The 72,089-nt window shown below is 45.5% G+C and overlaps 1 protein-coding gene across 1 annotated transcript; it reads right to left on the reverse strand.

The window, feature by feature from the left end:
- Positions 1–10,207: 10,207 nt before the first annotated feature.
- Positions 10,208–52,814, reverse strand: MASP1 (mannan binding lectin serine peptidase 1). The gene is made up of 10 exons (XM_039234187.1): positions 52,572–52,814; positions 32,795–32,972; positions 30,618–30,749; positions 28,305–28,501; positions 26,647–26,794; positions 25,165–25,283; positions 24,134–24,212; positions 17,522–17,659; positions 16,643–16,717; positions 10,208–12,707 (listed from the first exon to the last, which is right to left on the reverse strand). Exons 1-10 carry the CDS (start codon positions 52,812–52,814, stop codon positions 11,824–11,826), a joined length of 2,193 nt encoding a protein of 730 aa, XP_039090118.1. The 3' UTR covers positions 10,208–11,823.
- Positions 52,815–72,089: the final 19,275 nt, after the last annotated feature.

Below are 72,089 nucleotides of genomic sequence, written 5' to 3' on the forward strand. Positions count from 1 at the left end.
ACCCGACGGGATTTGTAGGAGAACTTCATCTGCCTGGTAAACACAGTAACTTTTGCTAAATCATGTTTATTGAGCATTTAAGTTATGTCTGCACTGTGCTAAGTGCTATGTATAGATTAATTAATTTGATCTTCATCAGACTCTTATGAGGTAGTTAAGGTATGCCATTTTTATAACATGGACAAAGAAACTGCCATTCAGAGGTAAAGTCACCTGCCCAATGATGCAAATCCAGTATGTGATAGGGCCTGGATTCAGCCTTGTGTTCTGATCACTCAGCTACTCTGCTCCTTTAAAGAGTATGGAGGGGGGCTAAGATGCCCCCTTTATTGGCCAGTAATGGGTGGGCTGAATGAAGTGGGTGAAAGGTGAGGGGCAGGCATCTTGCATCAGATAATTTTCCTGTGCTGCTGACTGACCCGGCACATGTGCTTGGGAGGTGAGGAACGGAATTCAATCCATTATACTGGTGACCCTCTGGATCCATTCTGTGTTGTAGTAGATGTAGGAATACACTCCATAGCGGTCCTTCTTTCCACAGTCATCACCCCAGGACACAGTGCCCACCAGGTACCACTGGCCTGTCTCTTTATCCAGGGTCACCATAGGGCCTCCGGAGTCACCTGCACAAGCGTCCTTTCCCCCTAAATGAAAAAGATGCATGTTAAGGCTTTCCCTTTCCTAGCCTAAATCCAAAGGAGCCTCCTTTTCCCTACATCTGACTTGTAGTTCAGAGAATTGAACACCAGGGGGTGCAACAGACCATGTGACCCAAACCTGGACTCCGCAGTTCTGTCGGGCCTCCTCAGAGCTCAGTGATTTCAGATACTGCAGGCACGTTCAGGACTCCGCTTTCATAGGGGAATACTGCGCTCGGAGATGCGGATGATGGGAATTTCTTAGCACACGTTTCTCAGATGCAGTGTAATTCTCCAGCGGAATCTTTCCTCTCATGACCTTCCCCATTCCTCTCTGAGTCCTTCTCTGTTCAGCCTGGAGGATCTCCAGCCCTCCCATTGCTGGTGGTGCCCTATTGTATGCCATCCTTTTGACTTACCTTCCTTCTCCCCAGCACAGATCATGTCCCTGGTCACTTTCTTCTTCAGAGGGGCATAGGCCTCTTGGCATGTGCGGCGGTCAACAATTGGGATTTCGATCTGCAACATAAGGCCATTTTTGGTCCCTACCCCTGGCTGAGGAGTTCTTGCTCTTCCGATACCCCTAGAGCTGGCTCCTCCCCATCTCCTTCCTGGATGAGCTTCGGTCCAACCTTACACCTGGTCTTAGAGACTATCCTATTGTGCAGGTGAAGGAACACTAAAGAATCAGGAGATCCATGTTCTACTACAATGTTAGTCATGAACTTGCTGTGTGACCTTGAGAAGTCTTTTGCCCTCTCTGGGCCTCATTTTTCTCATGTAAAATGGAGATAATAATACTTGCCTAGCACATTCATTATTTCAAATATGGGAATGTATACAAAACGTATGGTCAGTCTTCTAGCCACCCCCCTCCTACAATTGCTGGCTGTGGCACCTGCAGCATATAATTTAATTACTGCTTTTCAGAACTCTGAGATTGCTTCCTCATTTGAAAACTGGAAGTCACACTGTTTGACACACTAGCCACATGGAATGGTACAAAGAGGAGATGAATTAGCAGATGCTTTGTAAATTACAAACACCGTATAAATGTTAAGTACATAGGGTTACCACTGCTTGCCCTACAGCAGGCGTCACAATAGTATGAACTTCTGGACACTGAGTTTGTATTTTATCCACTTCTGCTTACACAATTTGGAACAAAGTCAAGACTCAGGGAATATCCTTTTTAATTGAAGCAATAAATTGATACATAAAAGTAAGGTATTGTGATTATTATTGCCTGGATTCAGCTAAGGGTAAATGTTGGAGTAGAGGTCTGGAATAAAATGAGGAAATACATGAGTCTCATTCACCCACACCAAGAACCGAATGGGTCCTGAGACCCCAAAGGATAGCTCCTGCTGACCCTTGCCATTTCGGTCCCTCTTGGGCCATGGCCTTCCCAGATCGCAGGGGAGAGAAGGTCAGGGCAGAGTGGTCATGAGCACATATCTTCAGCAGACCATCAAGTGCCTGACTGACCTCCATTCATTTTTCAGCTATTGAAGTGTTACTTCCTCTGGGGGCCCTTCTGGACCCCTAACTTCCTGTTACATTCTGGAGCTTCCTGCACTTCTTCCTCATCACGTTTACCATGTTGGTAACTACTTTCTGTCCCTCTCACTTGACTATAAGCACAAGGATCCCAGGGACTCGATCTGTCCTTTTACCCTCCTGCATACCCAGTAGCTAGTCCAATGTCTGGCACATGGGAGGCACCGAATAAACACCTGGGAGTTAATGAAGGAAAGGATGAATGGCTGTTGCAAAACTGAGATTTTAAAGTATGTTAAAATAACATATGTTGAAGGATTCAAAAATTAGCTGTGGCAGCCACTAACCCCAGTTATATCTGAGCCAGGCAGATCTTGGGGGACATCTGGCATCGCCCCTAACTTTGCAGCTTGAGATACTATACAGTGGACCAGAGAGGCAAATGACTTGTTTAAGATCACCCAGCACGTTATTAGAAGCCAGTACTTGGAGCCATGGCTCCTTACTTCTAGTTCAGTATTCTTTTATGAAATGACATAAATGTGTACTTCTAAATGCAACGGTCAAGTTTAATACTCCGAGGACTGTAGCTCTCAAGAGCCCATTCTTTAGCCCATTCTCCGGTATGTGAGTCTTTATGGTGTACTGATGGATCACCTTTTGGGGTGTCTAAGTCTGCTTTTATCTGGCAGAATTTCCATAAGCTGAGCCTTTCATATGCTACAGAAACACTGAACAATATTTCTGTAGCATATCAGACCAGTGCCCCATGTAGAACAAACAGACCAAATGTGTTGGGATTCAAAGTCCCAGTGAACTTTGAAGTGAGTCTGGGCCCCTGTGTCTCTCTCACTCAAAACTCTAAATCCCTGAGGAACAACATGGAGCAGGAAGGGTCAATGCAGGGCAGAGGCATCTCTATGGGACATAAATTGAACCTCACCTCCATCAGGGTCTCTGGGAACCTTTGCAAGAACTGCTTCCCCCAACCACTTACGATGACCACGGCCTCTGAAGGAAAGAAGACACAGTGAGAGAGGAGAGGCTGCCTATAGGGTTTCCAGAGGGTTGCATCTTGCTGTCCCATCATTCCCTGCCTGGAAAGGAAGGGCTGAATTTGCCCCTTGGAGAATGGCAGCATGGCGGAGAGGAGGACTTCTGGGATGGAGCTTACCTGCAACAGAGGTTGGGACATTTGTTTCTGGGACTCGGTAGCTGGCTAATTTGTTGTCCAATCTTTCCCACTCCCGACTGGCATGAAACCTACAGAGGCAGGATCAAAGGTGGGGCAGAGTACCTTCCTGTGGGGGCCCCTTGGGCAGACAGATGGGCATCACATAGTCATTCAGCACTGGGCTCTCCAACAGCTCCACCAGAGCCACGTCATTCTCAAATGTGTTCGGGTCATACAGGGGATGGAGGAGGAAGCGTTTGACCCCGAGATGCTGTTCATTCTCATCTGAACGGCGCCTCCAATGCTTACCTGGGCAAGAGAAGACCCATGAGGCATGTGGGTAACGGAGACATGGAGGGTAAGATCACACCTTGTTCCCTGTCACCCCCTGTCCCATCCAGCCTGTTTTCGGCCTTAACCCTTTTGATGCCTCTCACGGCTCTTTTCCCAGCTGTCCCCTACTTGACCTTCCACAAGGTCATGGGCTCCTACCTCTGACTGTCTTCTTGAGCTGATCCCATGGCCTTATAATCCTCATTCCAATGATCATCGCCACATGTTCAAACCATATAATCACACTTCAGTGCCTGGGTCAGGTGTTCCCTCCTCCATGAAGCCTCCCTGATTCTTGAGTTAGATTCTTCAGTTAGAAGTTTCTTTCTTGTGAATTCCAGTGGTACCTCATCTGTTCCCCTCCTATAGGACTTACTGCTTCCTATCTTATACTAGAGGTCTCTGTGTTCATATTCATATTAGGCTGTAAGTTCCTTGGAGGGCAGGGACTGGGTCTTAGATCCTGGCATAGTGTCAGTAGGTAACTATGTGCTGAGCTGAACTGAATCAGCTGATGGTCTAGATTTTATAAAAGAGAGGGTAAGCTTGATCATCTGTGTATGACTTACTTGAAACCATGGATTCATAGAGGCCTGAAGCATCTTTAGAAAATATCTAGACTGGGCTCTATTTTACTATTATAAAAACTGAGACCTAGACTTTAGTGACTTGCTCATGGTCTCACTACCTGAAAATCATAGCCTTGGGCTTGGACTCAGACCCCCGGACTTCAGTTCTAGCTCATTCTTCATTCCAGGTGTCCTGACCTGATGAGTGAGTGAGTAGAAACAGCCCATACCCGGAACCACTGTTGGCTTCAGGAGTTAGCCTGCCCCTCACTCACCCAGGATGATTTTGAAGTCAGAAGGTCTGATCAGGTCTGTGGCATGTAGGGCTGGGTATTCTGGATCGAGCGGCTGGTGGAGGCAGTGAGCTGCGGTCACAACCCAACTGAAGCCTGAGAACAGAATTGTACTTAAGTACTGCCCTGGACTGCCTTCTCCTGCCTTCTATTGCCTTGAGCTGCAGCCTTCAGACTATTTCAGGCTTTTCCCTCTCCATTGCATTTCACAGCCTGAAGTCAGACATTCGTCTGACCCTAATCTGAAGATGAGGATTTAAATCTGTGATTTCATCTTCCCATTCTAACCAAGAGACCAAGATTGAACATCTTCAATGGGATTTTTGGGCCCTTAAACCTATGGGCTTGGTGAGCTCCAGAAAGCCCAAGGTGGGTCCACAAAAAGCCTTGTGGTTACTGGCTACCCTCAGATCTTACAGTTCCTGGACCAGCAGAATCAGCCTCATCTGGAAACTTCTTAGAAATGAAGGCTCTCAGGCTCCACTTCAAATTTACTGAAATAGAGTCTTTATTGGGTAGCAAAATCTGGGGACTTTAACAAGACCCTCAAGTAATTCCTATTCATATTAAAGTTTGGAAAGCCCTGATCTAGCGTGGACCTGTCCTCACCTGACAGTACTGTCAGGGAGATGAGTCAGTGAGAGGCGAGGCTGGCAGCCTGGGAGCTGCCCAGGCAGATGCGGACCCATCCAGGCCTTCTGATCTCTCAGAGATCAGACCAGGAACTGGCCAGGGACTCTAGGTTGCTATTCATTTTTCCCATGATGTCAGAGTTGGAATGGATCTTTGATCATCTGGACCAAACTGCAGCGGGAAGAGCCTCCAAGCCATTTCTTTCCCATCCTCACTCCCCTTCCCACCCACATTCACTACATTGCAAAATCCTGACAATCCTATTTCCTAATGCTTTTGTATCTGCCTTATTTCTATCCCTTGTCCCCTGTCGTTATGCTGAGGCTAATGACTTCCCTCCCTACAATTGCAATGGCTACCTCACTGAAGTCCTGGCTTCTGGATTCACTCATCTTTTAATCCATGTTGCCCCTGGAGAGAACTTTCCAGACCATCCTCATAAATCTGCAGCAGCCTTCAGGATAGACCTAAATTCCTAAATATGGCACTCAGGACCTTTATAAAGCTCCTTCCTTGACTTCTCCAGTGTGAGTTTCCTGGTTCTCCCCAGTTCCACAGCCCTGGTGACCATGCCTTTGAGCTGCACATAAGTGTCTTGCAATTCATGTTTGAGGGTCTGACTCCTTCAACTAGTCCTTCATAGTGCCAGAGACTGACCAGGACGTCATAGGTGTTTGTTGACTGAAGGAGTGACCTAGAGCAGGAACACATGTTTCCTAGCTCCAGTTAAGGGCTCTTCCTACCACATTGTCCTTCTGAGCCCTGCTACTAGTGTGAACAGTGAACCTCAATGAAGAAATCTTGATCAGTCTCTAGAATGAAAGTTGGCTCCCTACACTTTCACCCAGTCCCCCAGTCCCAGGTCCCCTGCCCTTTCCACATCTCCTTACCTAGAAGGGAGCCTCCACAGAAAGGCTGCTCACTCCAGTGTGACAGCATGGCAATCCAGGGCGTGGTGCCCTTCTGGGCAGGGCGTCCATTGAAGATCCTGGCCATCAGCTTCCGGGAGAACTTGGGGAGCCCACACACTACAGTCAAAGGAGGGAGGTACAGATCACACTCTGAGCTTCATCTTGCTCATTGCTGGAAGTATGAGCTCATCATCCTCTCCTAAGAACATCTATTATTTTGATTTCCTAGCATTCATTGCTCTTTAAGTAACAGCACCCAGTTTTCCCCTGGGTTCTATTCTTCTCCCATTCTTAAGTCTATTATGTCCTGAGTTGGAATAATCTTACCTCTGTTTCCAGACGTAGGAATATTACCCAGACCTAACAAATTAAATCCTTTCATCCTCTGGAGACAAGGATTGCTCAGAGATGGGAATGTAACCCTGCCCAGCCCAATGAAAGCTGGCCTTGGGGATTTTGTGAAACACATTAGAAAAAGAGAAGGTCTTTCTCTGTTGGGGTTGCTAAGCTGCTGGTTATAAGCCAAGATCTACCAATGATCACTTCATGGGGAGTCTTCAGAGAATGATGCTACTAATGGGGAAAAAAAAGTGGGTCTACATGATGAAGAATGAAGGAAGAGATTGTATCCCAATATTTGAACTCCTTGATCTAACCATACCTGAAGCCTTGTGATTTGGCCTTATATAAGCCTATACTTCTCTCTCTCTCTCTCTCTCTCTCTGTGTGTGTGTGTGTGTGTGTGTGTGTGTGTGTGTGTCTCCTAAGCTGTTTGTATTGGGTTTCTTTTACATGAATGAAAGAGTTCTGACTAATAAAGAATTTTCTTACTCTGTCCACAGGGATCTGTTCTCAGAGAAGCCGTTACTCAGGGCCTTGGGGGATTGAAGACTCCTCCAAGTGTCTCCCTGCTCCATATTGTTTCCACTGACTTGGATTCACAGACACAGACACAGCACCTTATGGCTGAACAGCCCTTGGAGATCATCTAGCCTGTCCCTCTCATCATACACTTAAGGAAACTGAGGCTTTAAGAAGGGAATTAACTTGCAAAGAGCTACTCTATGAGTTAGTGGCAAGATTCTAATCTAGGTCTCCTGACTTCAGGGCTTTTCCCGCACTAGCCAGCACCACTATGACTTCCTAGCACTCATACCCTAAGCCCCAGGATCCAGGTAGCCATTTGCCTTCTTTGTAGCTGTCACCAGGCTGCTGAATAAGGCTGGGGAAATCCCAGGTGGATGTGCTTTAACCTTGACTGCATCCTCAGTAGCTTCCAGTAGCTTCATTCTACATGCCTTTGGCTAATGTCCCAGGCTAATGTCCTGTCCACATTCTCAGCAGAATCTCAGAGCCCACCACGTGGGAACTTCCCTAAACATTCTTTCTCCATCTTTCCCTGTCTATAAATCTTCTTCTCTTCAGAACTAATTCTGGACTCTGGATCTTCTCACCTCCACACTCTTGGGGACCTGGGTTGGGGAATTCTCACTCCTCTCCAATATCTTGAATCTCTCCTTTGCCTATACCTCCAAGTCCTCATCCTAAAACCACACTTCCACTTTCCTGACCTCTCATTCATTCTATAGTCTCTCCTTCTCCTCCATTCCATAGCTAAACTTATGGAAAGAGGAATTGACAGTCTCCACATCCTTTCCTCTCCTTTGTTGGTGGATTTGGAAGAAGAAAGTGCCGGGCTGTATATACTTGGAAATAAATTGACTATTTGGACATTTAATAGATCCACAACCATATATGGAGGTAGAATGGCTCTTGGCCCATACATGGGACTTCAACAGACATATTTACATGTGTAGGAAAATAGGATTTGAAATTTTTTCTCATATATTCTTTATCTCCAGGAATTCCCCTTGTTCTCTGACTCCTTATTATTAAGGCTGGGAGCGTCCATTGTTTTAGGTGAGGCAGGATACAACTCTGACTTTTGAAAGAGCAAAGCAAAAACTAAGTTGGAAGTGTAAACTTTCATTTGAAGAGTTAAAGGTTGTGGTAAAACACCTGTAGGTTTCAAGGAACCCAAACGCAGTGAACTAAGCCTATAATCATATAATTTTTACTATAAGTCATAGAGAAAGGTGGATGTAAGGATGGTTTCTTGCCTCAAGAGAGAGATAAAACCTAGGAGATATCTGGAGATGGAGGGTGGGGGGAATGAGGGAGGAAGTAAAGAGAGAGTGAGAGGAAGAGAAGAGAGGAGGAGGAGGAAAAGGACAGTTGGAGATTAAACACAGCAGAGGGCCTGCTTCCTGGATCCTCTTAGAGTGGACAGTAGAGTCTGGGTCCTTGCCCTGGGGAACGTGCTGCCCAGTAGCCATCCTTCAGTCTGTCCTATGGCGTTGGCACTGTTGACTACTGTACCCCTCATGATACTTCCTCCTTGGCTTCTGAAGCACTTCTCTTCCTGTATTTCTGACCCCTCTTTCTGCTCTCTTTCTTGGAGTTTCTCTTCTCTCCATGCCTTCCATGCTGGGGCACCCTTGATCAGTCCTTGCCCATTCTTCTGGACACTTCCAGTAGATAATACCTGTCTCCTGGGCCATCCTACCATCTATACTATACCCTGATGGATTTCAAATCAGTATCTCTGACCTGCCTTAACGTCTCTGCGATTCCTTTCTTGCTTATTCTTTCCTTACTTCTGCAGCCAGATTATTCATGACTTTCTCCGCCCCCTCTGATAGTTCAGATGTCTGTTAATGTCTGCATAGCTTTTTGCCTAAAGCTGATTAAAAAATTACCAGAAGAAGAAGAAAGAATTGTGACTCCTCCATGCCATGTCACAGGGTGCTTTCTTTGTAACCTCGTGATACCTCAGGGTCTCGATATGTCACAACATAATGTCCTAATAGTCCTAATAATATCCTTAAAGGATAGTAAAAATCCGAAACACAGTAGAACACAAGAGAGGATAGTCCTCGATACCAGCTACATATAAAATGTCAAGCATAATTTAGGATTATTTTAGTTCTCAGGAGTGTAAAAAACATGATATTTTCATTACGATACAAACCCCAAAGGCAAACCATGAGCGCGTCCACGGAGAGCCGTCACTAGCAGGTCAGCCGTGCCCCCTTCCCCACTAGCACCGCACCGCCACTAGTTCACACCAGGCCTAGACACTGATTCCCTGCCGAATACACTACTTGGATGTTTTAAACTCCCCCAGCTCCCACTTCTGCACCGGTTTAGCCATAGGTCTAGTGGGGTTTCCACCTTTTCCTCCGGCACCTACCCCTTCCCCCACTTCCCACACCCCTGCTGCCCACCCTCAGAATTCCCTGAGACCCAGGAATCTGCATTTCTAAGGAGCACTCCAGGTGATTCTGATATTCTCCCATTTAGAGAGTCACTGGCTGGGGCACCTGGGTGGCTAAGTCGGTTAAGCGTTCGACTTTCGCTCAGGTCATGATCTCACATTCGTGGGTTTGAGCCCCGTGTCGGGCTCTGTGCTGACTGCCAGCTCAGAGCCTGGAGCCTGTTTCAGTCTGTGACTCCCTCTCTCTCTGACCCTCCCCTGCTCACGCTCTCTCTCTCTCTCTCCTAGAAATAATTTAAAAAAAAAATTAAAAAAAAAAATAGAGAGTCACTGGCTACAGGACACAGTGCAAACATTGTATGGCCTTTAAGACCTCCTTCCACTTTGCCTGGTTCCCTGCCATGCCTGCTCCACTCAGACACGTTTCCCTGCTTGATCTTCACCCACACTGGCCCTCTCTCCTGTCTCCTGGTGTGTTCTCTGTAGCCTGTCGACAAAGCTCTCCAAACCCCCTCTAGCCCTGACTCTCCCGCCTTTAAGTGCCTGCAGTGCTGTGATCTCTACTCTTCTTAGGACACGTCACTGCTTTCACCTGTGTGAGCCGAGGATGCGCATGACCCTGTCTTGCATGCTAGTTTGGGCTCTTTGAAGTCAAGGACTTGAATGACAAGTGCTTCAGTGAAAGCACGCACAGCCTGGGGGAAAGACATGTCCATAACTGACTCCATTCCTCATTTTACCTTTCCTTGGAGGATGTCCAGATGACAAAAGTTGTACCTTTTCTGTATTGGGAGAGATAGTAGCTTAATGAGGGGCCAGTCTCCCTCAAAAGGTCAAAATACACAAACATCAACAGTAACCAAACCTCAGAATGAAAGCTTTTTGTTATCCACAGAGGGTTTATTTCCACTTTAGACCCCTGACGGGAGAAACAGAGCACAGAGGCACCTTGCAGAGTAGTGAAGCTTGTGGTATGAAATATACAAAATACAGCATTCTCTACATGCACTGTTCACAGACATAGGAGTGTGCTTTCATGAACCGATTGGACAAGTGGACACTTTCCAAAGTCCTCTTGGGATTCTTCTCAGAGACTTCTTAGCTGCCTTTCTCTGATGGAGAATTCCCAGAAGAGCAAGCTCTGGGGAGGAGGAACACGATAGGCCCTGTGAGAGCCAGGGAAAGGCTGCTGGCAATCAGAAGACTGAATGCTAGCGCTAGAAGAACCCTGAGAGGGATCTAATGTCTTCCTCGTATAGATGAGACAACTGAGGCCCAGAAAGGGAAAGTGATATGTGAGAAGTTATACAGCCAGTTAGGGGCAGAGCTGGGGCTGGAACCCAGCACTCTCGGCTGCCTCTTCTCTCTCTTCCCTGCCTTTCATGGGCAAGTCTCTTCTTCCCATGACTCTGGTTCCTGGAAACCAGAGGATGGATCTCTCTGAACATCCATGCCAGGTGGGCTCGCTGAAGAGCTCAGACTGTGGGCACACTGCGTGGTCTGGTGGGATCAGGTTACTCCGAATGTCCTGAGTCCACCCTTCTTCCATTTTCTTGCCCAGAAGTACAACGGGGCACATGTGAGCCTTCTCTTTTTCTAAACAATCCAGCTGGGTCTCCACACCTGGGGCTGGGGCTCAGGTTGCCCTTTCAGATGATACACTTCAAAGCTGGAGGCTTGCTTCGTGCTTGTCTGGAGCGGTAGGTGTGGACACCCATGTTGTCAGCTGGTATTAGAGAGTAACGTATAGGTCTGAAAGACGTGTTCAGAGTTGACAATATGAGTTTATCAGGGATGGGGAGCCTCCCAATGATATTCTCCTCCTCCAAATCACCACAAAACCTTCCTAGCTTTCTCTTTGTCCTTTGAAATTCCTTTAATAGAGAACACAAGCATATGGCTTGGACTACAAGAAGCTTTTGGGAGAGGAACCTAAGGTAAGGAACAAAAGCACCCCAAGGTCTCACACTAGGAAACAGGGCCTCAGGGGTCTGATCCTTGTCTCTTAAAACCCTGGAAGAGACTAGACTTGTCTGTGCCAAGGGCCAAGCAGGGAAACTATACAGACTCAGCATTCAGCTCAACATAAGGAAAGATTTTCTAACAGGCAGGTCCCAGCTCAGGCACACAGACAGTGGGACCAATGCGTTTGATAAGTGACTAGGAGTACATAAGGCCTTTGGGGTCAAGCGCTCCCAGAGAGGAGTGCTGGGATCGGCCAGAGGTCTAGTCTCCCTCATTGTACTGCTGGGGAGAGTGAGGCCTCCAGAGGGGAGGGGGCTTGCTCAGGGCCATAGACCCAGGCCTCTTGTGTGCAGCCATTTCCGATACCACACTGCTGGCTCTCAGGGCTCCAGGGCAGTCTTGGGAGGATGAGAACAGCGTGTTCCATTCCATCTGGTCTGGTGAGTAACATGGAGTGTGCCATCAGAAGTGCGTGTGCAGACTCACTTGGACTGGGGTGGGGCAGGCGGGCCCTGAGGAAGTCAGCCAGCTCACCGTTCCACCTGGAGCTCCCCCAGACCCTGTGGGGAGCCCATCTGCTCCCACAACCAGTCCACATAGTTGGAGACCTTTGTGTAGACCCCGTAGACCTGCTTGCTGCCACATTCTTCAGGGCCTCCCCAGGACACCAGGCCTTGGGCCACCCAGCGCTGGGTCAAGTCGTCCAGAATGACAAAGGCCCCACCGCTGTCTCCAAGGCACGTGTCCTTGCCACCCTCATAGTAGCCAGCACAGAACATGTTCTCCGTGACACTGTAGTTTCCTGACCGGGACTCATAGCTGGTTTTGCACTCGGCATGTGGCACCACAGGTAACTTGACATACTGCAGGACGTCGGACAAGGTCCGTGTACCACTGCTGATGATTTCATCCACTGTCACATTAGGATTGGAGATGCCCCAACCAGCTACCAGGCCCAACATATGGGGCTCTGGGCCTTCGGGTTCAGGACTTGGCAGGCAGATAGGCATGACGTGGGGCCCCAGAGGCACAGGCTCCTGCAGCTGCACCAGAGCTATGTCATGGTTGTAGTTCTGGATATTGAAGTCTGGGTGGAGCACCACTTGTGCAGCTGAGCTATTGACAGCCCCTGATTTGTCCCGTACATCATGCAGGCCCAGGTAGACGGTCACGTGCTCCTTGGAGACTGGTGTCACCGTGTTGTCTCTTCGCTGGGAGCGCAGCACGTGGGCTGCTGTGAGGATCCAGGACTCGGAGAGCAGGGCGCCACTGCCAAACCACTTGTCGTTTGGCACCCTTGAGGTGTCCTCCACCACTATCAGGGCCTGCCATGGAAAGAGGCCAGGCTCGGCATTCCGACCCCCGATGATTCTCTTGACCAGGTTTGGCAGAGAGCGGGAGGGCTGACCACACACTGTAAGGAGAAGGAGGGAATGGGGACAAGATACAGAGACCGGTCAGGCCAGACATACGCAAAGAGCCACTGAAAGAAATTTACATGTCATTCACTGTAGATTATGCCACCATGGGACCCTACGCTACATCAAGGGGTCACAGTAGCCTGGGAGAGTTCTGCACAGGCGTCATCTCTCTAGTCTTAAGTCTTTCTAGTCTGGCCTGTGTATAGTCTGGCCCTTCTGTGGCCAGTGCCATTGATGGACCAGGACATTTCATGTGTGGGCCTTCACCATCCTGAACCATTTCTAGCCAGCATCACTTTTGGCCTGGATCAGCTCATATTCCAGAAGTGGCTCGTGCTGTGGGTACTTAGAAAACTTCTGAAAACGATAGGTCATGGGCTTTGAGAGAAAGGAAGGAAACTAAAAGACTAGTGGGTCACAGCAAACGCTGGACTGGGAGCCAAGATACCTGAGGCCTTGGCCCAGTTTTTCTCTCCTAATGTCCCGTGTGACTCTGAGTAAGTAAATTCGTCTCTCTGGACTTTAACTTTCAATGTGCTAAATGAGGCAGTTGGTCAATATGATCTCCATGGATCCTTCAAATTCCAAATTCCCTCAATTTTTATTTCATTTTCCCTGGCCATCCTCATTTTATAGGTGAGTAAAACTCTCCAGAGGTTAAGCAATTAGCCCAAGACACATGGCTAATAAGTTAGTAGGGAAATTAGCTAGATTTTAGATCAATGTCTTGTCCTATACCCCACCGTGCCTCATTACATATACAGATCATGGTCATGGGCTCTGTAACTTTTTGTTCTTTGGCCTAAAGGACTCATGCTGTGAACGCATGCCCAGGGCATCCAAGGTTAGGGGAAGGTGGCATAATCTACAAGCAATGATGCATGGGCTCTATTCTGAGCCACTCATCATTGCACCCAGGAACCATGTAGTACCTTCAGGGGAAGAAGAAAGGTCTGATCAAACTTCATTCCACTGAGTTGTACCCCGAGCATGCACATGCACCACCAGCCTCCTGCAGCCAAATGTCTTTGGCCCATGAGCAGAGAGGGTCTTCAGTACCAGTCCCCTGATGGCTAAGAACAAGCTCACATGGGCCTTCCCAGCAGGGTTCTTAGGCTTGGGAGGTAAGCCTCGTGTGAGTGTGGGCTTCCTCCTCGTTGCAAATGGCCAGGCTACATTCTTTGGTTATGGATACTTTCAACAATCCTTTAAAGACCAAGGAATATTTGTGTTTTCGTGGCAACTTTGGGAGGTCAGGCTTTCAGCAACCTAATGCTTTTCAGATGCTCTTCTTCCTGATGCCAAAAGCTTCTGACATGATCCTTAGGCACCCTGTCATTCACATCAGACCAGATGTGAGCTGGCCTTTGCTAACTCTCTGTGGCCTGGTCTTTCAGAGTTGAAGGCCGGACTCCTGATTACAAGCAGCAGCCTACAAGGTGACATCTCAAGGCAATCTGTGACTGGTCCCGCACAACAACTCACTTAGTGCTGAAAGGCCCTCATCTGGTAAGAGACATGCTTGTGGCTGAGTTCATGCTTAACAACAAAGACAGCTCTGAATGGTGCCTTTCTCCAGTGTCAGAGCTGGGGAAGCTTGGAGAACCACTAATATACAGATGGAGAAATCGAGGTTCAGCAAAGGCAAGTGACATACTCAAAGTCATTAGTCAGAAGTAGAGCCTCTTTCTTCTAAATCTTGCTTCATTTTCTGCACTAACGTCTGCTTTTTTCATCTTGATGTGCTTTTGTCCTTTCAAGAGGTTGAATGATGCAACAAGCCTTGAGAGAGCTCTTTGAAATGGGACCTCCTTTTTGGCTGCTACCGTTCTCCATCCAGTCTTTACTGGAACAAAGGAATCTTCTTGAAAAACTAGAGCTTCAGCTGTGCTGAAGCCAGATTCGGGCTTTAGAGCACTGGAGGTACTGAGAGGGGGCCCCTAAAATAAAAATATAATATTCTAGAATTCTGGGTCCATAAGGATGCCATGAAACATAATCAGAGCCAAGAATGGCTCAACATTGCTTGTGTTGATAGCAAAATTCTTGGCTTCATCTTCCAGCTCTACCCCTAACTCTGAGGATAGCCTTGGACAAATCAGTGCTCCTCATTGATCCTCTGTTTTCTCACATGTAAAATGAAGGGCAAATAGTATTTGCTTAATAAGATTCTTCGGAAAGGTGGATATTATGATGCTAAATAAAATGGCTTTCTCCCTGTTGGCTTGCTTCTGGGTTAATTTTGGTGTTTTAGGAGGAAAGAATTTTGAAATCTCTGGCATTGTCCAATGGTGAACCACAGTGCTTCTCAAGACCAGGTGTTAAAAGAATTTCATGACCCACTGTACTTTGTGTAAGTATAGAGGATGATGACCATGAAGGGTCATAGAATGTTATGGATCACTTGGTACTACTCCTTCACTTCTGAGGTATGGAACTTAGCCCTAGAGATTACTTACCAAAGATCACAATAAGAAAATGACAGCACCAGGACTAGGACCCAAGCCCCTAACTCCCAGCTCAATGCCTCATCCCCTTCCAGAGGTTACAATATGGCTGTCCAGGATGGAATCCACTTGCGATGCTTTTTCCTTTGGCCCACATAGTATTTTAGCAAAATGGGGATTTGGCTTTCCTGTTTGCCACAGCTCCACCATTCCTCATCTTCTCTGAGGGTTCACCTTGGGTGTGCTCCTGACTAAGCCTGAATGAGGTGATGGGGATCAGCAGAGTATGAGCTGGTTGACTTTTCCTCCATTCCACCTCCTCCAACTTCTTTCTTAGGCATAAAGCCCTTCCAAATGAAGTCTTCCTAACCCGTCCTGACTCCTCTGCTCCCTGACTATTACATGCAGTGAATTCCTTCTTCTGTAGGATCTCGTAGCAAATGTGATGACCAACATGGAATGCAAACATTTTCTTTGGTTCTTAAGGATAATGGTAGACAACTCCACAGTCTTTCTATTTTAACATCTAAATCTAACATCTAGAAGTCTACTGAGTGTATATTGAGGGTTACTAAAATGTACCATTCAGATAATACACTGTCTCAGTTGACTCAACACTCTAATTCAGTAAAATACAAATGCCACACATTTAACTATACTGCAAAGCTCCTGCTGTTCCAGCAAATATGCAGGTAGGGTCAGCATCACTCCTCAGTGCTGTCCTGAATGGTTGTATCTTTCAACGAATTCTGCTTGATTAGTTAAATCAATTCTGCTATTCTTGCTATTATTAAAAGTGCATATTTCTGAGCCATGACTATTCAATTTTTTTTGGTGTGGATTATTTGTTTCACCCTACAGTGTGCATTTGAGGCTACAGATTTCTAGAAAGTTGATTTGAATATATGTGCGCACTATGATTGCAATGCAAATCACCTATACTTTCGATGCTAATGCAAATATCCACAAAATGTCTCCCAAATCTCTATGCACAGTGACACTCTCTATTAGCACAAAATTCTTTTTTCATTTTAGAGTTGGGTCAGTAGGTGAGCCATGGGGCTGTAGCAGTCAGTAAGACTTGAACACTCATTGCTCTTTGGAGGAACTCTTACTTTGTCCTATAGTTATCAATTATTTGATCTATGTTACTCATCTCCTCTACATCATCGTGAGTACTTGAGGACAGGGTGCCCACTTTCTTGATTTCCCTGGTGCACAGCAAGTGCACACACAAACTGTTGGAGGGAAAGGCTGGTGGGAATGTAGCAGAACTCCAAAGAGAGGAGACAGGAAGGCTCTTGATGTGATAGCAGAGGCTGAATGTAGAGGCTGGATGGTTTGCCAAGACCTGATCTTGGGCTCTCTGAGGATAGCTCTTAACAAAGAACCAAAGCATCATGTTCCCCCTCCCCTCTCCATCAATAGCCAGAGCACCTTGGATGGGAGACCTGGAGGCAGAGGACTTGAGGGTCAGGTACCTGGCAGGCATGTGGGCTGGCTTCTCCCCAGTACTTCATTCATCCAGACTCCTTGGGCAGAACAGGTATATATACCTGGGAGAGTGAAAATAGATGGGAGAAGAGGCAAAGAATGGTTGATTTGTAGTACATGGAAAATAGATATGGGTTCTTGATTTTTCTACAGTAGGCAAGTGGTCTCTCCGTCTCTGATGCCTTTCTCTTTAGGCCAGTCCTCTCTGCACCCTGAAGGAACTTTCTAAAATGAGAATCTATGCTTTCCCTCTGCTCAAAATCACCAACTGCTCCCCATTGCCCTCACAAACGAATGGCATGCTCTTCAGCATGTTGCCCAAAGCTCTGTGCAATCTGACTCCTGTCTATCTGGGCTGCTCCCTCCCCCTGATCCAGCCCAGCCCCTGGCAGTCCTCCTCCTCAGTCACTAGGCCTTCACTCTGGTGGTTCCTGTGGCACGTTTGTCTGCCCTCCTTTCCCCATGTAATAAATTCATTAATAAATCACACCGGTGTCCACCATCTCATCTGAGTCTTACATTAGCTCTGCGAGTTCCCCTTTTGAAAAGTGAGGACTTGGAAGCTTAGAGAATCTTCTTAGTACCAGTCTGTGGCAGAGGCAAAACTGATTGGCTTTGCCATCTCCCTGAGGGCTCCTTCTCTGCCGGGGGCTCTGAGTGTGCAAGTGAGGGTTTTGGCATGCCATGTGGCCTAACCCCTGGGATGTCAGCCTGAGGCAGGGAGAGGCGAGGCATGCCTCCAGGTGTTTCTCCTCCCAACTCCTCCCAAACTTCAGCCAGTAGACTGGCTGCCTCTTGCCCCAGTCCAACCCTGAGACCCAAATAGTATGAGGTGGGAGTGGTCTGGTTTAGTATGGAGGGCTCACCTGTGATATTGTGGAGCATCTTGTAGTAGGGCTGCTGGCAGGAGTATTGGATCTCAGATTTGTATGTGGTAAGTTTGTTCCTGGTAGAGAAGGTGATTTGTCCATGTTTCAGCTCCTCTGGGGCTCCACAGTCTGCAACTGAGAGAAGAGAGTAGCACCCCTTAATTACCCTGTGTTCTTCTCCTTGGGGCCATGTGATGGGTCTGTCTCATACAGATGTGAGGGTTGTGCACTGCACACAATTGCAGATAGCAACACTCTAGTCTATGAGAATGGTACCCTTGAGATTATACAGGGCCTTTGTAGCCACGAGTGGCTCTGCTTTTGGGGTCTCTCCCATCTACTGTGGCACTACCGTGTGGCCAACTCACCTGGCCTCATGTCAACTTCAGGGCAGGAGCAGGGCTGCTGAGATTTAAGGAGACCCCAGTCTCTTCCCCACATAGTCCTTTCTTTGACTTCCAATTCTATTGTGCAATCCTCTTAGTCTCTCTTGCCCAGGCATGAAGCCTGTAGCTCAGTGAAAAAACTCTGGCTGACACAAACTAAGGAAACTTCAGTTCTTCCAGACCCGATCACAAGCTGAGTAAGAGCAGTTCATGTGCTCACACTGGTGCTTGGCATAAAAAATCCAAAAACAAACAGAAAGAAAGCAGCTCTTGCATGAACGCACAGCCCCATCCTGCTGGCTGGCTGTGGGCATCTTGGCCACAGAAAGTGGGAGGTGGGGCCCGGGGTAGACTAAGTTTGAATTGTTCACCTGCTTATGTTCTCTGATTGTTGGGGCCTGGCTGTAGGATGCCTGCTCCTCAGAGGTGTTCTTAGGAGGTTGCCAGCACAGAGTCCAGTACAAGGCTGTCAGAACCCAAGTCATGGGCTGAGGACCCAACTTTTCAGGGTCTCTTCAGGGACTTCCTTTAGGAGGTGGTGCTCATTTCTAAGGACATCTTCATTTTAGAGCTAACAGCCTATCCCAGAGTTGAAGAATCACAGAAAAATCATAAAGCTTTGCAGTTGGAAAGGAACCAAAGGCAGACAATCTAGAATATCTTTACTTTACAGATGAGCCCAGAGAAGAGACTTGACTGGCCTAAGGTCACACAGAGAGGTACAATCAGAAAATCAGGCCTGATTTTGAATTCAGTGTTCTTTTAAGAAAACCAACTAACAATTCTCAAGGATCTGTTTTCTAGTTAAAATGGCTTAAAATCAGTATTAGGTGGGTAATAATGGACATTAGCTATGAATCTTCTGATAATTTAAGAGGACAGCATTCCACAGAGCAGAACTTCCAGAATGCCCCCTTCTTGGGAAGCAGAGAGAGAGCAATTTTCCCCTGAGATTCTACCCAGAAGTTGTGATTTTTAAGTTTAGAACTCTAAATTTATCATTTTGATCTAATAAAGAGTTACATAACTTAAAACATAGATGGCTCCAAGGCCCTCTGTTGTGGAGGAGAGGGGTGAAGGCTGAGGGTAAATGCAGGTGTCTCCTATCCACAAGGAAGACAAAAGCCAAGAGAACCGGCTAATGTTTTGTCTTGACCCCTAGTCTCCCTGGACAAATCGTTCCCATTCATTTTGATAACCCAAAAGTAGAGACACTGTTCTACTCTGTATGATGACAGTCAGCACTAGGGTCACCAGAGGTGATAACATCTATTATTTAGAGCTAAAAAACAGTTTTAAATGTGTTTTCCTGCTGAGTCTCAAAGCAGATCTTTCTTCCTTTTTTAGGAAATACCATTCACTGGTGCCTGGATCTTGGCATTATTACTCTTGTGTCTCTGAACTTCAGTTCATTTTGCCTAAAGTATCCTCTGGACCTAATACCTAGTTCCAGGGGGAGAAATTGCAGGGTTGGGCTTAGACATGGCTAGAAGTTCAGTCTATTGAGAGCCTGTTACTTGGCCAGCAATGGTGGGGAGATATTTCCGGAGTACCTGCTTTAACATTGCTCCAGAGAAGCAATTTTGCTGGCCTTAGAGGCAGATGGAGGTGATAAACAGTATATAATAGAGGGTCGCTTCAGCTTGGGCCTGGTGAGTGGGGAAGGCATACTTCTTCTCCCAAGTCTATTGTGGCAAGTGAAGAGCCAAGTCTCTTTGGGACCTGGAGACAACTTCCCTTTCCCAGGGGCCTTGAGCCCCACCAGGTGCAATCAAAGATGCTACACCCAGAGCCGCCTTCCTCAGCTAGTCTAGCTTCTTTGCTTTAGAAGGGGGTCTCATCCTTTCTTTAACACTCCCTCTGGCTACTTCCCCACTCTGGAATCAAAGCACTTTTCCTTTATCTATTCCCTTGGACCCCTTTTCTCATCATTCCTTGGGATGGGATGCACCAGCCCACACCCTGTCTCTGCTGTCACCGCTGGCTATCATTTCTTTTCCTTCAGACACATCTTTCTTGACCAGCCATCCCGAGTATGCTTTGCCACAATCTTGGGCTTTCTGGAGAATGATGCACCATGGGCTTCCCCTGGCACCCACCCCAGCATCTCTTGGTCCCTGCCCTCGGTGCACCTGTGCTGCAACATCACACATCCCTCACTGTGCTACTCACTTGCCTGCTTTCCCCACATGGGAGACAATGCGGTCCACATTCTGGCTACCTTGAGCCCTTGATCAAACACTACTTCTTCTTGAGAGTCTTTTCTCCATCTTCTCCTTGGAGACGGCTGCTTCCCTATTTCCCCTTGCTGAGACCTCTACTCATTTATCTGAGGCGTGAATCTTATTTTGCCCTGCGTTGCAATTATTTGGGTCCATATTGGATCTTCTGCCTAAATTAGGATCCGCTCTATCACGCTAAGTACAATATCTGTTACACATTGTGGGATTAAGCATATTCATTTAACTGACGCCTGTCTTGACTGCCCACCTCATCTCTACTCTCAGGGACACCCCTGCCCTAGGCTAGCACTGCAGTCTCCGGGTCTGCCACTGGCCACCCGTACAGGATTCTGCCCCCATCAAAAGCCCATTTAATTACCACATAGACTGACTGATCACAGTAATGAAGGGTTTCTCAGATGCATCTATTCTGATTTTGTTCAGGCTAAAGCAAAGATTCCTGCTTCCTCTAACAGAGCCCTTTATGGTGACCCATTGATGGCCCACGACACGAGAGCTGAGGACTGCTGCTCTCAAGTGTGATACCTATCTGTTGAAACTTTTAATCAGGGAATTTTCAGAAACACAAAATTTGTAAACCCTGGCCCAGAGGAAAGAATACTACTAATGATGATAACGGGCTTTCAGTCCTGTGTTAGGTATAGGTGGAAGAGAAACTTCTGTGGATGAGAATATGTCTAGATTTCCTAAAAACCCATGCTCTATGAGTTATAGTTAGTTTCACACCTACTCATGGTTAGAAAGTAGCAGATAAAAATAGTAAAGTCATAAAGTCACAGGCCTTCTGGCCCATTTCAACTTGAAGTGTGCAGTGGATGAGGAACGAGGGCCCACTTTGACCTGGTCAGCCTAGGGCCATGTGGTTGTATACAAAATCTTGTGTCTCTGGAACCAAAGTCATTTTTCCTTTGAGAAGAGTACGGTCCGCTTGGAGGTGCTCAAAAAATCCCCCTTGTCTTTTCATTATTTTCCAGAGTAATGTTTGAATGATGGGTGAGCCCTCCAGGAGGGAAATGTTCTCCTTTACACAGCAGTTTCAACTGCTTGACACTGTGTCCTCTTGTTCAGCATCCACACTAATCCGCACAGAAACTGGAAATGGAGCGATGGCAGGGTGGGGAGGAGTGGAGTAGCTCTGGGGCCCCAGGGTCTCAGGAGTGGTCCATTCCTGGATGTCTGCACTCTGGGAGGGGGGGGTGGGGAGTCCCGTCATTCACTCTGTCTCTTGCTCTGACCCGAGTTCATTCTCCTCATCCATTTCGGTTTCTGCCACCATGGTGAAGATCAAAGAGGGGCCAGGAGGTGCAGAGGAAAAAAGCAGAGAGAGGAAGAGAGGGAGAGAGAGAGAGAAAGAAGAGAAGGAGAAAAATTAGCAAGCAAAGCAGAAACAGTTCATGCAGGAAATACAGAAATCGCTCCACCAGATTGATTAAGAACGCAGTTTAGGCACAGCCAGTGTGGATGACAGTTTGGGATTGTGGAATTTGTACCATTATGAGAATTTGCACGATCATAAATCCTGGCTCACGAGGATTACAGCATTCTGCCCCTGGAGCAAGCTTTGTTTTCATCTGGCTTGAACCTTCATTTGACATATGGCATTCAGGGTGGAACAGTACTTGCCTTGGGTGGCCATGGCCAGGGGGAGGTGGGGTCAGGACGACAACCCACCACTTCTGCTTCCTGTTCCAGAGCAAGTTTCTTCACTACACATGCATACTTCTTGTCTGTTCCCAAGCCCTTTCCCCACAATCCCCAAGGACTTGAAATTTCTCAGTCCTGTTCACCTTTGCATGTCTCCTAGGACCCAGCATACACTTGGGACAGAGAGATGCTCAGTGAAAACCTACTCGGTGAATGAGTAGAGGTGCCAGGTATGCCTGAATGGGGATTCTAATAATCCTAACCTGGGCTATGTTGGAAGAACCAGGCCATATTCGGGAGGAAAAAAAAAAGTACTCTTTTCTTTAGTACGAAATGATGGTCATTCTCTCATATACTAGTGTAGGTCACATAAAATAGGACCATCAAAAACAGTAGTGTGGTACTCCATCAGCACTTCTGCTGCAATACAAGTGTGTATGCTTCATTGGGGGAAAATTATTATTAAACGTTTCTACCTTCCAAAAGCATGAATGAGAGAAACCAAACCTCTGCCTAGTGGGGAGTTTGGATGGGCGGGGGGCGGTTTGGGGATAGAAGAGATAAGCTTTTATGATCTTTCACTTTTTCCTGGTCCTCCACATGCACAGTATGTACATCAGCCCAGTTGGTCCTTAGAAGAATCAAGAGTGTAGGAAACTGAGGCTGGAAGTCTGAGTAAATTGCTTAGGGACCCTCAACTGGTCAAGTCTGCATTTGATCTAGAACTTCCTGACTCTAAAAACACCCTGTCTTCTACATACCACATTCTCTTTTTCTTCCTCCTTCACAATGTGCCCTTGCTTTGCCTTGCACAGTATTCACACAGAACTTAGTCACAGCACTACATGTAAGCCGTGTGTTGGAGGAGGTGGTGGATGTGTCTGCTGGCATTTCAGTTCCTCCATTTCTGGACCTTTTCTTTTCTATCTGAATTCTCCATTCCCTATAGGCATCCAGCTTGTCGAAGCCATAAAATGCCTCCCTTTTCCCATACTGGGCTCTGACTCCAGCCACATTGTCATATAAAAAAAGAAAAATTTAAAAAGCAAGAGTATTCTTTAAAATTCTGCCTGGGATTTACCTCAAAAGAGTTCCCACTGACAATGTCCCCTCTGGGGCTCTGGGAGTGGATCTGCCTGAGAATTTGAGCCATTTAGGAGAAGGGAAGAGGGATACCACTCCACCATTTATGTGAAGCCATGAAATGGGGGTGGGCGGGACCAATCGTAACTCTTGCCTTCTCACCTCTCCCTCCTAAAGCCAACCCTCTCTTTGCCCCTTCCCTTTCTTTCCTTCCCACCCTCCCACTACCACACCTCCCTTACTCAATGCTGCCATAATGAGTTTCCTGAAAATATGGTCCTTACATGTCTAGAAGTGGAGCTACCTAGGTAGGGGACAGGGTGGTGGCTGGTCATCTATACTTTCACGATGTGCACTAGGTGATTTATGTGGACTACATTATTTGAGAAACACCCCAATATATTCTAGAATACGAGCGCTAGTTCAACTTTTTATTGCACATTTAGGTGGAGGATCCCGTCCATGGTCACGGGATGGGTTAGGAGCAGAGTCAACACAAAACTCAGGGTCTCAAGAGCCAGTACAGAGCTGTGCCTCCTCTTCACACAGGTTTGATGACCTTACAGCTTTTCCTGACAGGCCCTAAATCACGAGCTGCTCCAGAAACCTTAGTGGGTATGGCTGATGACCACATAGAGACTGGCAAGGTCATCAGGCTCTGGGCACGGTTGCTAAAATAGTTTCCTGCATTAGTAATTGCCAGAGCTCATTTCAAACCTGGGGCCAAGTTACTTCTTGAGCAAGTCTGGCAACTTGCCTGCAGGCAGAGGTAAAATTAGTATTTAGGAAGTAAACAGGGACCAACATGAAGTTTCTTTTAGAATCCTGATGTCGTATTGCCTAAAGAAATAACGACCCTTTTGGGGACGCCTGGGTGGCTTAGTTGGTTGGGCGTCCGACTTTCGCTTAGGTCATGATCTCGCGGTTCGTGGGTTCGAGCCCCGCGTCGGGCTCTGTGCTGACTGCCAGCTCAGAGCCTGGAGCCTATTTCAGAGTCTGTGTCTCCCTCTCTCTCTGACCCTCCCCTGCTCACGCTGTTTCTCTCTCTCTCTCCTAGAAATAAATAAAAATATTAAAAAAAAAAAAAGAACGAAGGACTCTTTTGGTCCAGCCCTCATGTGTCTGCTGAATTCCTGGCCCCACCTCTCTTTGAGCACATCTATCGGGTTTAACCCCTTGTGTGGTCTCGGGTTGGACTCCACCGGTGATGGGGAGCTCCTTATCCTCATGATAGACCAATTTTGTTCTCTTACTTTTACAGGTGGGAATCCCGTTACTCCATGTCCCATCCTTCAGACATTCGATCTGGAATGTGTCCATCTCCACGTTATCCTGGGAAGAAACAGGAAGAAGATGTGGCAAGAGGGAGGATGTGTGGGGTTGGTGGTTGTTTCCCAGTACAACCTTCTCAAATTCCATACCGGTCGTCTTTGACTGAGATTTTCCGACCACTGGCTTCCAAGGGCAAGCTTGACGATATGGAAAAGAGAGACTCCTAATTGATAGTCCCCATTCCTACTGTGGAGAGGGGCAAGGGCTGTGTGTAAAGAAGGGCTTGGGCAATGGTTCAGGAGGGGAAACATGTACCCTTGACTCTCTTTCCAGAGCAGTGGCTCTCAAACTTGAGTAAGCATCAGTATTGCTACAGATGCTTGGCCCCACCCCCAGAGTTTCTGATTCAGTGGGTCTGGCCTGAAGACTGTGGTTTGCATTTCTAACAAGTGATGTGATGCTGAGATGGGGACCCCACGTGGAGACCCATTCCTTGAGAGCTCCTCTAGCTTGGCTCACGCCGGGCTCACCTGGGTAACATAACAGAAAAACCAATCATTGGCCCGGCCCCAGAGAGTCCTCTTTAATTTATCTCCGTCGAGGCCTAGAAGGTGATTTTTTTTTTTTAAGTTAGCCAGGAGATTCCTAGGAGAGTGAGCAATGTGCCACCTCTAAAAGCTCTGCTTCCTGTCCCAGTTTCCCCCAGTCAGTCTGACCGATGAACTTCGTTAAGGGTGTTTGTCCTGATTGTAGGGCTGAATGGATCTTGATTTGTTTTTGAAATTCAAACCAGCCCAAGCTCTGATAAGTGACTTTTGTGCTGTTTCTAGAAGTAACAGTCTGAGATGCATGCTTTGGATTTTCAAAGGGCTAGAATTTCTTTCTGAAACATGCTGGAAGTTAGTAAATACCGTGGAGGGCCCATGACAAGCTCTGGAAGCCCATCTGCCCTGGGAGGTACAAGGGCTTTCTCTGGCCTGGTGGCCCTTCCTCTCCCAGCAGGACCCTGTACCTTTAGCACTTTGTAGCCTGTGTCACAGCTGACGAGCACTTGGTCTTTGAAGGAATACTTGTCTTGCAAGGGCTCGATTTTCCCATGGACAGGAGGCTGTAGGTCTGGGCACTCATTCCCTGGTGGGAAGCAATGACAAGGCGGTGGGTGAGAAAACAAGGAAAAGTCTACAGCAGGCAGCCAGCCCCTAGAGTGCAAGGTATGGTGCGGGGGACACCCACAGAACTAGATGTTGGGGGTCGGTACCTACTAGGCTCTAAAGACTTATTCTGGAACCTTGAGCAGGTCACTTTCCAAATTGGACTTCTATTTCCTCATCTGTAAAATGAGGTGGTTAGTCAAATGATTTCTTCACAACACAGGGTGGGAAGGATGTTAAATGTCATTGAGTGGAACCCTTGACCGAGGCCTCCTTTACAACATCTTCCACGGTAGACGTCAAACATCTATTTGCATTCCTACAGTGACAGGGAGCTTAATACCTCCCAAACCTGTACCTTTCCTACTCGACTCCTCTGATGAACGCAACAGTGTTTTCCTATTCAATTGAAATTTATATGCTTAGAATTTGCACTCCTTGGGCAGAGTTTGTTCTTTCGGACAACTCAGGATGACTTAATCGCTCTTTCTCCCGAAGACCATTCTTCAGAGTGTTAGAGAGAGACCGTGACCATATGTTTCTGAGTCCACCCTTCCAAAGCCTAAACTGGACAAGATTTCCAGGCCTGGGTCCTCTCTGACATTTTCTCCTTGACAAACTCTCTGTTATTACAGTCTCCATTCCCACTCCCCCACCTCCCCACCCCCACCCCCACCCCCGCACCGAACCAGGCATCAATGTGATAATGCAGGCAAGGCTAGGATATCACATCTGTGAGGTGGATCAGGCACGTCCAATACCCTCTTTTTCCTCGGCTTATGCAGACCCCTGGGGCATATGCCTCTATCAGGCTTTGGGCCAGGACTGGCTGCCTTGGGGTACTAAGGGGTGAGGCCTGTGGATGCTGCCAGTCTGGGGGCCACAGGAGACAAATGACCATGAGGAAACACTTTGAGCTAAAGGCCCACATTCAAATTCCTGCCCCAGATGTGGAGAGGGCTGAGCTGGAAGGGTTCTCTCCAGGCCCAATGAATCAGTGTGAAAGAGTAGAGTTCAGGAAATAAGGGGTTTTTGTTTGTTTGTTTATTGTTATTGTTTTTAAAATCTCTTTATGTGATTCTGAAGTGCAGCAAGTTTGAAAACTACGTCTAGTCTAATTCCATCATCATCACTGCCCTTGCTTTCATTTTATGGATGGGAAACTGAGTCAGGAGAGAGAAGGTACCTGGCCCCACGCTCCTTTGTAGGGGAGCTGGGGGTCCTGCCACATCGCCAGGGGGGTCCCAGGCCTGTATCCCCTCATCTCTCATCTCTCAGCCACTGTCCCATGAGGGTTGAGCATGGTGACTAAGTGTGACCCACGTGGGGAGAGGCTGTATTACCTGTCGCCCTGTATGAGAGCCTCCAGCCCCGGTTCTCGCCCGAGTTGTCGCTGCGGAACAGGATCTGGACGCTGTGGCTCTGGGTATTGATGGGTTCTGGGGCTCTCTCTCCACAGAAGGGCCCCAAAACTTTTGGACCAGCTTTAATCTGTGAGGGGCAAGATAGAGCAAAAAGGTCACATCTGAACAGTGGTGGCAGTTGCTGGGACCATCCCTATACTGAACCCTGGTTTTCTGGAAACCTCCATGTGAACCCATAGTATTCACTCATGTTTTTAGTGGCTGTTCCCATTCACCAAATGGTTCCATATCCTCTCTCTTTCATTTACGTATCACAATGGACTTGGTAGTGGACAAAGCAGGCTAATAATCTTCTGCTCAAAGATAAACATACTATGGCTCAGAAAGAGATAGAGCCCTGTCTAGGTGCATAGGATAGAAAAGGCCTCTGCTCTCAAAGAATCTGCAGTCTAGTTGAGGATGGAGAGGAGGGAGCACTAACAATAAATAATAATCAAAATAATTATAAAGGATAAGCAGGATGATATATAATATAAATATATGCTATATATTTATTACGTACGTAGTAAAGTCTATGTAACTTATATAATTCATTATTTGCGTAATAGATAACAATTTTATTTATTTATTTATTTATTTATTTATTTATTTATTTATAGACAGAACTTTAAATAGGTGGTCAGGGAAGGCTTCTTTGAAGAGGTGACATTGGATTTGAGACATGGAGAATGAGTAGAAGACTGTCACTTGAGGAAGAGGGAAGAATACTTTCCAGGCCGAGAAAACAGTACATGTGAAGGTCAAGGCCAAAGGTGGGAAAGAGCCCAGCATTAAGAACAGGTAGGAGGCCAGAGTGGCTGGAAGGGGAGTGGCATGAGGTTGGAAAAGCAGGTAAGCATCACATTGTATTGAGGAATTTATGTTTACTTCCAAGAGCAATCATGATCGAATCTGGCTTTTATAAAGACCAGCCTTGATGCCATGGAGAACAGACTGTGTAGGGCAAGGATGGAAGCAAGAAAAATAGCTAGAAGCCTTGCCATGGACCAGGAGATAACAGAGTTTTGGCTGGGATGGAGTCAATGGCAATGGAGAGAAGGAAGTAGGCACTATTGGCTGATGTAGATTTCCTGACTACCAGGCTTGGGTCCTTCCTGTGCCTCTAAACTCTGTTTTCTTCCATCTCTGAGGACCAGGACTCCTGAGCCTTCATCTGGTGACTTTCACAATCCTGGGTGATATCTCTATCTTGTCACCTTATTGTGAATGGAGGATAAAGTGAAGCCCCATGAGGTTAAGTGCCTGGAGAAGGTTTATAGCATAGCTCCTCAGATACCGTATATGGTTAGCAGATTTTTAAGATGGTCCCTGTGACCTTCACCTCTGGTGTTACTTCCCGGTGATGTCATGTGACATGGCAAAAGGGATTTTTCAGGTGGCCAAGGAGCTAGTGTTGGATCAGGGAAGGTCCTGAGGTTGGGTCTGATGAAGCTGGTAGATATTAATTTAAGTAATTTTTGGGAAGCAAGCTGCTTGGTCTTCTATCCTGGGAGAAACTAGGAGACCAAGAATATCAATTTTCCCAATTCAGCCAAGATTTCCCAGCACAGCCACGCAAATGTCCATTGTAGGCTTACCTTGATGTAGTCATAGGGGCAGGGCACCTCCGGATGATCCTCAATGTCAAAAATGTCCTCGAACTGGAGGCTGACCATGAAACCTTCCTCTAGCTCTATTGTGTAGAAACATTCCGAGCTCTTAGGATAAGGGTTGGGAAAGTCGGGGCTGGTGATCACGCCCGTCCTCTGGGTAAAGAGGTTGTCACTGCACTCCACTGTGGGAAACACACCAGAGCAAAGTGGCACACCACAACCGTGGCCACAGCAACTCCTTTCTTATCTGTTACTGTATGATATTCCCACTGGTCCTGAGAAGCAATGGGAAGGCATCATTATCCCCATTTTATGGATGGGTAAATTGAAATTCAGGGAGAAGTGATTTATCCAAGGTCACACATCTAGTAATTTTCAGAGTCAAGATTCAAAGGCAGTGAGTGTTATAAGCCTTCTCATCAGCTTCTCTGGTATTGGTGGGGGGCAGAAGGGGCCTGAGAAGGAAAGGTTTTGAGATAGAGTGGTTGGGGGAGACCTCTAGACCTCCTATGCCCTGTTCTCCCCTCAGTCCAGAACTCCATTAGGTCTCTGTTCAAAGCCTTTCCTGACCCCTCATCCAACACAGGATTCATACATACCCTCACTCTCTGGCCCTTGTTCTGTTTCTCCTCATGCTGCTGACCACTGTTAGACATTATGCAATATATTTTTTGGTGGATTTTCTTGCCCCCACTAGACTGTAAGTTCCCTGAGCTCAGGGATTCTGCTATGTATGCCACTGTAGCTGCAACCAAGGACCCAGTGTCCTGGGATCCTGGCCATGGCTTAGCTCTGTCAATGCCCTTTATTTGCCACTGAACCTTTGTCCTTGGGCTGATCCATCCTAGATCTGGGATGTCAATCCTTTCTAAGCCCTTATTTATCCTGCTCATTTTAAAATGAGAAAACTGTGGCCCAGAGAGGGGACATGGCTAACCTGAAGTCTTATAGCTGTCAGCTGCAGAGCATGGTTAGGATGAGGCCTCTTGAATTTCCATCTCTTTTCATTTCTTACCCCAAGCACTCTCTGGGCAGTGACATTGTTCCCATGGGGGCTAATTTTTTTTTTTTTTGGTGGGGTTACTCTTTTTATGCATAACACACACATGGACATACAGTATATAAACATATATACAGTATTATCTGTGGTATTAAAATTTCATGGGTAGGAGAAATTAGGAAGATAACGTTTTAAAAGTTTCATGGAGACAGAGGAGAAAATGAGAAGCTTTACTCATTCTTAGCCCCCACTGGACTTAGTATGTAGTAGATACTCAATAAATACCCACTGAAACAAAACCAAGGAAAATATAGTCCTCTTTAAGAAAACTTCTACATGTTCCTGCTTTATAGTGATGGATCATATGGGGGTTTTATTCAGAAGCTAGTAGAAGTTTTTAAAGGAGGAAGGGAAAGAAGGCTTGCTTCCAGCCTTGTTCTCCTCCAATGATCCCCCACGAAGCTTTCAAGTGACTCTCTTAAAACACAGATCCTTACCCACAGCCATACTAATCTGCTGGAAATGCCCCAAACATGCCGAGTTCTATCAGGCCTCTGAACATTTGTTCTCTTTGCCTGGAGCACCCTCCTTTTCCTTCTTCTTCCCACTCTGCCAAGGGCCACGATCTCTGGGACATGTCTCCTCACTAGACTGTGCAGACTTAGGTCAGTTGTGCTGAGCCCACCATTTGCTTCTGTGCTGATAACCCCACTAGTCAGGGAGGCCCTCATGGAAGGTGGCTGAAGTCTTATTTCTCTATCCTTGTCCTGTTTGGAGGTGACAGTGGGGTGGGTGTGTTGATAAGTACACGAAAACAGAGATAGAAGGAATGGGCATTTTCTCACCATCTCCGTCTTTGCCTCTCTCCTTCCTCATCTTTTCTTTGGAATGAGGTTCTCTCCATCACAGAGGAACTTGTGAGGCCATGGGAGTGAAGAGGGAAAGGAATTACTGGGTGAGGCCGGGTGTATGGCTGTGAGAGAAAGGACTGGGAAACCCAGCTTTTCCCATAATTTGGCCAGGCCAGTTACCTACAATAGGAGAGCAGAAGTCCCTGCTGTCCAGGAAGAAAGATGGCCTAGAGGCTTCATAAATGTGGTTGTTTGAGAACCTGAAGACAGACCTCCTGGCTGGTGGGCATTCCAGCATCTTCGTGCATGTGGTATCTGAGACAGAGCTCTCCGGCTTCATTTTTACTTGTTTCTACTCCATACCCGTCCCTCCTCTGAACTTCCCCTAATCTTATTGAGACACGTGGCACAAAATGGTGATATAATGGAGTCATCCTCGGGCCCCACCTCGGCAGGTCCTGTTGTCTGTGTGGAGGAGGTAGCCAAAACGGCAGGAGCAATAGTAGCCGCCGATGTAGTTATGGCAGTAGTGGTCACAGGACAGCTCCTCGTCCTCGCGCCCAGTACACTCATCCACATCTGCAGGGCAGGTAGAAACTCTGGCAGTCAACCCATGTGTGACGATGAAGACAACAGCCAACATTTATAGAGCTCATAGTATGGGTCACTCCTTGGGTTAGCCTCACATAAAGCCCAAAAGTAGCCATTGTCTCCCTTTACAAATGAGGAAACTGGAACTCAGAGAAGGGAAGCAACTTACCCAAGACTATGGAAAGCCAGGTTCAAGGCCAGGCAAGCTAACTCTTATGGGTGCCACTGCCCTCTAACAGTTGTGATAACAGCAAGTGGAACTCTTACCATCCCCATTCCAGAGATGATGAAACAGACATTTGGGGCCTTTAAAGGACTTATTCCAAGTCATAGAGATGATAGGTGGTGAAGTCGGAACTCACACCCAGGTGGGGTGGCTCCAGAATCCACTCTTTATTTCTAGTCCATGCAACCCCCCCGCTCTCTATGTCCTACTTCCCTGGGCAGTAGAAATGTAAACATTAAATAAATGCATGTTCTCAAACCAATTTAAAAATTTGATCATACAAGGGCTCCTGTGTTGCTCAGTCAGTTAAGCGTCCAACCCTTGATTTCAGCTCAGGTCATGATCTCATGCTCATGACATCAAGATCCACATTGGGCTTCATGCTGTCAGCTTGGAGCCTGCTTAGGATTCTCTCTCTCCTCTCTCTCTGCCCCTACACCACTCATACACTCTTTTCCTCTCAAAATAAATAAATAAACATTTAAAAAAATTGATCATACATTTCCCCCTAAAAGATAAAGGAATGGCCAACAAGCACATGAAAAGATGCTGAACATCACGAGTCACCAGGGAAATGTAAATCAGAACCATAATGAGGTACCACTACATACCCAATCAGAATTTTAAATTTTGAAAATTAAAAACTGACGTCAAACTCTTGTACATTGGTGAAGGAATATAAAATGGTGCAAAAACACTTTGGAAAAGGTCTGATAATTTCTTATAAAACAAAACATATACTGGCCCTATGACCTGACTATTCTGCTCCTATATATTTACCCAATAGACGTGAAAACATATGTTTACAAGAGGAGTTGTACAAGCGCCTGAGAGGCTCAGTCGGTTGAGTGTCCGACTTCGGCTCAGGTCATGATCTCACAGGTCGTGGATTCGAGCCCCACGTCGGGCTCTGTGCTGACAGCTCAGAGCCTGGATCCTGCTTCAGATTCTGTGTCTCCCTCTCTCTTTGGCCCTCCCCTGCTCATGCTGTCTCTCTCTCTCTCTCAGAAATAAATTTTTTTAAAAAAGGAGTTGTACAAGAGTTCATAGAAACTTTATTAGTGAGAGCCAAAAAATGGATAGAGTGGAGGTGTCTATCAATGGAAGACTGGATAAACAGATTGCATTATAGTCATACAGTGGAAAATGACTGCCAGGAAAGGACCAAGTTACAGTTGCATTACAACATGATTGAAACTCAAGAACTTTATGCTGACTAAAAGAATTTTCACTTCCAAATTATAGTTTGTATATATTCATTTATATGAAGTTTAAGGAGAAGCAAAACTCATGTATAGTGGAAAAAAAATTGGGACAGTTGTTACCTCTAACGGAGATGGGATCAGAGTGTGGTTGAGAAGGAGCATAAGGGAACTTTCTGGGTTAATGATAAAGTTTGATATCTTGTTAGCAGTTTGGGTTACATACAATATAAAATTTTCAAAACCAAACTAGTGGACAGAAGGCTTGTGCATTTCATTTAATGTCAATTTTACATTAAAAGAAAGAAAATTGTGAATAGATATTGAACTTCAGCAAAATGATATGCATGGAGAAGTATTTAGGAAAAAGTGTACCACTATCTGTTGGCAACTTACTTTGAAATTCATCAAAAAGAATGGATTGATGGCTAGATGAAGAATGGATAGATGGGTAGATACGTGATAGAGCAAATGCAGGAAGACGTTAATGGCAGAATCACTATGGTGACTGTATGGGTGTTCATTGTAAAGAAGCGAGCACAAGGTACTTTAATCTTTAGAGAGAAGGGGAGACCTGGGGTGAACCACCCATTTCTCCAGCTTACCTACAGCCATGTAGTGGGCATCAAAACCTGTGAATCGCTCCTCATTGGAGAAATCTGATCGGAATGTGATGGACATGAAGGAGCCAGGGGAGAACACGACTTCCTGCCCGGGGGTCTGCTCTGTGTCTGTGGTCTCCCTACCACAGAAGGTTGCCAGCACCTGGTCTTCGGTTTCTACCTTTGGGATCAAAGAGGAAGGGAACAAGATGAGTAGCTAACAAGCAAATTAGCTTCTCTGCTGGTCTTTAATAGAAAAGCAGGAACAGCTGCCCATGAGTAGACCAGGCAGCCTGGGAAACCCGGAGAAAGGGGATTCGGGACGCTGGGGCTTGAGGAAAGACACAGTGCAGGTTAAGTCCATGTGGCTATATAGTCACTGCTTCATTCCTTTGTTTAGATCCATCAGAAGTAGCTTGACATTTGTCATCCCATCGACAAAAAACCAGCTTATCTGTTGAAAATAACTCAATATTAAACTGAGAGTTAGATGACCTCACAGATGGATTCCATATGCAACAGAAACTGACCACATTTCCAAAGAGAAACGAACTCCAAGTCATTCATTGAGCATTCGGTGTGTGCCTGTCGCTGCGTAAAGCATGGGAGCTGTGCATGAGGAGCTGGTATTCAGATCAATGAAAACACAGACAAAGCTATTTTACGGTGTGACAAGTGCTTTACCGGGAACGCAGACACTGGAAGCCCACTGGCACTCAGAAGGAGATGAAAGATCCCATCAGAATGGAAACTGCAGGAGACCAAGACTTTGTTTCCTTTACAGATAACAAACCCAACAAATGTTTGTTATCAAGAACTAAAGTGTAAGGCTCTTTCTGAGAACAAGAAGCCAGGGAGTCTGTGGGGGAATATAAAGCCGTAGGATAGGTTGAAACGAGGTTTATGACTGACTTGGAATACCATAAGAACACTATGTGGCTCTTAATTCGGAGTAAAGGAAAGACACTGGACACTTTTGAGCCGGGAAATTATATAATTAGAACTATATGTAGTAGGTAGTCTTAATAATTCAGAAATGACTGGAAGCATCCCTGAAACATTTGTTTTTGTGTTAAGACTCAGATGCAAAAATTACCTATTTGCTAAAAGAATTCCCTTCCTTGGAGGAGCCAGGGGCCCTGTGTAAATTCAGAGACCCAAGTGGAGATCCTAAATTGGGCGCCTAAAGCTGATTTTGTGTGAGTTTGGTAGCTGGTTGGTGTATTTATTTGTACAATTTGTACAATATGGTAGCTGGTTGGTGTATTTATTTGGCTATGCATACTTGGCCTACCTACCACTCTATCATCTACACTAGCTGGGTTCTTTTGGGTTGTATTTGTGTTTGCAATCTCTAGATTGACATTTTAGCCAAGATGCGTGAGAAAATCTCTTACCAGGAATGATTCTGATGCCTTTCAAAGTCATTAAGGGAAAGTTCTCAAAGGCTCTGCCTATCTCTAGTAGCCTCTAACGCATTCATTGTTTTGTTCATTAGCTTAGTATGTCAGAAGTATCTTGACATTTGACACTTCTGTTTTGGAACTAATGATTTATTTATTTAAGATAAGTGGGAGTTTTAAAGAAAAACAATTTGCCCTGGCAACAAAACACAAGGACAATTAATCACTAACTTTGGGAATTGAAGTGTAAACAGAAGATGAGATCATGGCTTTGCTGTTTATTCCTCTTCTCTGCAGATACTAGCCAACCTCACACCAGCCTTATTACTGTAGAATGTACCTATCTGCACACAGTCACTTCCTTGACCACCAGGGCTGGTTTGTTATTTTGGTTATCTGAGTTTTCTGGATAGCTGAAGTTTTACCAGATTAATAATAGTGGCCATTATTATTATTAGGGTAATTTTTTTACAAAGTGCTTTATACAAACCCCTGCTTTCTTAGGTGAAACATGCTAACCCTTTTTTGGTGATCCAAGGACACTATTTTGAATGCCAATCATCTTGGGGATGTTGAGTTGCTTAATGTTGCATGCCCTGAATTGAACATCCCCAGAGTATAATGCCTTTGCAGTTCTTAGGTCTCCTTTATGTAGCGTTTTCCTCTGTGTCTTTTTAAAATCACTTTATTAACTGAAATATGTTGTAAAATCGAAACCAGAGTGAAGGCCTACGAAAGGCATGAACTAGAGTGCACTGCCTTGGTAACCTCTAACTCTGAGTTCTAATATTGATAATATAAGATGTACTGACCTGGCAGTTAAAGGTCTTGAGCTCTATTCCTGACTCTGCCATAAACTGTCATATGGCTGCCTCCTCTCTACTCTGTTATCCACCTGATAAAACAGGGGTTTGAACTAGCTGAGCTATAAGTTCTCTACTCATTCTGACACAGTGTTCTAACAAGTCATCATACCCACACATTCAATAGGGCAAATAGAGGATGGTGAGCAGAACTTTCAATACACCAATTGCTTTCTGCTGAAGAACTTGATGAACTTGAACTTGTTTGTGGTCTATAATCATGCAATACAAAGTCAGTAACTTAATGAATAGTCATGACTTGAGTATTAACACTTCCAGATTCAGCAGCTTCCTGCCTGTACTTTGGTATCCCCAAAGTCTCTTGAATTCTATAGTGCCTGGAGCAAGGACACTTTCAAGTGAAATCCACCGGGGATAACTTGGATCAGGGGGAGACATGATGAAGTCCTGTGACAATAAACTCCCTTATAAATTCCAGGATAAAGGACGCTTTCATGATGGCAGATAAACAATCATCATGTGCAGAGCCACCCTATTCCAGACAACAGGTAAGCATGTTCTGGCTGAGGCCCATGGGAAAATCTCAGCTATCTATATCTTTGGGAGCAGGGGACAGAAGGCCCTGGAAGCTTGGGAATTCAGCCTGCAGCTCAGAACAGAGTTCTGGAATATCAGAGCTGGGAGAGAAGGACCTTTAAGAGTTATTTCAATCCCCCTCCTTCTAGAGGAACCTGAGGTCCAGAGAGGGCCAGGGACTTGCTCAGGAGTAGACAGATAACCATGAGCATTTCCTGATAGCACTTTTGCTTTTGGAACTATTCTGACCCTGGAGAAAGGACCTGGACCACCAGCCCAGAGAGTACATGACACAAGACACAGGCACTTTGCCAAACAACTTTTCTGGCTCAAGGGTCTCTTGAAACTTTATCTTGGGTGCATGGACTGTCTCCCAGAGAGGATGTGGCTCAGTGACAGCTCCAGCCATAACCTAAACAGAGGGGTCACTGACCTTGGTTAATATTTGCAGCCTCTGCTAAGAATTATAAAATTCTACAAAAATCATTTACCTTTGAGTACAAGCAAAAGATTGAGCTCTGGCTTCTGTTCGGACTGTTCCATTTCTAGGGCCATCATAATAACATGATGGAGGGAAGTACCTTATCAAATGAAGACACAAAATTCATAATAATAGAGGACCATCTGGCTGGGGATCACAGACTCTTCATTTTTCTATTTCTTATTGTGGTAACCATATCCTTTCAGGCTATTGTTATTTAGGGCACCAACACATGGATGCATGTCCTCAATTTGTTTTCTTTCAACTCAATTCAAAAAATATTTATATACCAAGTTCTGTCTGGACTGTAATGTGGAGGCTGCCAAAAATTACTTATTTGTTGCATGAGCTTAATGAGCAAGTCCCCTGTCCCTGGGAATGTGAAATTTAGTTAAGAGAGTAAGATAAGTACTCAAATGGGTATGTGTTCGGGAATTGTCAGGGCATAGCTATTGCAATGAAAGACAGGAAGCCCCAGGGGTTTAAAGAAGGGAAAAAATTCCATCCAGCTGAGGGGAATCATAAAACATTTAGGAAGAGTAGAATGTTCTTTGAACTGAGACCAGAAAGATGAATAGGAATTAACGAGGTAGAAATAACAGATAGAGTTGAGGGGCTAGCAAAGTCCTGGGGGTATTCAGAGTCTCAACAGTCCCTCCCTTCCCATAACTACCTGCCATAGGAAAGGGGTTGTGTTGAGCACAGGGAGCTGGGAAGAGAGATCTAAGGAAGAGAAGCCAGGGTCTGTTTTCTATGAATTTTCAACTTAGGAGAAACAGCACAAACCTTGGTAAAACGAAGTCAGGCCAGCAGACAGGCTGGCCCAGTTTCTAGGGGAGGATAGCTATGGCTGATCTCCACATGTCTGTAAAGTATCTCACCAGAGTTTAACAGATATATTGATAGCTATCCACCAGTCCTCAGAGCAGTGCATGGAGAAGGCAGCTCAGGAGTGGTTGTTATCATTTTATAGATGAAAACTTTGAAGCCCGGATCATTTAAATGAATCAGGCCATGTCATTATCTAGCGAGGGGTGGCTTCAGACCCCCAAATATAGCATCCGGATTTCCTAGACAATAACCTCCTGCCCCTTGAAGTCTTGAGGCAAACAAACAAACGCTGACCTACAGACCCAAAGACCTCAAGGCTCTGCTTGTCGTTGTTCCTGAGTGACATCTTGGAGCTTCTCTGACATTGTCTCTACCCAGGCTTTTGAAGAGCTTTTCAGAGTTAATTTAGGCAGATATTCAGGAAGTGTGCTGGATTATTCTGCTGTCGATTTAGTTAATCTGAGAACTATTAGAATCTCCTTTTCTGTATAGCTCCCAGATAGAGTGGGTCAAGAGAGAAGCTTGTGTGAGTTTAGAACACAATAGTCCTTACTCTCTGAAGGCTGATTTGTGATCCGCTACAGCGATGGACAGATGTAGATGTGCCCAGTGGGTTCCAACTTGCCCTCACTCTCTTCCACTCTGCATCCAGCACTTCTTTCCAACTCCTGGCTCTGATGACCAACAGTGGCCCACACCTACCACCAGATGCTTGCAGGTGGGTCCACAGAGGTGCTGGTTGCCCAGAGTCAACAGCTTCTCACAGACTTGTTCTCATGTGCCCCTCTTCACAGCCCCACTTTGGCTTCCTAGATGGTCTTGGATTCTCACATTCACCTGCAGATGCCAACATCTCCATCCATGTCAGGTTTTTCAGGAGCGCTGATCAGTGATTGTGGTTCTCCAGCTCCCCAGTCCCACTTCCACTTCCCCAGCTTCTCCTCCTCTAGTCTTGTGATTTCTCATGCCCAAAATGGCTCTTACATCTCACGGCTCATGGAGCAATTTCTCCCTCTGCTTTCCTCATTGAAGTCTGGCTGCTACAGGTACCAGCATCAGACATACAGTGCTATAACAAACAGGACCCTTGGCTTGGGTTTTGGGATTGGCTAGCAAGTGGAGGCTAGAAAGCAGTGGGCAACCCGCCACAGGAGGCTTGACAAAGACAACCTGGGTCATGTAGTGGTGAGAAGATTGGCACAACCTGCCTGTGGCAATGTAGAAGGCAGAAAAGTGTACACAGCACACTTGTGGATCTGCTAAGGACATCTCTCGACAACAGTGAAAGTGTCAGTATGTGTTTCTAGCTGTATATGGCAAGGAACTTCTGGAAGAAGTAGGTCTTCAGTGCATAAGTCTTGTGGCTTGCTTTGACAAAAGGCATGTGATATGTGAAGCTGGTGTGCCACTTCCAAGGGGCCCTGTGGCTCTTTGAGGCATCAGGGGGCCTTGTAGTCTTTCCCATGTGAGACTTTTGTCCAGAGGCCTCCACATGAGGAAGCCCTGTCATGCCTACTGGAGAAAAGAAGGTGACACAGGCCAGAGATGAATTGTCCCAATTGAAGTCTCTGGACTAGTCAGCTGACCACTATCACCAGCGGCCAGATAGGTGAATGAGGTCATCTTGGGCCTTCCAGCTTCAGTTAAGCCTCTAAATAACTAGAACTACTCAAATGACTTCAGGCAAATCCAGCAAAAGACCATGCTGTGAGCCTAGCCCAGAGTTCTGACCATAGGATCTGACCAAGTAAAATGGATATTGTTTTAGCTACTAAGTTGTAGAGTAGTTTGTTGCACAGGAATAGATATGGGGGGTAGGAAGCAATTTGGCACAAAGGGAAAGAGTGACAATTATGAACTGATACTTGAAGAATTACAATCTCATGGGTTCTTGGGGTCTTGAAAACTACTTGGCCTCACTTCTTATCTCCCTACACACCCTTATCAAAAATTCATGCCACTTTTTTGAGATCAGTTGCAAAGATGAGAAAGTCACTGCCTTCCAAGACAGATCAGGCTGTTTGGATTATCCTTGACAGGAACTTCTCGCTTGGCCTCCTATCTGGGAATAAAACTTAGGGGAAGATATCCTAAGTGTGGCAAAAACTTTTGTGAACAAAGATGTTTATAGCAGTCATGTATATTAATAGAAAACTTAAAAAAATATAAATATCCAATTCTAGGGGAAACAGTTAAATGAGCCTTAACTTAGTAAATATTAGACATTAGTTATCACATTAATGGAGAATTTGCAATGATCTGGAAACTTTCTTAGTAGGTTATATTAAGCATATTAAATACACACATGGTGCAATTACAACAATGCATATGTTGAAGATATGCATTGAAAATAAAAAGGAGAAGGAATTAGAGTAGCCTGTTAAGAATGGCTAGTTAAGGGGCGCCTGGGTGGCTTAGTCGGTTAAGCGTCCGACTTTCGCTTAGGTCATGATCTCGCGGTTCGTGGGTTCGAGCCCCGCGTCGGGCTCTGTGCTGACTGCCAGCTCAGAGCCTGGAGCCTGTTTCAGTCTGTGACTCCCTCTCTCTCTGACCCTCCCCTGCTCACGCTCTCTCTCTCTCTCCTAGAAATAAAAAAGAAGAAAAAAAAAAAAGAATGGCTAGTTGAACTACAGGTAATTTTTCTTTTTTCTCTGTTTCTATATTTTAAAAGTATTTTAAAAAGAAACCTGGGCCCAAAGCTACTTCCTTCTCATTTCTGCTGGTGGCATAAAATTGGTTTAGGTCAACAAACAGGGGAAAAACAAGAGGGACAACTAACCCAGCCTGGAATCTCAGGGTTGGTTTGCAATCCCTCCATCTCTCATAACCACTTGAGTCTCTGGTATGGTGATTCCTCATCACTCTGTCACCTCCTAACCTTTTCTTCTAGCACTTGGGTCCCAACAGAGCTGAAAAAGAGATAAGGATCTTTGCTTTAATTCCACACAAATAATATGGTAAGAAATAGAACTCTGATAAACTAATCAAGAAACTCAGAATAACTAAAATTCACATAGGACAGTGCATGCCAAGGAAGGTCTCTCTTTGGAAAATGATTTTTGTAACCATGAAGTCCAAGGGGGAGTCAGTGGATGGCATGCAAGTGGGTGGAGGAGGGGAGACAGAAAAGCTCTTTGGTGTGGAGTTCATGAAGGCTGGGGGAAGAAATAGAAGGGAGAAAGAGAGAGACAGATTGAGAGAGAGAAAGCGAGGTGGGGGAGGGAGTGGGCATGCAAGACTGCAGTAAAAACATCTCTGCTTTGGTTTGGTTTCTTAAGAAAGTGAATTGAATTGTGAATTGTTTTGAATTTTTAAATTTCTCTGTATATATATGTTTATTAGTTTGAGAGAGAGAGAAAGCGAGAGCTGTAGCAAGGGAGGGGAAGAGAGAAGGAGACAGAAACCCAGCAGGTTCTGCACTGTCAGTGCAAAGCTGGATGTGGGGCTTGATCCCATGAACAATGAGATTATGACCTGAGCCGAAATCAAGAGTTGGACGCTTAGCCAATTGAGCCACCCAGATGCCACCAAATTTTTATTTTTTTTAAAGCAATTGCTTTCTGACACTGGATCATGTGGGACCTCACCTTTATGTGAGTTGTACATGAGTCTTCACCAGTTACTAAATGCTGGGAAAATAATTTAAACTCTCTGTGTTGTAGGTGAATTGTGTCCTGCCCATAAGATATATTCAAGTCTCAACCCTTGGATTTTATTTGACCTTATCTGGAAGTGGGTCTTTGCAGATGTAATCAAGGTAAGATGACATCATACTGGCTTAGGGTCGACCCTTAATTCAAAGACTGGTATCTTTATAAGAGGGACATTCATTCACAGAGACACACATAGAGCCAAGTATGAAGGCAGAGGCTGAGATTGAAGACATGCTGCCACACGCCTGGGAATGCTAGGAATTGCAAACAACCACCAAAAAGCTAGAAAGGGCAAGGAAGGATTCTTCCCAAGAGCCGTCAGAGGAAGCATGCCTTGCTAACACCTTGATTTCAGGCTTGAAGCCCCCAGAGCTGTGAGACAATACATTCTTGTTATAAGCCACCTAGTCTGGCAGCCCTGGGAAACGGATGCATTGTGTATACAGGTTTCCTCATCTGTGAAATGGTGACAGCAATAGTGTTAATGTCACAGAACTGTTGTGAACCTGACCTGAGTTGATACGTGTAAAACACCTAGAGGGATACCTGGAATCTAGTCAGTGCTCAGTGCATCAGTGAGAAGAACAAGATTGCTGAGACCTGGTCGTCCAAGACGTCCCTCTTCTGCATCCCCTGCTAGGTGAGCATGGGTAATTTCACTGCTTGAAGAGGAAGAGGCTGGAACTGTCCCTGGATCCCCTCTGGTGTCCAGGTTCCACACCTTCATTCCTGATTTCACTGAAGCCATCAGCACAGACTTCGTTTCTTGTGAGGACCCCAGGGCCCAGGCCGATGGAGCAGGAGGGGAGCCTTGAGACCCCTCATAGCCTGGCCACTTCATTTGGCAGATGGCATCTGTCTTAAGTTCCTTTGGCCCTCTGCATTCAAGGCTCCTCCTGGCAATCCCGGGAGGTGACTGAGAGACAGAGGATATTATACTGATTTCACAGAGGAATGTGAGGGATCTCTAAAAGCTTCCATCCCACAAGAGAATATAAGTCTAGGAATCTCCTCACTTCCCTGTGTTTCAAGGGATTGCTTGGGGGAAAGGGAGGGGGAAAAATAGTTACAGAGAGGGAGGGAGGCAAACCATAAGAGACTCTTAAATACAGAGAACAAACTGAGGGTTGATGGGGTGGTGGGGGAGAGGGAAAATGGACCTTGAGGAGGACACTTGTTGGGATGAGCACTGGGTGTTGTATGTAAGCGATGAACCATGGGAATCTACCCCCAAAACCAAGAGCACGCTTTACACGCTGTATGTTAGCCAATTGGACAATAAATTATATTAAAAACAAAACAAAAAACAAAGGATTGTCTAGATGTGTGAATTTAGGTCAGCCATTCACTTGCAGCCCTGGGCTAGGACTTCTGACTCTCAAGAGAGTGCTCTGTGCCCCTGAAGTCATTCTCTTAGTAAGTCTATTGCCTCCAGGGACTGGGCCAGGGCTCAACAGCCCAATCTTCTACTTTACACACTTGCCCGGATTTCAGTTAAAGACCATGAGAAAGAGCAAATTACAGGTACTGGATTCCAGACAAGAGCCTGGGACTAGGGGAAAAAAGGAGGTGTGTGTCCGCATGAGTGCGTTTTGTGTATTGCATTCTGGAAGCTCTTGAAAGCCATGGAAGTAAAATAGCACAGCTGGTGGGTATAATACTCAAGTTGGCTTCATCCGAGAGGGGCTGGAGGTTGATGCTTGGGTTTCAGCCAAGATATTTGGCTGTAAAGTAATAATAATAATAATAATAGCACTACTAGTAGTCATTTTCCTCCTCTGTGTGGAACTTTCCAGCTGACAGGTATTTTCACCTTCTTTATTATATTTGCTTCTGATATCTGTCCTGCAACAAATGCCAGACAGACATTGTGATTCTGAACCCAGAGAGGTGACATGGGTCCCCAAGGGAAGTAGCAGACCTGAGACAAAATCCTGACGTCCTGACTTCTAGCCTGGGTCCAGTAACTGGAATCAGAGAGCCCCAGAAGGTCAGAGATAGAAAGGCTCTGAAAGCCTACCAAGTTCATCTCTTGTCTTTCTTAGATGGGGAAAGTGAGGCTCAGAGAGGTGAAGTAACCTGTTCAAAACTACGTGGCCTGATAATGGAAGGTGTGTGTCCAATTGTCGTAGTATGATATTCTTACTTATGTGTTCATCACAGTAAAAAGCTCCTAAAAGAGCCGGGTGAGCCCCTAAGAAGGTATTGTATCCGTGCAAATGCCAGACACCATTAACAGTGTGGGGGCCTGAGCCAGAGCTGGCGGGTCCTCGGAGTCCAAGTCTCCCACTGCTCCCAGGATGGATTGCCCTTTTGCAAGAGGGGCTCTGGACAGAAAAGGGGATGGTCTCCAGGCAGCAGGAGCATGGGGAGAAAAAGAGGGCTGGCAGGGAGGGGTCTCCAAGGGCCTGGGAAGCGGGGCGTCCCGCAGGTGGGAAACTGGCAATGCCCACTGTCCCAGGGGGAGCAGGGCCCAGAGGGGTAGGCGGGAGAGTCTGGGAACTGGGGCCGGGCAGGAGGGCCAGGAAGGATTCACTCTCTCCGGCTTGTGAAAGACTCCCCACCCCTTGCCTTCTGGAACTTCAGAGCCAGGCTCATTCACATGCAAATCCCCTCAGGGACTGGGGGGGGGGGGGAAAGGGAGGGATGGGGGGATGGGCTGGGCCTCAAACTGTTTGGAGCCGGAATAACAGTCCAAGGGCAAGAAAACACAGCGGCGTGTTCCGCAGCGGAGGCAGCCTGGCTCAAGGCACGGCACAGTCAGGCCGGGAGGTGAGCGGGGCTTAGGTGCGGAGGGCAGTGAAGGGGCCACAGGAATGTGCGAGCCGGCAAGTTCCTCTGCTCCTGCCCAGGACCCTGTCCAGCCTCAGCCCAAAAGAACGTCCTCCGATCTTCAGGGGAAAGCTCCTACAGATCGCTGGAACAGGACCAAGGGACCTGGGTCCTGATTGCCACTCTGCCACCCGTGCCGTGTGTCACTCTAACCTCCCCAGGCCGCAGTGTGGCGGAGCCGGCTGCCACCCGTTTATAAGCGCCAGCTTTTCAAAGGTTTTGCCACCCCTTGTTAAACACCGCCATCATGAAAGCCTGGGGTTCATCAAGGTACAGTTAATTCAGTTAAATTCAAGAGAAATTGTACAAAAACTCATCACCTCCTATTTTCAGCATTTAACTACTATCTGTGCCCTCGAGGTGAGGAGCGTGTAACACACCTGAATGGTGAGTGGTGTGGGAATACTGAGCGGCTCTTCTCCCCGCCCTCCCCGCTTACCCCCAGTCCACAGCCACTTGCTAGTCATTTCTAAGCACATTGCTGTCATCAGGCCTCCTCGTTCACAAACATCTAAGGTGGGGACAGCATATTAATACTGCCCTCTAGGAGGCGAGAGGTCATGAAGCATTGGCACGGAAGCGGCTTGTGAAGTCTGTCATTGCTGTCGGCACCGTGCAGGGACCTTACTTCCCAGCCGCCTGGTGACCTGGCCACCCTTCCAAGCTCCCTACTTGCCCCTGTCTGTCTCCATTCCTCATTCTGTTACTTCCTGCTCCGTCACACTGCTTTCCTTGCTGTTCTTCAGACATACCAGCCACCCGCTCACCTCAGGGTCTGCGCACTGGCTGTCCCCTCTGTTTGGAAAGCTTTCCCCCAGCAAGCCGCATGGCTAACGTTCTCAGCTTCTTCAAGTCTTTGCTCAAATGCCACCCTGTCAGCGAGGACTGCCGTGATCAACATGTTTACTTATTTTTATTTTTTATTTTTAAAAAAATGTTTAGTTATTTACTTTTGAGAGGAAGAGAGAGAGAGAGAGAGAGAGAGAGTGTGAATGAGTGGGGGAGGGGCAGAGAGAGAGGGAGACAGAGGATCCCCAGCAGGCTGTGCACTGTGAACCCGATGCAGGGCCCAAACTCACGAACCCTGAGATAGTGACCTGAGGCGAAATCAAGAGTCAGACATTTAACCGACTGAGCCCCCCAGACGCCTCCTGATCAACATGCTTACATCGCAACCCTCACCCTGCCTCACCTGATCCCTCTTTATCATTCCCTATTGCATTTCTTTGCCTGTCACCTTACTATGCACCGTATAATGTATCTATGGATTTTGTTTAGTGTGTATTAGCTGTTTCCCCCAGTGCAATATGCGCACCCTGCCGGCAGGGATTTCAGTATGTTTTAATTCTTGCCATACCCCAAGCTCTAGTAACTAGTAAGCATTCAATAATATTTACCGAAACAATGAATAACTTCCATGCCCTACCTTTCCCCTCTATGAGCACACCGAAGTAGATTCAAGCTCTGCTCTTTCCCAGTTGGATAGGAGAGCAGCCTGCGTACGCACAGGCATACAGATTCGTGCACCAGGTGCCCCGGCACCCCAGAGCACCCCCACTTCCCACTCCTCTCAGCTTGCCTGTGTGCTCCACCCCAGCACTGGGACCTTCCTTCTGTCTTCCATCCCCCAGAGCCTGTGCTGTTGGCACTTCCTGCATAAAATGAGAGTTTGTCACACTTTTCTGAAGCTCATCTCCGCTTTCTGACTTCTGTGTCCCCAGCGTTGGAACCTGCTATCTCAGGAGTGGAGGAATCCCCCGAGGGACTACCACTGACATTCATGAGAAACATCCCTCCTTTTCTCGTTTCCTTCGGGGCCGCGGCCGCCTGTCCACTCCCAGAGAATTAGCAGAGCCGCTGCGGTAGCTGGGGTCAGCCACAGCCTGAAGGTCGAGGGCATGTTCTGAGTAAACACAGAGCACTGCACAGAAATTAGGAGCCCGGGGGTCAGGGGATTCAGGCTTGGAGCAGGGCCATGGGAGGGACTTATCTCGCAATTCCACAGCAGGATGCAGACTGACCCTATGAGGCCTGGGGAAGGGAGCACTGGACTGAGAGCTATAGGCCGTCAGAACTGGGAGGGCTTGGGTACGCCTGCAAGTCTGCTTCCCTCACTGGGCAGATGGGGAAACTGAGGCCCAGAGCAGGGAGCTCACTTGTCCAGCATCTCAGTGGGAGTCAGGGGCTGACTTTTAGACCAGGCCCCTTTTCTTAGGCTCACTAATGGGACGCCCATGCCTTTTCCTGCTCTGCCCAAGACTGTGCTCGCTGCTGGAAACAAACCTAGACATGCACCCTGAAGTTCAGTGCTGGTGGTCTAGTGGAACGACCCGGAGTTCACTGTTAGGGCTTGTGTACCACAAACAGATAAATCAAGCACTCATCCCTCACAGCTCAGTCTCCATTTCCTGAGATTTTTGTAAAATAGGTGTCATCTCAAAGTAAGGATAAAAGAGAAAGTTCTTTAGCAAATTCTAGACAACACAAGGACCCTGAAGGTCCTTCTATTTTAGTAAATTACCCTGACGGGCAGTGTTGCCTTAGGAGTAACACATGGCCAGGAAATACACCAAGGTCTCTTCTAAGACAAAACCTGTCCTAACAGAGAAGGACTAAATGGAGCGACAAAATTATGACTTGGGGGTAAGCAGCCTGGGAGCTGGGAACTGGCTTGCTATAAAGACTGGACAAACCCACTCGGGTTCTGTGTGCTATTTCTTTTTCTGTACATTAGGTGTAATAATTCCTGCTCTTCCCCCCAGAATCAAATGCGGCAACAAATTAGAAACTGCCACAAGTGTGTGACTAAAAGAAAACCCACAGGAGAAATGACCTCTCACATCTGATCGGTCCTTTCAAAATACTGTTCCATAAATTGCCTGAAGAAACCGAGTGGCATGAGCAAGGTCATGGGCAGCCCGTTAGCGGCACGGTGAGAGTAGGTGAGAATCGCGATGTTCATGGGGATGAACATCGGCGATACCAGCAGGCACTTTATCGTGCACGCTATTGCCATCATTACCACTATAATAGTATTACTGAGTGAATTACTTACATGTTGGACATATATCATTTTTAAAAATTTGCCTCGTTTGGCATTTACAATAAGCCCATGAGATAGGCATTATATCACCCCCCATTTTACAGTAAGAGGTGGGTGGAGGCAGGACCTAGCCCACATCTGACGGACTCTAAAGCCTGATCTTGGAACCACTGAGCACGCTTGCCTCTTGCAGTATGAGTTCCACTTACAGCCATCATTTCACTGAAACCCTCCCACAAGCTTCCAGGAAAGTACTCTGTCATGACACACTTCTTTTTTGTTATTGTACTAATGATAAAAGCGGGAGATCGAGAAGCTTAGGCAGTTGTGCTGTGAATTCCTATTTACCCTCAACACTAATCGCAAACTTTCCCAGCCTTTCCTGAACACCGAGAAGTGACTGCTCCCCGACTTGTATACTGCCTCACACCCTTTGTGTTACTTTGCACGGCTTTGCTAGATTAAGTAGATATTTGTCTCATGACACACTATGAAATTAGAAATTCCTGGAGGGCAGATACTGTCTCACTCATCTTCGTGCACCTTGTCTTTGGTGCAGTGTCCAGCTTACGGTAGGATTTCAGTGGGATTCTTGGACTTTATTCCGTAGACCATGGGGAGCCTCTGAAGGATTGGAGAGGGTCACCATCAAAGCGATGTTTTAAGAAGATGTCTCCAGACACACACAGAGGGTGGACTGGATGGGGAAAAACTGACAGCTGGTAGACGTTTAGGAAGCAACTGCAGGGGTTCCCGGGGTGGCTCAGCCGGTTAAGTGTCTGACTTCAGCTCAGGTCATGATCTCACGGTTCATGGGTTCGAGCCCCGCGTCGGGCTCTGTGCTGACAGCTCAGAGCCTGGAGCCTGTTTCAGACTCTGTGTCTCCCTCTCTCTCTCTGACCCTCCCCTGCTCACGCTGTCTCTCTCTGTCTCAGAAATAAATAAAACATTAAAAAAAAAACAAAGCTAGCAACTGCAATAGAGAGGTGAGAGGAATGAGAATTGGAACGGAGGTGCTAACAGTGAGAAGAATGGAGGAAAGACTGAGTGCATCAAGGACAGAGGGTTAACAGGAGAGCCGTGGTGTCACGTCACAGAAGCATCTGACAGATGCCAATTGAGCTATATGTACTCAATGAGAAAAAGAGAGAATAGAAACCAAATGTAGGTTGTTATTGTCTGTTTTTCCAGTGAACAGATGTCGTGAAGTGAACTTGAAGATAGGGTGTGTGACTCTGGTGTTCCCTTGGGGGTTCTGGTTTCTCTGGACCTCTTTCAGTGACTACGGCTCCAGGGTCCCTTTCTAGGCACAAGTCACCACTTCATTTGATGCCCAACCAAAGGAACTAATTTGTTGTATGCCTGGGAAAAAAGGGCTCTTCTGTGCTCTATTATACTGCAGAGACTGAACAGGTTTGACTAGAGCCAATGTTTGCCTTCACAACACTTATTTACATTTACATTATGTTAAAAACCTAAGCACCCACAAGGTGGGACTTCACTGTCATTTAAATTTTTTTTTTTTTTTTTTAAGAAGAAAAGACTGAGGGTCTTGAGATATAAATTCTGGTCCCAGCGTGGCCCTGGCCAATGAATGGGCCTTCTCTGGGTTTTGGTCATGCTCCTCTGGTCATGGAGTTGAACCATGATTCCTGAGGTCTTAGATGCATAGAATATCAGGGCTGAGGTGGCTTTGGACACCATCTGTTTCAGTTCCTTATGTTTGAGAGAGGAGGAAGGAGAGTCCCCTCTAGAAATGTTCACTAGCTCAATGTTAGTGAGTAGAGAATGACCCCAAGAGTCGCACCCTTCTGACTCTACTGCAGCCAGCGACCGTGCTGTGCCCCGCGCCTGCAGTGCTAACCAGCTGTGACTCATATGCCTCATCTGTGCGCCGCGGGAATCCACAAATTGCAGCCACATTCCAAGGAAGCAGATGCTGTCGTGCAGATGTGCACACGCCTCGAAGACCCAGGACTGCGGGAACTCAGGCCGGAGAGGAATTTTCATAAAATGAGAGCATCCAGACCACAGCCTTGGGGTCCTGCTCTTCTTCAAGCCACTGAAGTATGGAGTCAACACTCCCATTACTGTCATCCGATGGGCCTGGGCAGGAAGGGCAGTCTGTCTGGAAGCTTAGGCTGGGCCAAAGGGTCCCTGTGCGCCGGTGGGTGCTTTAAATCTACTCCCAGGCCTGCCAGGGGAATTCAGTCACGGAGTGAAAAAGCCTCAGAATAGGGGATAATATCCCGTCAAATGGAAATCAGTGATATTTAAAGTTGCTTGGGAAAGGACAGTGGCGGCATGGTGTGTTTACAAGTTTTCTCTAAATGACATCCCCAGCGGACAGTAGGCTCTCATTGGAATGCTTATGGCCACGGAACTTGGAGAAGTGGATGTTGTAACATGTTATTACCATTTTCTGGCATTATCCTAACTAGGATAATGAGGGTTTGGTGGGGTCATCTGGAAAGTTCTGGCGAGGAGCATTAGGGTTGGAGTCCAGGAATTTAAGGGACTTTAGGGATCATCTCATGTGACCCCATCATGGAACAGATGAGAAAACAGAATTTTGGAGAGGAGTGTTGACTTACCCAGGAGGGACATGGCTACTCCTGCTTTATTCGGAGGCAAGGGAAGGAGCTTCCCTCTCATTCATAGCCAGGAAAGGCACCTCTTCTAGGGGGCAGAGGGAGGGGGGCAGTTAGAAAAAGTAAATGGATTTCAACTGTATGTGAAAGATTTCTGGGTTTGAAAGTTCAGAGGCCAGAGTCCTAGCCTGTGGCTGAATTCTGAGCTCCCAGGCCCCTCTTCTGTCTGGTGGGGACTAACACAGTATTCAAGCTATAAATCTTGACCTTCAGGGTGACCCAGGGGGATGAGTGAACTGAGCGAACTTTAGAACCACCTTCTACCCACCAGCCACTCTTCTGTTTTCTACATCGGGCCTACCAGAAGATTTGTTCGAAGAACACTTCCACGGGGAGGAAACATTCGAAAAACCATAATACCAACAGCAATGGGGGATTAGAGGAGTCTCCTGAGGGCCGTGGCAACTTGACATTCTGGGAGTTCATGACTCCAGAGAGGAACTCCGCCAGGTGGCTGTGGGCAGGGGCATAGAGCCTGTTGCTACATCAGCACGATGGGTGCAATGTCCTGCTAGGGGAGGCCTGCTCAGATCCCCTGGCCTATGGAACCTCTGTAGGGAGGCGAATGCCGATGCCCAGGATGGCATCCCGGGAGGCAGTCAGCACAAGCAGAGAGATACATCTGCCCTCCCTGCCCACTATGTTAATCCCTTTTCAAATTGAGAAAAGGTGTCTGAACCGCGGACGCAAGGAATGTGGGGCACTTCAGGTAGCAGACTGCTTCTTTGCTATGCCTATAGGTCACAATCTTATTTTGGAGCAGAGAGAGTACTATAAGATTTCTTTCATTCGGAAGTTAGTGGCAGACTGGGGACTAAACCAGGCATTTCCTGGATCCCAGGCAAGCATCCAGGACCATCCTGCCCTTCCAGAAGACCTACCTCCATCTGCCTGGCCTTTCATGAAGGTGTCTCACTGTCCCCGATAGAAACTATCAATCAGTTTCCCAAGTATTCTCCAGCTAGAAAGGCCAAGCTTTGGGTAGAGTACTCTAGGGTCCTTAATTCAGTGTCAGAAGAGGTCTTCGGGTTCTATTGTTGGACTGGAAAAGTGCCCTGTCGTTTTGTTCCCATTACAAAATGCAGCTGATGTCAGCTCCTTCATCTGCCTTGCCAGGAGACTCCATGTATTTGGGACAAAGGAATGAGTTAAATCTTCTGCTGTGTGTTTATTATCTCCATAAAGGAGTCCTAACAAGGTCAAGCTTGGCATCTGTCTGAACAAGAGGAAAACTTGTGAGAAATGATTGCTCAGTGTATATGAATTGAGAGTCAATTCTCCGGGTGGAGGAAGGGGGTGGGTAATGAAAGTAAGTCATTGTTAGAGCTAAAGGAAAAAAATTCTGTAATTTCCACCATCTTAAGGCCTCAGCTACTAGCAAAGGCAAGGTTTTCCCCATCACTGGAAACAAATATCTAGAGGGTTGACATGTTTGAAAATAAGAAGAAAGCAGTTAGGAAGTTCACATCTATCCTTGTTTAAATCCATGGACCTTACTGCTGTATTAAGCCGATGTTTGGTCATTTTCCTTCTGGTTAAGACCACTTCCTAATCCAAATATTTGAGAATGCCATGGTTTTATGACTGGCATTAGTTGGAGGCATGGACTGGAGGAGTCTACTAGCCTAATGTTCCCGACCCATCACGCATCTTCTCCTGGAGCCTATCTCTGGCAGAGACTAGATTATATCCTGGAAGACATAACTCATGTATTTGTCAGAAATTTTAATTGAGGGTGATGAACACTTCAAGCCCGGCTCAATACAGCTAGCTGGATCACCATGACTCTGAGAAGTTGGCTCCATTTTTAATGAATTTAGGGAAACTATATGTCAGTCGAGATTGCCAACCCACATCATCTCCTAGAGCAACCAGACCTACCTCTTCTCATTCTAGATCTGTCAATCTTTTATCGTCATTATGCTTTTCCATCTTATGCAATGGCTACTTTTCTAGGCTCATGTCTCTCTGAGGGACCAGATCTTTTGTATCTTTAAATTCTCATAGTCCCTAGCATAAGACATTCACAGAGGGGCAGCATTGCAATGAGTGGTGGTTCTCAACTAGGAGATTCCACCCCGCCGGGGATATAGGCAACTTCTAGAGATGTTTTGGGTTGTCACAGCTGGAGGGGAAGTGCTATTGGCATCTAGTAAGTAGAAACCAGGAATGCTGCTTAAAACATCCTATAATTCACAAAACAGCTTTCCTCAGCAAAGAATGATCTGGCTCAAAATAGCCAGAGTGCTGAAGCAAAGACATTCTGTCATAGATCACCAATTTGGGAAAGTTTTTAGTCTTAGAAACCTTGCCATAAATGAGATATTTGATGGAGACCCAACATATAAAATAAGCAATGCACAGCATTTAAAATAAATTTGAACAGGGTTGGGGGGGTCATAGTCCCACTTACCATCCTCCCCTACCCCCACAGGGGTCTTAAAAACTTCTGCGGCCCAGTGGAGAGTGACTTGAGAGCTGTTTATTTGGTGTAGCCAAAACACCATGGAATTGAAAGTCACAAGGCATGGGTTTATAAATTGACCCACCACTTACTAGCTGTAGCTTCACCTTCTTGGGTTTGTTTCTTTGCCTGTGAAGTACCTGTCTTATAGGATTGTTTTAAAGATTGACTGAGATTACAAGTAACAACGTACATTGTAAACTCGCTACTTTGCTGTTGTCAAACATTCTGGCTAATACAAGGTTAACTTTTGTTGAATTCCTGGCTGTAGTATGACTACAATCATACTAACAATATACAAAATCTACTCTAGATTTCTCAGTCCTATTATTAGGGAACAGCTTCCCATCCATGACATTGCTTGTGGGTTCTCTGTAAATCTCAGGCAATATCGCTTTGATGCTGTAATCATTTCCTGCTCCTCTTCTACCTGATTTTTACATGCGCTTCTGATGGTGACCCCACAACCTTGCCCACACCTTTCACAGAGGAAATACAAACTCCTCAGCGTCACATTCAAGACCCTTCAGAATCTCATCCCACTCCAACCTTCTGACCTTACCTCCCACTGTCTACTACTGCATACCCAAAGTTCGCAAATACCTGATCGTTACTTAGGGAGGTAGGCAAAGCTTTCAAATGCCTCAGTTTGGGACATGATTATGGTTCTGTGTCAGTCTGGTTATGCTTACTCTGGGGTCTCTGCCCTTTGCTCATTGCTCATAAAGGGGACCTTGGAGCAGAGGTTAGTGGAAACAATAAGGATTTTGAGAACAGAAAGAAAAAAGGGGAGGTTACATTTGGCTGAGATACACTTTGCCAGCCTCAGTTTCCCTTGTGGTCCTCTCTAAATCAACCAGTCAGCCTGCACCTAGGATACCACGCCCAACCTTCATTCATCGTGTTGTAACTTTGTGTCTCTTCCTCACTGGACTGCTACCCTGGGAGAGTAAACACGGTGTCTAATTCTTCTCTAACTCCCAGTAGAGCCTGGCTCAGTGAGGGAATATCAGGGGTCTTACCTTCACATAGTCATATTCACAAAGGTAGGAGGATTCCAAGTTGAAGTGCATGAAGTAAAGCTTGATCCGAAATCCCTCTGGGACAGTGATATTCCAAGTCACCTCTGAATCACTCGGATAGGAGTCTGGATAGCCAGGTGACTGGATCTGGCCAAACATATTGTTAAGCTCCACGGTGTGGGTGGAAGCTTTCAATGAGGAGAGGCATAGAGCGTGACAGAGGAGGAGCCACCTGAAAGACATGAATGGATCCACTTACATTCGTGGACACAGGTCCTCACCACGGCACTAAGTCAGCAGACAGGAGACCACGCTGTTGGCAGATCCTGGCTGCCAACCTGCTGTGGTTCCTCTTCCCCTCTCTGGGCTTGCTTACCCAGTCTATTCGACAGGGAGATGGTAACCCCATGATTCCTAAGGTTTCTTCTAGCTGTGCTCTTCTGAAGATTTGTTAACAGTATCCGACTCTCCTAGAAAGTCCCCTCGTCAGGACTCTGACACGTATCATGTTACTGTTGAAAACGTAAGTTTCAGAATTAGGTGAATGTTGATGTCCTTTCTTCAACTCAGCCTCATTTAAGAATCATAGACTCTGGGTTCAGTTTTGCCAAAAGTAAGTAATAGTGACATGGTAATGTTGGGAGGAGACTTAGACTCGTTGCGATCTTGCAGGACCTTCAACAGATTTAACAGAATCGGTCAAGGTACACAAAGTTTTGAATTAAGAGAGAGTAAGCAAAACGTGGGTTTTTTTTCCCTCTTTGGTGAGTATTCTGACAAAAGGATCAAAACCCTACAATTTATTTCCAGCTGTAGGAATCAGAGCTAATGGACTGTTAAAAGAATTGCTTACAGTAAACCCAGTAAAACTTGTAGAACACACCCAAAGTAGCAGAGGCAATAGCGAGGCAGAATGTCCAAGGCTGGTCAGAACCCTAATGGTCAATATGCACCACATCAGGCAGCTAATAAATTGTCCCTCTGCAAGACCCAAGGGACTTAAACCCAAACACCCCAAACCTGGCTCATCAACGTCTTCCCTACATCCTATTTATTCTGCTTCATATGTTTTGGAAATCCACCTGCTTCCCTTCAGTCAATTAAGTTCAACATTCTTACCTGGCCTATTGCTGTGGCATCCTAAGTAATCTCCCTGGCCCCCAGCTTATACCACTCAGAGCTTTTCTGCTGAGGCTGATTTTCTAAAACACACGTGACCACGCTGCTTCACTGTGGCTGTGGGATCGAGCATCTGTTCCTGGGATGGCAGGTGAGCCCTTTTTGACCTAGTGCTGATCTGCCTGTCCAGCCTCATTTCAGGCCAGCTGTGCCCTGGCATGTCATTCGGAAAGCATGCCATGCTTGTCTGTGCCTTGGCCCCCTTGCACATGCACTACCCATCCTTCACTTGCTTGTCTTATTTATCCTCCTCCACTGAGCTCACAGCTCCCCGGGCTGGGGTGTACTCTTCATGCCTCCAGACTCCACAGCTCCCTGTACATGCATCCTTTCTGCATGTATCATCCTGTACTGCTTTAGACGCAATCCCTGGAGCTAGATGTATTTGGGTTCAAATCCTGATTCTTCTACGTACTGGCTGTGAAATACCAGATAACAATCTGAACCTGGTTTCCTCATATGTTAGGTGGGGATTATGATCTCTACTTATAGGACTCACATGAGCATTAGAGATGATGTATATAAAGGACCTGGTATACAGCCTGGTATATAATAGGTGATGAATGAATAAAATGAATGAATGAATGAATGAATGAATGAAGTGGTGCCAGAGTGTTATATAGCCTGAGTCAGTACTGGGAAACTATACCAGCATCTTTGGATCACAGTAGTCTCGCCTTATCTACAACTTCATTTTCCATGGTTTCAGTTACCCATGGTCAGCCCCAGTTCAGAAGCAAGATGATTCTCCTTCTGACATATTGTCCAAAGGTCAGTAATAACCTAATGCTACATCACAGTGCCTACATCATTCACCTCATTTCATCTCATCACATAGGCATTTTATCATCTCAGTATCATAAGAAGGGTGAGTGCAGCACAGTTAAGCTATTTTGAGAAAAAGAGACAGCATGCACATGATTTTATTACAGTATATTGTTATAATTGTTGTGTTTTATTATTAGTTACTATTGTTAATCTCTTCTTGTGCCTAATTTTTTTTTTAAAGTTAATTTAGTTGTTTTGAGAGAGAGGGAGAGAGAGAGGCAGGGAGAGAGAATTACAAGCAGGCTCTCCACTGTCAGCACAGAGCCCAACTAGATGATTGAACTCACAAACTGTGAGATCATGACCTGAGCTGAAATCAAGAGTCAGTCACTTAACCAACTGAACCATCCAGGCGCCCCTCTTACTGTGCCTAATTTATAAATTAAACTTGATCATAGGTATATGTACATATATGTATATATATGTATATTTGATATATTTTTTATATATATGTGTATATATATTTGATACAAATATATATATGTGTATATATATTTGATCATAGGTATATAGATTCTATATATACTTGATCACAGGTATATATATATATATATATATATATATATATATATACTTCATCATAAGTGTATGTATATATAATACATTGTATCTATAGGGTCCCCTGCTCTCTGTGGTTTCAGGTATCCAGTGAGGGTCTAGGAACTTATCCTCCCAAGATGAACAGTGACTACTGTAATGGTTACATCTTTTCTAATCAGAAAGTTGTTTCCCCCAACTCTCAGCTCCACAGCACACAGATGCATGGATACACATACATGAATTTTTGAATATGTAACACAAAATAACTGTAAACATAGATTATCTAGCCAGCTCATATTGTATTTATATAAAATGTAAATAGGTAAGTGCAAAAGGCCTAGAAGGATATTAACAGGATATTAACAATGGTTATCTCTGAGGTGGGAACACGAATGCTTTAAATGTAATCTTTGCATATGTGAAATGTTCCCGTTTGTCAGGAAGGACCTTGTACTGTTTTTTCAAGAAAAAGTAAATAATAAAGTTCTTTAAATTTTTTCCAAGGTCCCTACAATAGCAACATGTGAGATTTCAACAAAGGAAACAAAATGTTTTAATCCAGTTGCCAGTGTCAATATTTTTTAAAAACCAATCTTGGAGGGAGAGCCTCCAAGGCAGAGAGAAGGGAAGGCGTAAGTCCAAGCTCTCCAGTGAACTCAAAGGAACGCACAGTCCAGAAACCCTATCTTTCAGGGCCCAGGCAGCCCCACGATCAGGTGAGGAAATGTACCAATGTTACCGGGGTTGGGAGTTCTGGTTCAGATCTGCCTGGAGAGGGAAGGGGGCACTGGTCTTGAGTCCGAAGAGCTAGATTCAAGTCCAGCCTTTGATCTGATTTCTCTTGGGGAAGCCAGGTAATGCCTTGGTTTCCTCATCTGGTAAGTGGTGATAATGACTTCTCATAGGGCTGCTATCAGAGTAAAGGCAGATTGGAAAGTACTTTGTTAACTGTCCAGCCCTCAGCAAACGTTACTTATAATTACTCCATCGTGCTGCTTCCCGAAAGGCAGCGGTTAGGAAAGAGCTTTGGCTCCCAAGCTGGACTTTCCTGAAATAGCGACACCCAGATTATGTAAGGCTGAAAGGTCAACTTTCTCCACGCCTGCTTTTTCCAGACCATATGGAGGAGACTCAGCTTCCTGCATGCCGGTTCTGTCAAGGGCTGACGGCTGATAGCCCCATTCAGCCTCCAAGGCCCACATGTGGTAGGTAACCAGCCAGTGTGGGAAGAAGGCCTGCAAAGCTCTCTGTTCTATTTTGTTTGCATCTCAAGACAGTTTCAAACATATGAAACAAATACCTCCTTGGCACATAAAGGGCTTGAGCATATGCTCAGTCAAAGAAGAACGTAAGTGGCTGCTTTTGTTCCCTGAAACACTGTCTGGGGAGAGAGACTCTGTCCTATACACCAGGCACTGGTTGTACAATTCCCGACACCTGCTACCTATTCTTGAGCTAATCAGGAAGTTTAGCTACATTTGCTTGAGATGTCAAACAGAATATAGAAAGCCAGGGCTTGCTGGGCCCCATTGCAGGAGGAGGCTCTCGGAGAGCACAAAACGTCTGTATGTGTCAGTAATTGTGGAAGAAGTAGCGCTTCCTATCTTCTTCATTCTCTCCCCTCACTTCAACCTACGCTGCACCAAAACTTTCTGAGTAGAAGAGTTGAAGGCGACTATATAGATAGACCCCTTAGACAATGCCCTGATTTGACAGATGATGAAAAGGATATCCCAAGAAGTGACATGTCACACCCAACAACAGGTGGTGAAGTAGCTTCAACAGAAGAAGGGAATAACAAAAGCTAACAGAGGAAGCTGCTGGGTCCATGCCCATATCACGCCTAGGCAGTTGGCCAAAGCAATTAATCCTGTGAAAAATAATTAAAAAACTCATGGCTTTACGTAGACATTTTTTTTAAAAAGATACTAAAACAAAGCCCCTCCCCAACAAATTCTAGTTTAATTGGTCTGGAGTGTGGTCTGGGCATCGGCACTTTTGAAAGCATCACAGACGAGCCTAATGTACAGCTAGGATCGAGAGCTCTTGGTATAGGATAATACACTTGTTTGAAAGTCTGGTGGAACATAGCAGAAAAAACCCTGGACTCAGAGTTTTAGTCCAAAGACCCAAGTTCGAGTCAGGACCATTTCAAGATCCTCAGTGTGGCTTTGGGCAAGTTGCTTAATTGCTTTTTATCCTCGCTTCTCCGTAAATCCTTGCCTTACCTACAATCTAAAGACCAGATGAGACAGGCCTATAAAAGTGCTTCAAAAACTCTGAAGTGTTGTGTCCCTGTGAGGCAAGACCCTTTGGAGACTTCTAGGGGAGGACGTTTCCTCTGGTCAGATTGCTAGTCTACTGAATTCTGTTCAGCTACTATTTAGTGGATGCCTAATAGGAAGCAGACGTTATGCTAGGGGCTGGGCACACTAAGATAAACAAGACCTAGATCCTATACGTGAAGGAGCGTTCAGTCTTGGAGGAGGAGATAGACGTCTGAACAGTGAAATATTACAAAGACGAAAAGAGATGTAGCTCCCACAAACAGAGACCGTGCAAAGGAGAGGATGCATGTGCTGGGAATGTTGGCCAGGGACAAGGGACATCATGTTTGAGCTGTGGCTTGAACAATCGGGTCCTTCAGGTGGAAAATGGGGAGGAGAGCTCTTCTGCGCTGAGGACTGATATGGGACTGTTAATCAGCCTGTATGTTGGTATGCTGGGGCATCGGCTGGTGCGATAGGATTTGAATAGTGACTCATCAGTCAAATTGTCACTCCATGTAGATGAACATAAATCCTATCTTTTTGCAGGAAAAAGGAAAATGAAGTTAGATGGCAGGCTTAACGTTACAACGGATTTTAAAAGGAAAGATCAAACTCCTCTTAAATACCTGGTTACTTCTCTGAGCCATAGGTAATCTGAGCTCAAAGAGTTAACACAATCGGAAGCCCCTCATTGGCCCCAGACCCAGAAAAGTTGCTAGGTGACTTTGCAGAAGAGAAACAAATAGAAACTCTTTTCCAATTGAGAAGAAAATCAATGGGGAAAGAGGTGTTTGGGGACTTAACACATCTGTGGGGTGTTTTTCTTTTTCCTTCTTTTTCCCCCCCTTATTTTTAACAGCATTAACACTTATACACAGTAAAAATAATTGCAGTGGTTGGGTTTTGAGACTTGCAGAGGAAAACTAAGAAGAATGCCTGGTAAGGAGGATCAAATAACTCTTAAGTATAGGCTTAAGGAATAGTAAATCTTGAAGTTTAAAAACAATTGGAATTTAAAGTCCTAGATTTGGAACGCCAGAGACTCCTTTATTTTTTTTTTTAATTTGTGGTATCTCTTTAAGAGTCATTCAGTGCAATTCATAGCCTGATTCATGCCACCAGCTGCCTCTGATTTCAGTGAGAAATGCAGAAATTTATAAGGAACTGTAAAATGGGGACAGGTTTTTAGTTTTCTAAATTGAGGTTTTAACTGGCAAACTTCTGAAGGTTTAAGAAACCTCAGAGCTGAGCTGTGGGAAGCCAGTTTCTTTTCCGGTCAGAACAAATAAACACACAAACACATACCTAACTCACAAAGTGTTGGAAGAGATAGATCAATGCTCTTTGCAGAGGAGGAAAACAAAAGATCAGCCTTGTGGGCACCAGGAGGGAAGTCACATCTGCCAGCACACAGCACCCTGGGCTGACGGAGGGGGGAAACTGAGCTTCCGGGGCAGGGCAGGATTTGCACAAAGTCTTCTGTTTCAGGCTGGGTGTCCCCACCGTCCCAGGGCAGTGCCCAGCCTGCACCTCCCATCTCCGAGCCCCAAGGATTGACGAGAACCCCCTGAAACATCCACAGGACACACAGGTGGGTCTGCCTAGAGACAAGGTCAACCCTCCAGGGCTGCTTGACGCCTGGTTCCTGAAAGGGTCCCCGTGCCCACTCCTGCCCTGGCACTCACCTCATTTTCCTGCCTTGGGTGCTCCTGGCTGCCTGGCCTTGGTCCCCCGGGTCTGACTTTCCTGGGAGCTTGTCCCCGGTGTGGTGTCAGCGATGCCTTATCTTTGTTCTGAGGTCCCTGTGTGTCTCTGGAATTGGCTGGCATTCTCCATTCAGGTCACGCCTTCCCCTGCCTGCAACTGATCCCCTCTCCCCCTCTCTCCCTCTGCCTTTTCCTCTCTCTCCTCTCTCTCCCTCTCTCTCCCTCTCCCTCTCCCTCCCTCTCCCTCTCCCTCCCTCTCCCTCTCTCTCTCTCTCTCTCCCCCTTCCTCTCCCTGTCTCTCTCTCCCTCTCTCCTCTAACTCGCACTTACACACGCTCAGAGGAACCTGACGGAACAGAAATCTGCCTTCTTCCTGAAAACATCTCTTCCAGTTCCTTCCTTTATCCTGTGTGACAGGCTCCAGCTCTTGAGAGAAACTAACTGTGAGGCTCTAAACGGTATTTGTATCTGTGTGTGTGTGTGTGTGTGTGTGTGTGTGTGTGTGTGTGTGAGAGAGAGAGAGAGTCTGAAGGGTGGAGGGGGGCAAAGTCTAATTTCTCTTTAGTCTCCCCTGCCAGATGGCTATAGTTTTCTGCTCGTCTTCAGGACACCGGCAAACAGACACCAGTGAAGCAGAAACAACCAACGAGGAAGGCAATTCTGACATCTACGCTAGAAAAGAAAAAAGCGTCCAAATCCCAAAGCCTCAGACAGCCTGCCGACGACAGATTTTCCTGTGAACAGAGCCACCGGCCGGCACTGTGAGCGAGGCCCAGGTCCGGCAGTCGGCTCGTGGTTCTTCTCCGCTTAAAAGCAAAACTTGTGCTATTTACTAGCTCAGCGTGTGCAGAGGTCTAATCCAGCCCAACGCGGGTCCGTCACGGCAGGAGAGCCTGCACCCTATGGGTATAGAAAGATCTGGGCCCGTATACAGGTCTACACCCTGAGACTGGAGAAATGCAGAACCCGATCTAAGCCGAGCTGAATAATAAGACAGTTACTTCCCCCACAACAATGACAACCAAGACTCAATATGGAGAGAAATGTCTGGATGTGAAAAATAGATTTTACAGAGAGCATTTTCTGTGTTAGGCACAGTGCTAAGCGCAAGCATGGTCCCAAGTAATCCCACAGCCTTGTAAGGGTCACGCTATTGTACTCATTTTACAAATGAGAAAACTGAGGCTCAGAGAACTTCCACACCTTGCCAAGATTAGCCAGCTCTTTTTTTCCTCTTTACTACTACTACCACTAAGAGTTAACATTTATTGAGCCCTATGTGTCAGTAACTACTCTAGTAACGTGTTAATTTCCTTCAATCGTCTTTATATCTTGGATAGCTGGGGTAGTAGGATTAGTTCCATTTTACGAGGATGAGGCAACTGCCCAGAGAGGTTAAGTAACATACTCAAGGTCACACAGTTAGAAAGTGATAGGGGAAAAATTTGAGCCCACAGTATTGCACTGCTTCTCACTAATATATTATAATGTAGTTGGCATTTCAAATACAACATTCACAGAGAAACTCAGCTCAAGGCATTCTGAAAAGAGCATTCGACTCGGAGTCAGAATTTAGCTGTCATATTTCCTCTCTGTGCAAAAGCCTACTGTGCACGGTTGGGCCCAATACTTAACATCTCTGATCCTGCTTTTCATCTGGGAAATGAGGCTTGCTCTGGGGCTTCAGGGTGATTATGTTTGTGGAAGTGCTCTGTTGGCTTTCCAGTGGTGTGCATCTGAGGGCCCCCCGCCCAGCCTAAGCCAGGTAGCGGACACAGGTACTCCCCGTGCTCTGGTACTCCTGCTCCGGTGCATTTTGGGGAATGGGGGTTTCAATCTCCCCGGAATTCTTCTGGCTCCATTTCCCCTCCAGTTTCTCTATTTTAACACTTTCAAATGTCAGTCTTACCAGGCCTGGCATTAGGAGGAGGCTGTGGTCGATAATGTGGGTGCAAATATATGAGATGAGAGAATATGTTTGAACTCAGGCACTGTTTTAGCAAAATGTTGCTTTCTGTTTCAGGCAGAGGAGGGGGGAAAACATTTAAAAGTCCCATTAAGAAGCCTCAGAGGCTCCTCAGACATCAAATAACTCTCGCAAAACAACATTTTAATGATTTAAGTGTAAATGAATCAGAAACACATGGATTACATTTCTCTTGGAATATCCAAGGGTTTTAAAACTGAAGGAGAAAGAACTTGGCTCAAAGCACAGTGCGCTATGCAGAGGGCCCTGCCCGTCACAGACATTCCCTCTATTCATGTGGCAGCAGAACTGACCCTCTCCTAATTTAGGGCACATACAGGAATATGCAATCATTTGTTCTGGGCACAGAGGGAAGAGCTTGGGAGAGAAAGCCATCAGCTTCTCCTTGTAAAGTGTCATAGAGCAATTGAGCTTCCCAGAATAATTTCCTGGCCAGATTTTTTCAAGGCTGCCAATGTTCAATGGGAGGCATTTGAAATATGTTCTAAGCCAAAGTTCTGCCAATATACAGCAGATCTGATATGTGTTTCCCTGGGAGTTCGCCAAGGCTCAGATAGAATCTGCATGAAAACAGGAACTATATGGCTCAGTGAATGATCTGGGTGAGAGTCAGGGAAGTTTCCCATTAGACTAGAAGACATTGGTGATGTTGTCCTGACCTTTTGATAAACAACTCTCTGAAGTATCATTAATAGATCATGGGAAGTAGGAGGAACACCAGGGACATTGGTCTCAGAGTAGGCTCTGTGTCAGTAGGCTAACTTGTATGTGACCTTGGGCAGCTACTTTCCCGGCTAGGGGGAGGCAAGGGAGCGTCATCTGTTTGCTTCACTGTAAAATCAGGGACTGGACCCCATTGAGATTATGGAGTACAAATAAATGTGGACGCGAGAACTGTGGACTGATACTGCAGTGAAGGTAGTCACATGGGTTGCTCTCATGACCTATGAACACAGTCGAGCCTAGAACGGCCAACTAACCTTGACATTTGCTTTATCTGTGGTCATAGCAGCATGACGTTGCTCAGGATTCAATCGTGGGTATTCAGAAAGAACATTTTTAAGCAGATTCACCTAGTTTTTTAAATGTTTGACAAAGGGTTAAAATACACATACAATTGACTAAGAGTACCTCACTTAGAATCCTAAAATGTAGAATGACAGAGGAAAGTCAGGGACAGGGGTCAGAAACACAGCACTGGGAGGGTAAACGTGAGAGCATTCCTATCACTCGAACCAGGCTTGGTTTATATGTTCTACCGAAGTATTTATTATATGCGACTCCTGAGCGGAGACTTTCTGGAATCCCATGAATGCGTTAGAAAATGTCAAGTATTTGGGCAATGGGATTTTGTTGGCAAAGTCTGAAATCCAGGCTTCCTATAGAATACTTCCTAAGAAACTGATAAATAGCCCCGAAGATGGCACCTTAGAATGACATTTTGGGCTATACAACACATTGACTATGCTGAAAGCCATTGCTTCAGAGCCTATCAGATTATGAGAATAATATGGGGAGATTAAAGAAATACCAATCCTTAAACTTCATCCCAGGAGATTCAAATTCAGTGAATTTGGGGTGGGGATCCTGAATCTCTCATTTTAAAAGCTCTCATAGGGGCACCTGCGTGGGTCATTCGGTTCAACGGTTGGGAGACCGACTTCAGCTCAGGTCATGATCTCATGGTTCATGGGCCCAAGCCCACACTGGGCTCGCTGCTGTCAGCCCAGAGCCCTCTCTCTCAAAAATAAATTTAAAAAATTTAAAAAAAAGATAAGTTGTCATGGCATGTTTTTGCCTATTTGGGTACATATACCATAATGGTGCATCTTATAATTGATGGCATTATATTTTATTATATATATATATATATTTTTTTTAACAATTGTAAATATTTATGTACCCACAATGGGAGGACCCAAACATAAAGCAACTATTAACAGACATAGAGGAAGAAATTGATAATAACACAATATTAGTAAGGGACTTAAACATCCCACTTACATCAATGGACAGGTCATCCAAACAGAAACTGATGGCGTTTTTGATGACATACCCTTAGCATGTGCCAGATACTTTCATATACATGATTGTATACAATATTCACATATTTTTACAAATGAAGACACAGAGGCCCAGGGAGACTGCCAGCAAGAAGACAACCGATGTGTGGAGTCTAGACCCCCGGGCCCCCAATTCAGGACCCTTTCCCCTCATCTGCAGGCTCCTGATCCTGCCTGTGGACTCTGAACATGCATGAGCCGTGCTATCACATGTCTACAAGATTTCAGGGAAGGAAGAAAATAATGTGTATTAAAAAATAAACTCTTAGTCTCTGTTAGAGCTGAAGTGTTTCCTTCATATGTTGAAGCCCTAACCCCCAGGACCTCAGAATGTGACAATTTGGAACCTTTAAGAGGTAATTAAGTGAAAATGAGGCCATTAGGGTAGGCTCTGACCTTACTGGTAACTGGTGTCCTTATCATAAGAGGAGATTAGGACACGGACAACACAGAGGAAAAGACCGTGTGAGGACACAGTGAGAAAGTGGCTATCTGCAAGCCAAGGAGAGATGCCTCAAAAGAACACCTTGAACTTGAACTTTAAAACACCTGCCAACACCTTGATTTTGAAGTGCTACTCTCCAAACTGTAAGAAAATAAATTTATGCTGTGTAAGCCACCAAGTCTGTGGTACTTTGCCATGGGAGCCCCAGCCCACACTCTCTTACACAAGGGTCTCGTAAAGCAGGGAACACATGCCACCAGACTGATTTCAGATGCCACAGACATGGAATTAGAAAACGCTGGGTCAGCTAATAGTCTGTTGGGTAGATAATAAGAGAAAGCTTGACTGATGCTCAAAGAGAATTTATTTTCCTCACATAGCAAGAAGAGAGGAGGGACATAGTTCTGGGGTAGCTGCTGGACAGTGTTTTCTTTCTTTTTGCTCTGCCAGGCTTAGGTTATGGGCTTTTAGCCTCATGCTTGCCACCTCCTAGTCACAAAAAGGCTGCTGTAAATCCAGATGTTATGTCCACATTCTAAACAGAAAAAAAGGAGGAAGAAGGAAAGGGGACTGGGGGACTTTTCCTTATGTCCCAGAGACCAGAGTTGAGTCCCATGACCACCACTAACAGCAAGGGATGCTGGGAAGTCCCAGTTCTTCATTTTATAGCTTACATAGAAGACTCAGGCAGCAAGGAAGACAGGGATTAGAAATGGAAATTCTATGAGTGAACTTTCAATATCTGTCACCATCATGTGCCAAATAAGTCCTGCCTTTTTCATGTCCCTTTCACTCCTGGTACTATTGAGGAGAAAGTCTCAGGGTCATGCCGTTATGTCATAAATGCTAATTACTCTTTTTAACAAGGAAAGCCAGGTCTCAAATTCAGAGTCTTGCAGAGGCCATATTATTCTTCCAGTCTTTAACAATTTTTCATTCATTATTTTTATTTTTATATTTAGAGTAGCAACATACTTTTGAATATATGGATTTGTTAAAAAAAAGAAAACAAATCCAGAGTAGATTTGAATAAGAGTATGAAATAAATAATTATATAGGTGGTATTCATGCATATGAAAAACATTATAAATGTGGCTAAATATTGGAAACACTATTCTAGAAAGAGGACACAATGGAAGCAGCCTGGCACAGTGGAATAGAGCTGGCCTTTGAGCCAGGATTCAGAGGGAGGAGGATGGAGGTCACGTTCTGCCCCAACCCACTGAGAGGTCTTGAGCTTTTTGTCTGTCCTCCTTGGGCTTTGGATTTCTAATCCACGATGATGGTGTTGGGTTAGCTGTCTTGTTTGTTTTTTTAAAAGATGTTCTTTCTCAAACACTTTCAGATATCTTTGTTTCAGTGTGTGGAACTATACCCGATACATTAGTATTAATACTGGATTAACGTTTTAGATCTCAAAGCAGTTTTAAAAAGAGGGTATATTCTGGGGGTGCCTGGGTGGCTCGGTCGGTTGAGCGTCCGACTTTGGCTCAGGTCACAATCTCACAGTTCAGGGGTTTGAGCCCCGCGTCAGGGTCTATGCTGACAGCTCAGAGCCTGGAGCCTTCTGTGTCTCCCTCTCTCTCTGCCCCTCCCCCATGCATGATGTCTTTCCCTTTCTGTCTGTCAAAAATAAATAAATGTTAAAAAATTTTTAAAAAAAGAGGGTGTACTCTGGGATATAATAGAAGAAAGTGTTTTCAAGAAGAATGTTTTCATCTTGAAAATAACCATTAAAGGGCATGCATTATTATCTGTATTTTACATATATGATTAATAATATTGAGATGAGGTAACAGAGTCCTAGAGGAGAGAAATGTGTTGCCCAGTGTCTCATTGAAATTAGGTGGTGGGCTGAGACTATGAATCAGAATTTCCTACTCCAGTGCTCTTATGTTAGGTTGTAGGCCACTCTATTTGAAAAAGAAACTTACTTGTTTTTCTGAAGACCCAAAATGACCTTTGCCTGGCCAGCACAGCTGGCTCTCTACCATACAGTTTTACGGAACAAAGAGGTATGCTGAGGTGTTTGGACCTCTCTTAAGAGCAAAATCTTCATGCTTCATCAGTTGCCAACAGGCTTATAGTTTTTAGAATCTACTTTGGTCTTTGTATAAGAGAGGACACCCCTCCCCTTTTCCTACCTCTCAGTCTAACCTGATTCCCACCTTCTTCCTTATTCTTTAGTCTGGAGTCTAAGTTTATTAGTGGACGGTGGAAGTGAGTCAACTGGCCATATACATCAGCTTCTCTTGCTTTTTGCCTTCTTTTACTCAGTGAAAAAAACAACTAGAACTAGCCTTCTTTAGGTCTTCTGGCTCCCTCTTTGATCTTCTTTCTCTATGCTCCTTGCCAGAGAGTGATGGGGGAGGATATTAGGATTTAAGCTCTGACAGGGGGTGGCATGCTCTACTTAAACTTCTGACTCAAGGAAGCCCTGTTATCCAACCCAGCTTTACTGGAGAGCCCAATTCTGTGGAATCAGGTACCAGCCTAGTTGGTAACACCAGGTACCTGGTTTTCTGTTGGGTTATTTTCCTCATGGTAGTCTTTCAGGAGAACAGATGATGTTTAAGGAATGATCTGGGATTCTTAAGAAGTTGAGACAAATACCATCTGTTTGGGCTGATTTTTGTCCCTCCCAAATTTATTTGTTCAAGTCCTAACCCCCAGTATTTCAGAATATGATAACATTTAAAGATAGGACCTTTAAAAGGTAATTAAAGTTGGGGCACCTGAGTGGCTCAGTTTGTTGAGCATTTGGCTCTTAATTTTGGCTCAGGTCATGATCCCGGGGTCAGGAGATCAAGCCCCATGCTGAGTTCTGTGCAGAGTGTGGAGCTTGCTTAAGATTCAAGATTCCTTCTCTCTCTTCTTCTGCCCCTCTCCCCTGCTTGTGCATTCTCTCTCTCTCTCTCTCCCTCAAATTAAAAGGAAAAGGTAATTACAGTTAAAATGTGCTGTTGGGATGGTCCCTAATCCAGTATGACTGGTGTCCTTTTAAGAAATGGAGATTAGGACACAGATGACACATAAGGATAACCATGTGAGGACACAGTAAGGAGGTAATCATCTGCCAGCCAAGGAGACAGGTGTCAAAAGAACCCAAACCTGCCAACATCTTGATCTTAGACTTTTAGCCTCCAGAACTGTGAGAAAATAAAGTTCTGCTGTATAAGTGACCCAGTCTGTGGTATTTTGTATGAAAGTTCTAGGAAACCAATACATCCTCCAAGCCTCCCTTACCCTTGCTCACCTAAGTCCATTTTATATCAGCAATAGTTTTTATTCACTCATATTATGTTTCCCCTTTCCCAGAGGTTCCCCAGATGCTAAGGCCACATGGACCAAGCAGATCCAACCACAGGACAGCATTATTTAAACCATAAGAAGTGAATGGAGGGGTGCCTGGTTCACTCAGTCGGTTAAACGTCTGACTTCGGCTCAGGTCATGATCTCGCGGTCTGTGGGTTTGAGCCCCGCATGGGGCTCTGTGCTGACTGCTCAGAGCCTGGAGCCTCCTTCAGATTCGGTGTCTCCTTCTCTCTCTGCTCCTTCCCTGCTCATGCTCTGTCTCTCAAAAATAAATAAACGTTAAAAAAAAAAAAAAGAAGCAAATGGACAGTTGGGGTAAGACAGTGGGGGTTGGGGAGCAGACTTGAATCATGGGTGATTCAGTGTCCTTACTTCTCTAATTCTCTACTGCTACTTCATGACTATTACTTTTCCACCCTCCTTCTAAATTCCCCTGCCCTTCTATCACTCTGGTAAACTCTCCTCATCCCTGTTACTGCCACCCTCCAACCTCTTCGGTCCTTTCCTTTGTTACTTTAAGAACTTAGGTGTGTGGCACCATTGCTTACCTTTCCTTCCGAGTTCCTCCTGACATACTGAGTGACACTAGGTTTTCATCCTTTGACATCCTCATCCTCAAGTATGACTTCTTCTACTTTACCCTAACCATCTACTATACCCATAGCCATATCCACCTCTGAAATCTTCAGCTCATAACAAGTATCCCATTTTCTGACCACCATGTCCTATCTTTCTAGGTCTTTGACTCCTTCAGTAACCCTACAGACTTCAGTAATGGTAGATTTCAATCTCATTAAGACATACAGTTCTCTCATGGTTTGCCCCCTCCCTCTCCCCCCCATTTCCCCCGTTCTTCTCCCCCACGGTCCTCCGTTAGCTTCCTCCTAATCCCATACGTGCAAACATATGGTAGAGCTGTCCTTCTCTGCCTGACTTATTTGACTCTTGAATGCTGAGAACAAACTGAGGACTGATGGGTATGGGGGGGAAGGGAAGGAGGGTGATGGGCAAGGAGGAGGGCACTTGTGGGGATGAGCACTGAGAGTTATATGGAAAGCAACTTGACAATACACTATGTATAAAAAAAAAAGACATACAGTCCTTTGACACCACTCTATTCTCAGTCTATCAGGTCCTGCCTTTACATCTTTTCTGAATCCCACAACCAATCACCATCATTCCTTTGCAGATTATTCTTTCTCTACTTGTTTTCTCAGGTCTCTTCTTGCTTCAGAGGAATCATTCTTTATCTTTCTAGTGAATCATTGAGAATCTAATGAAAGCTAGATCCCCTGTCTGGAACACCCTCAATAAAGCTACATAGTTCAGTCCCTCAACTCCTTTGACGCTTTCTAAAAGTGTCACCTTCTTAGTGATATCCTTCCTGACCACTCTATTCTATCACTTTTATTTCTACCCACACTCAAACCCCCCATATCTGGTTTCAGTTTTTTTCATGGCACTAAATCAGTGCCTTTGATTTGTACTTGGTAGGAACTTTATAAACATTTGTGGAATGGACTTTCTTCCCAGGGAAAAATTTAAATATGTAAGTACTCTTAAAACTTATCATACAGTGTGTGGGTCCTGATGGCCTTTCTGAGCCCCTGAAGCTCAGAAGCTTACTGTTAACCGTTCTTCCTGAATATTTCTAAAGTACTTCACAACTATAATTTTAAATCCTGCTGTATACTGGTTAGTTATAAATCTATTTCTTTAGCCTAATGTCTCCCCACAGTTCCCCACTCACCAATCAAGTATCTGTTCACACCTCCATCTGAAGTTTCTACTGAACAGAGGTTACTATCTTTCCATCCCTGATTTGCTCGTTGTCCTGCACCAACTATGTCCATGAACCACCATCAGCCCAGAAACTCAGGCCAGATATTTAAGTATCAGCCCTGATTTATTTTTTCCTTTCTCCCACGTGCCACTAATTAATAAGTCCCATTATTTACATGTAAGTCTCTTTCAAATCCAGCATCATGCATATCTTCCATTCCCCACTGCCCCTGCATTAGTGGAAGGCTTCATTAATTCACACTGGATTATCTCAATAACCTCCTAATTGGTTTTTCTGTCTATAGCACCATTCTTAAAAAAAAAAAAATACAACTCTCATTAATTATCTCTTTTGTTAAACCTTTTCGTAAAGGCCCTCCTTTGCTTAAAGAGTCCAATAAAAATGTCTTAAAATAACATTTGAACCATGAAGCCTCATGTTGACATGAGGTGCCATGAGACTGAAGTAGTCTGCAGTGTTGAGCCAACACATGGAGGGCAGCGGCATTGGAACGGCAGATGGACCCACGGCACACTTTGCACGAGTGTGTAAAAAAACTATGGTATAAAACCACTGAGCTTTTGGTATTGTTTGTTTCTGTAGATCATCTAGCCTATCCTGACTCACATGATACTCTTATGTGGAATTGCTCTTGCACTTCTAGATTCTTCCCCTCACTGGGGCACACATACTTTAACGTCTAGAATGGGTACCAAACTAGTAGCTCATTCCAGATTCCATCACGCTCTTTCATGCCTGCATGAACTTATATACTTGGTTCTCTTGGTCTTTACTGCTATTCTCTTCCTCCTTGTAGAACTTTCTCTAATTGATCCTTTAAAATCTTGCTTAAACATCAGCTTTTCTGGGAGACCTTTGATCACCCAACAGAGAAGTAAATACTACCTTTGTTCCTTATACATACTTTAAATGGTTGCATGTGTTAAATTATAAAAGGGGTCAGCAAAGTCATGGTGATACGGCAGGTGAATAGAATAAGTACAAGTTAGCTAATGAAGGGTTAGTGGGTTCAAAATGATGGACTATATTACCTGGACATCAGGAAAAATGGAAATTTCCCATTTCTGTACCCAATGCATAGACAAAATAAGAAACACTAGAAATGAGATAAATAAATGAAAAGCTACACTCAGAAGCAAGAAAAGAAGAGATCTGTGGATGAGAAAGTGGAAGGTCTGTAAAAGGAGGTCTGTAGATGAGAAGTTGTAGCAGCAAGCTGGGGAACCCATGCTGACCACGGGGCTCATCCTGTGGGGACCCATCCTGACCCTGTGGAAAGCCATCAAGGTCCCATGGGGAAGCTGGATGCTGACAAGGCTGTAGCATGAAGTCACTTGTTAAGAAACAGAAACCACCAACACAGAAAGGATGCCAGACAAGAATCAACAAATATTACTTTAAGGATAAAGGATGATAAGTTCAATAAGAGAAGAATTTTATGTAAGGAAATAGAGTTAACAGAAATGTAAAAACAGCATTTTAAAATTAGCTATCTCAGGGGCACCTGGGTGGCTCAGTCAGTTGAGCATCTGACTTTGGCTCAGGTCATGATCTCTCAGTGAAGTTCAAGCCCTGCATCAGGCTCTGTGCTGACAGCTCAGAGCCTGGAGCCTGCTTCAGATTCTGTGTCTCCCCATGTCTCTGTCCCTCCTCTGCTCACACTCTGTCTCTCTCTCTCTATCTCAAAAATAAATAAACATTAAAAATTTTTTAAAAATTAAAAAAATAAAATTAGGTATCTCTGGAGCGCTAACAGAGGGTTATCATCTATGAGACAAGAAGAGGAGAAAGAGCTGAAAAAAGAATAGATTGAAACACAAAAGGAAACAATTGGATAATAAGTGAAATTAAAATAATAATTTTGCATTTATTAAATATAATTATGGTAAATATACTTATCGAAATTTAAAATGAAATGCAATCATAAATATGACAGCTGAATGGTCACAAGTGAAGAATTAAGTAATGATCTGAAGAATCAAGCTGAGGAATTTCCCCAGATAAAGAGATCAGAAGTATGGAAAAGTAAAGGGAGTATAGAATCAGAAGATCCTATGTGCGTCTAGCAGAATTTTCATTAAATGTGGAATAAAGAGAAGGGAAGGGAAGAAATCTTTGAAGAAATATTGGACTCCGTTTTCCCAGAAGTGAGACAAAACCATGAATCTCAGACTGAAAGGATCTACTGAGCCTCACGTGAGGTATGTACATAAAATTATACATCAATTCCTTGTTGTGAAATTTCAGTATATCAGGGGAAAAGTTAAAATTTTAAAAATTACCAGAAAGAAAGAACGAAATTGAGATTAATATCCAGGTTTTCTGCCAGCCACCTGGAAACAAGAGGAAAGGAAAAAAAAATCTTTAAAAATTTTTTTTAATGTTTATTTATTTTTGAGAGAGAGATCGAGTGAGATCAGGGGTGGGGCAGAGAGAGAGGGAGACATAAAATCTGAAGCAGGCTCCAGGCTCTGAGCTGTCAGCACAGAGCCTGACGTGGGGCTTGAATTCACGAACCACGAGATCATGACCTGAGAGGAAATAAGATATTTAACCAACTGAGCCACCCAGGTGCCCCAGAAAAAGTATCTTAATGTGCAAAAGAAAAATACCTTTAAGCCTGTCATTCTACACTAGCCAGAGGATTATATAAGTGAAGATGAAATACAGACATACTCAGGCTCTAACAGCTTATCATTTGCAGGTCCTTTCAGGAAGAATTACTGGAGGATGTTGGAGACGGTTAGTGTTGACGAAACCATGGGGAAATAGATACACTCATATAATACTTGTAGGAATAGACAGTGGCAGGGTCACTTGGAGGGCGAGCTGGGGGTATTAGTAAAACAAAAATGTGCATAGCCTACAACTCGAGAATCTTACTTCAAGATAATCTGTCTTAGAGAAACACTCAGGGGCAAACATGTTCCTTGTGGCATTATTTGTCAAGGTGAAAAATGAGCCTCAGTAAGATAGTGATGAGATGTAGGACGGAGCACCAGTGAGAGAAAATGGGAAAGATCTATGTACAGCAATGGGCATTTATCTCCAAGACTTATCACTGAGTGAAAGGGGAAGGTTGAAGAATGGTACATATGTTAAGGTACCATTCATTGGATGAAAAAAAAAAAACAATAGGCTCACCAAACAATACATATCTTGCACATATCACAGACATTTTGTATGTATTCTCCGTATGCCCTAAAAGTAAGCGTAGAAGGAGATCCAGCAAACATAACCAGTTACACGTGTGGAGGATGTGGTCAAGAGAGAGGCTTCATTCCTAGTTCTAAAAATGCAAAGCCTTTAGCGACTGGGCAGAAGCGCTCAGGCAGGGAAGTGGCGCAACCCAATTTACAGTGATGAAAAATCCTTCTGGGT

This window comes from Hyaena hyaena, unplaced genomic scaffold, assembly GCF_003009895.1.
Source record: "Hyaena hyaena isolate Hyena2069 unplaced genomic scaffold, ASM300989v1 scaffold_84, whole genome shotgun sequence".
Classification (NCBI taxonomy): Eukaryota; Metazoa; Chordata; class Mammalia; order Carnivora; family Hyaenidae; genus Hyaena; species Hyaena hyaena.

Excerpts from the sequence above, each read along its gene's own strand:
- MASP1 (XM_039234187.1), bottom strand. The coding sequence starts at position 52,814 with ATGTCTTTCAGGTGGCTCCTCCTCTGTCACGCTCTATGCCTCTCCTCA. Across the intron at positions 26,795-28,304 it reads GCCCCTATGACTACATCAAG|ATTAAAGCTGGTCCAAAAGT; the intron begins GTAAGCCTACAA and ends TGCCCCTCACAG. Across the intron at positions 12,708-16,642 it reads CCAGCCCACATGCCTGCCAG|TGTGTGGTCAGCCCTCCCGC; the intron begins GTACCTGACCCT and ends TTCTCCTTACAG.